The sequence below is a fragment of the Triticum aestivum genome, chromosome 7A (assembly GCF_018294505.1).
Source record: "Triticum aestivum cultivar Chinese Spring chromosome 7A, IWGSC CS RefSeq v2.1, whole genome shotgun sequence".
In the NCBI taxonomy this organism is placed as follows: Eukaryota; Viridiplantae; Streptophyta; class Magnoliopsida; order Poales; family Poaceae; genus Triticum; species Triticum aestivum.
This window is the reverse complement of record NC_057812.1, coordinates 318,473,813-318,545,901: the sequence shown is the minus strand read 5'-3', so window position 1 is coordinate 318,545,901 and position 72,089 is coordinate 318,473,813. Positions and strand designations below refer to the sequence as shown.

At 45.4% G+C, this 72,089-nt stretch overlaps 1 long non-coding RNA gene across 1 annotated transcript; it reads left to right on the top strand.

The window, feature by feature from the left end:
- The first annotated feature begins 41,830 nt into the window (after positions 1–41,830).
- On the top strand, positions 41,831–45,069 carry LOC123151053 (uncharacterized). Its single transcript, XR_006475478.1, has 3 exons — positions 41,831–42,660; positions 42,793–43,666; positions 43,737–45,069. It is a non-coding gene; the product is annotated as an uncharacterized lncRNA (long non-coding RNA).
- The last annotated feature ends 27,020 nt before the right edge of the window (positions 45,070–72,089 follow it).

Below are 72,089 nucleotides of genomic sequence, written 5' to 3'. Positions count from 1 at the left end.
GATGATGGCGGCGATGCTAGCGACGCATCTGAGGGCGATTCGGGGGATGCGGCGAGCGACATGTCCGACTGATCCCGTGCTTCCTAGCTATTTGTCCTGCACACAGAAGCTCGGGCGTAGCCCTTGAAGTTGTAAGAGCATTTTTGGAGGGGAAGCCCCTCTTGTAAACTAGCTACTGCCTTTATCTTGCCAGGTCAAATTCAATATGTATCTTCGTGACTCATGTGCCCTGGGGAGAAGTTGCTGTTGCGGTTTACCTTAGCCTGGGCGAGCCTAAACCGGCTCGTGAGGTTGGAAACTCTGGAGGAACTGACCAAGACTCCCGAGGGGGCCACATGATAAGCGAGCGCTAGACGGGGCGCGGCATGCACGCGGCGCGTGTGCGTCTTGCTCAGCCCCGCTCGCGAGGGGCCCATGAGGGGGAAGCAACAAACGTGAACTCCAAAATAAGGCAAGAGCCAGACAACAGGAAATCGCTCGAACGAGAAAAGGCACCCCCACGCGCATCAAATGAAAACTCAACTCCAACTTAAATCCAAATCCAGAAGGCAAGGCTACAGAAAAAGGGGATTCAAAGCAAATGGCCGCGTCTGGCACCTAGTCTAGTCTTCTTGTCTTCAAGTCCTCTCACCAGTGCGGAGCTAAGTGCTGCCACTAGGACGTGGGAGGGAGCCCCCAAGGCCCGAGGGCGGCACTCCTAAGACTCCGGGGCGTGTACAACCCCACTCGTTATTACGTGAGACTGTCAGGGGCGGCAATCTTCATAGGCGCGAGCCTTACTTCATATCGCCAGACGAGGGCCCGCCTTGTGCCACCCCCCACCGTTGGGATGACCGAAGACAAGGACGGCACCAACGAGGGCAGAGGGGACGCCAACGGCGCCCTCGGCGACCATGGGTCCTCTGCCGGGGGTAGGCTCTGGAGCACCTCCCTAGCAGAGGGCCTACCTCCGGGGGACACCTTGTTTCGCGTGGCGCTGGGGGGGTGCTCGTCCCGGCTTCCTTCCTGCGGCCCCCACTGTGCCCCCCTGGCGGGAGGGCGGCCGACGAGCTGGGACCGCCATCTGCTGCTGCGACCTGATCCCCCTGCGTACCATGGTTAGCGTAAGCCTACTCCTGAGGAATTAGTGGTACCCTGTAGCAGTTGTCATTGGCGTGGTTGGTGAGGCTTTCGGAGGGGTCCTGAAAGGCACCAGCTTCTAGTGCCTCCTACTCCCAGTCTGGCTCGAGGAATGAGCCAGGGTCGTCTTCCAGCACGTACTCCTGGTCCACCATGCGGGGCACGTAGGCCTCCGAGGCCGCCGCCTCGAGGACCTCGCCATAGTGCCCCACACTCCACGTCGCCCGACCTAGCATGCCACCTCAAGGATGGTAGGGTTGCATCCCGCCTGGGTCATAGGTGGAAGTGCTCGTGCCCAGGCCCAGCAGGGGTGGCGCGGGCGCGAGCGGGCGTGCAGCTCCGTTGGTCGCGCCAGTGTAGATGAAGCCTGGCGGTGCGCCCCTAGGCGCGCGGGCGCGGCATGGCCCGCCACGCGACCCGGCCGCAGCTTGTGGTGTGAGCAGAGAACAGAAGGGCGGCGCTCCTGAAGCCGCGGCGTCCAGTAGCTCGGCGATGCGTTCCAGTAGCGCATCCCGATCGCTCTCCATCAGCCGGCACCGTAGCAGTTCTCGTGCCACCGTGAGCGTAGCTCGCATGTTTGCCTACTCCCCCCGGTGTGTGGTGCCGTTGCCGCGGCATGGCTTACGGTCCTTGCAGCAGCTCGCACCTGTCGTGGAGTGTGGGCGGACGGCGCCTGGCCGCGCCACCCACACCCTGCAGTATCTGGTGGCGCTCGTGCCACTTGGAGCGCGGGTTGAGGTCTTCCTCGGCAGGCGGCGCCGTCCAGGCCGGCCATGCTGCCCAGCGGTCGGCGTTGGTCCTTGAGTCGCCGGACATCGGAACCACAAAGCGTTGGTGAGTCGACCGGTGGGAGAGAAGCTCCGGTGCACCCCTACCTGGCGCGCCAAATGTCGGATCACGGGTTCCGGCAAAACCCTCAAGGTTCGAACACTGGGGTGCGCGCGAAGATCTCCCCCCTACCGATCCACGTCCTAGCTCGGCTAAGATCTTACAAACTAACTCGACAAACTCACAACATAAGGGACACAAGATTTATACTGGTTCGCGCCACCATTGTGGTGTAATACCCTACTCCAGTGTGGTGTGGTGGATTGTCTCTTGGGCTGAGGATGATTAGTACAAGGGGAAGAACAGCCTCCTGAGGAGAGGTGTTCTTGTGCTTGGTGAACTCGTGGTTGTCTTGGTCTCTCTTGGTTGGACTGGTCTATCTACCCTCCCCCTAGCTACTGTGGTAGCTAGTCCTATTTATAGAGGCCCTGGTCCTCTCCCCAAATATTGAGCGGGAAGGAAGACAACAACGGCCAATTAGAAGGGGGACAGCTAGTACAGCTTATGCTGACAAAAGCAGTCTTCGCATGTCAAAGGCTCTGGTGGTGACGTCGTCTTGGGATCCACGGCGACCTCTGTCTTGCCGTCCTTCTGGTCTTGGTCTTGTTGCACTGATATGGAAACCTTTGATTGATGCCTCGGTACTCCGCGCCTGCGCCTGCTTCCTTAGCACCGAAGAGGAAATAAGGACACTATGCGCACTGAAGCCCGCCTGGCCTTGGTTGTCATGGCTCACGTCACTGGAACCTCGCGAGGTTTGCCTGGCCTTGAACTCTCTACCCCTCGCGAGCTAGCCTGATGAAGCCGCTCCTGAGGAGGTCTTGTGTCGTCCGCCTCATGAGGCTTGGTCCCCCGTGAGGGTCTTGAGTCTTTGTTGGTGAAGATGGGCCGTACAGGCCCGCTCGTAGAGCCACGCCGTGGGCCGCAGTAAATACCATGTGAAGTAAATTAGAATGAATTTTCGAACATATTGGTCTCACGACATGGACACATGCATACATATGCATGGAGTGACATGGCATTTTAATTCAAAAAAATAGAAAAATGATCAGAAACACATGAAAGCTTGGTTGATGTAATGTCATGCCACCAAGATGATGTGGTAAAGAAATTGGCATGTTTGACGAATGTTTGGACACGCACCCCTCACAAACCGGAGCAACTCGCTAGAAGGTTCGTGGTTTAGAGAGGGAACAATGCATGTTTGATGACGAACAGGAGATAGCTTCCTCTTATGGCCTTCAATTTTTTTCCTACGTTTAACGTGCACTAATACAACTGTCATGTGAAAAATTGGTAAATTTCAGGGGTCATTTGACCTTTCAAAGACATTTAAGTGATTTTCTAACCATTTAATGACCGTAATTCAAATTTGAACTACATCTACATGCAACGCCTAACCATAACGGTTTGAAAAATCATATTTTTGTGTACTTGTGCACGAGTTAATTCCATGTGTAGTAAATTAGAAGGAATTTTCAAACATATTGGTTTCAAGGCATGGGCACATGCATGGAGTGCATGCCATGGCATTTTAATTCCAAAAAATAAAAAATATGATCAGAAAAACATGAAACCTTGCTTGATTTAATGTCATCCACCAAAATGATGTTGTAAATAAATTGGCATGTTTGATGAAATTTTGGACACACACCCCTCACAAACCAGAGCAACTCGCTAGAAGGTTCGTGGTTCCGAGAGGGAACAATGCATGTTTGATGACGAACGGGAGATAGCTTCCTCTTACGGCCTTCAAATTTTTTCTACGTCTAACATCCACTACTAAAACTGTAATGTGAAATTTTGGAAAATTCTAGGGGTCATTTGACCTTTTAAACACATTTAAGTGATTTTCTAACCATTTAATGACCGTAATTCAAATTTGAACTACATCTACATGCAACGCCTAACCAAAACGGTTTGAAAAATCATATCTTTGTACTTGTGTGTTAGTTAATTCCATGTGTAGTAAATTAGAAGGAATTTTCAAACATATTGGTCTCACGACATGGACACATGCATACGTATGCATGGATTGACATGGCATTTTAATTCAAAAAAAATAGAAAAATGATCAGAAACACATGAAAGCTTGGTTGATGTAATGTCATGCCACCAAGATGATGTGGTAAAGAAATTGGCATGTTTGACGAATGTTTGGGCACACACCCCTCACAAACCAGAGCAACTCGCTAGAAGGTTCGTGGTTCCAAGAGGGAATAATGCATGTTTGATGACGAACAGGAGATAGCTTCCTCTTACGGCCTTCAAATTTTTTCCTATGTTTAGCATGCACTAATACAACTGTCACGTGAAAATTTGGTAAATTTCAGGGGTCATTTGACCTTTTAAAGACATTTAAGTGATTTTCTAACCAATTAATGACCGTAATTCAAATTTGAACTACATCTACATGCAACGCCTAACCATAACGGTTTGAAAAATCATATTTTTGTGTACTTGTGCGCGAGTTAATTCCATGTGCAGTAAATTAGAAGGAATTTTCAAACATATTGGTGTCAAGGCATGGGAACATGCATGGAGTGCATGCCATGGCATTTTAATTCCAAAAAATAAAAAAATGATCAGAAAAACATGAAACCTTGCTTGATTTAATGTCGTCCACCAAGATGATGTGGTAAAGAAATTGGCATGTTTGACGAAAGTTTGGAGACACACCCCTCCCAAACCAGAGCAACTCGCTAGAAGGTTCGTGGTTCCAAGAGGGAACAATGCATGTTTGATGACGAACGGGAGATAGCTTCCTCTTACGGTCTTGAAATTTTTTTCTATGTCTAACGTGCACTACTACAACTGTAATGTGAAATTTTGGAAAATTCGAGGGGTCATTTAACCTTTTAAAGACATTTAAGTGATTTTCTAACCATTTGATGACCGTAATTCAAATTTGAACTACATCTACATGCAACCCTAACCAAAACAATTTGAAAAATCATATATGTGTACTTGTGTGCAAGATAATTCCATGTGGAGTAAATTAGAACGAATTTTCAAACATATTGGTCTCACGACATGGACACATGCATACATATGCATGGAGTGACATGGCATTTTAATTCAAAGAAATAAAAAAAATGATCAGAAACACATGAAACCTTGGTTGATGTAATGTCATGCCACCAAGATGATGTGGTAAAGAAATTGGCATGTTTGACGAACGTTTGGACACACGCCCCTCACAAACCGGAGCAACTCGCTAGAAGGTTCGTGGTTCCAAGAGGGACAATGTGTGTTTGATGACGAACGGGAGATAGCTTCCTCTTACGGCCTTCAAATTTTTTCCTATGTTTAACGTGCAACTGTCATGTGAAAATTTGGTAAATTTCAGCGGCCATTTGACCTTCTAAAGACATTTAAGTGATTTTCTAACCATTTAATGACCATAATTCAAATTTGAACTACATCTACATGCAACGCCTAACCAAAACGGTTTGAAAAATCATATTTTTGTGTACTTGTGTGCGAATTAATTCCATGTGCAGTAAATTATAAGGAAATTTCAAACATATTGGTGTCAAGGCATGTGCACATGCATGGAGTGCATGCCATGGCATTTTAATTTCAAAAAATTAAAAAATGATCAAAAAACATGAAACCTTGCTTGTTTTAATGTCATGCCACCAAGATGACGTGGTAAAAAAATTGGCCTGTTTTACGAAAGTTTGGGCACACACCCCTCACAAACCGAAGCAACTCACTAGAAGGTTCATGGTTCTAAGAGGGAACAATGCATGTTTGCTAACGGACGGGAGATAGCTTCCTCTTACAGCCTTCAATTTTTTTCTTATGTTTAACATGCACTAATACAACTGTCATGTGAAAATTTGGAAATTTGCAGGCGTCATTTGATCTTTTAAAGACATTTAAGTGATTTTCTAACCATCTAATGACCGTTATTCAAATTTGAACTACATCTACATGCAATGCCTAACCAAAAGGGTTTGAAAATTATATTTTTGTGTACTTGTGTGTGAATTAAAAAATCATCAGACGATGTAAATATCTGGTGTTCAAAAAAGAAAATGTAAAGATCTGGCAAGACAACCAGCCCCCACATGATTGGCAGTCTATCTCACGGCTCGAGGTTTGGTAGGTGAATGGCGGGGATCATTAATCAGACACGGTTCTGCATTGGAAATCGTCAGCTACTATGTTCACACACGGATTTTGGCTATTATGTTCACACACGGATTTTGCTGTAGGAATCATGTGTAATTCATACTACAATACTCATAAATTCCAGCGACCGATGTTTCTACTGTCCCCGTCGATCTATATTCCGGCCGCCAATAAATATTACCTTGCTCACATCGTCCCGCCTGCATTCTCATCTACATCCTCCCCTCGCTCTCTCTCTCTCTCTCACTCTCTCTCTCAAATCTCTGCCATGGCGCCGCCGGTCTGCCCACGCGCCAATGAGGAGTCGCCACCCCCGAGGACGCTCACTCGATTAGCAACAACAAGGACCCCTACGCACCACCTGACGAGGTTGCGCTGGACCCCCCAACTTTGGATTGGTTTTGGTGCTAGTACAATCTTTTTATGTGGAAGTCACTGCTGCCGGCTGAGAAAGCTAGGCAAGTGGCATTCAAGAAGGAGATGGTGGAGGAGGAAGCCATGTACCAGGCGGCCTGTGAAGCTCGTGATGCCTCCTGGAAAAAGGAGGCGGCGGGGCTTTGGGGGCGGGCGCGTCGTCGTGCCGAGGAAGTGTACGAAGACGGGTACTTCGCAAGGAAGGTCATAGGAGCTGGTAGCCTCGTCGCTGCGTGGAGGTGGCCCGATAAGCTCCAGCGTGCCACCGACGAGGAGCTCCGGTAGGCGCCCAACAAAATGGCAAGATCGGCCGCGAACGTCCGCCGACAAGAGGTAGATCGGTACATCAAGCGCTGCGAGGCGGAGGAGTCGGAGTACTGCCTCCGCACAGGGAAGACGCCGCGCACCAGGGAGCTACTGGCGAGGGGCTGCCGGAATACTGGCCCCGGGAGGGATTATTAGTTTTAGTATTGATCATTTTCAATTTTATGCATTGTACCTAGTAGTTAAGTATCATCACATATATGTGATGATATTATATATATATACACATATATATATTCTGTGATGATCTAATGAACAATTAATATATATATTATGAATTCCATTTTCTATCTGTTTTTGTATACTAATTTGAATCTAGCTGTTATCATCCACATATACAGAATGGAAAGCATATATACACACATTGAAACAGATCATATAAGAATGGAAAACAGAGTACACACCTTGAAACAGAGCAATAAATAGAGCAATACTATGATTGTTGTGAATACATAGCTATCCACGTCGAAATGACTTTTCAAAATAAAACGTGTCCATGAGACCATGACCAACAACCCTTGCCTAGGGTAGCTCTTGGCTTTGCCTGAACTCGTGCAGGCGTTCGTCCAAGCGGTCGACACGCTTGCGGTACATCTGGAGCGCGATCTAGAGCTCTAAGTTGGCTATTTCATCGGAGATCACCAGCTCGAGGATGCGACGGCCATGTTCCTCTACTGCGCCCAGGTGGACACCTGGGCCAAGGAGGCGGTCGAGCCTACGGACCAGTGCGTTGGCATCCAGCAGGCTGCGGACAAGGTGAACGGCGGCACCCATGCGAATGGCGCGGCGGGCGTCCGGTGCAAGTGCAGCGCGGCCGACCTCTGGTGCAAGTACGATGCTGAGGGCCTCTGCCCACTCCTAGTGAGGAATGGGGGTACTGACGGGACGTGTACCTAGATGCGACGTCGTGTCGACAGCAGGCAAGCGCCACTTGATCCGCTCTTGTTGTGCGGTGCGCCGTGCCTCTCGCTCTGCGGCTCTCCAACGGTCTCGCCGTGAGGCGAGCCGCAGCCTATCGGCACGGACGCGCCTAGCTTGCTCTGCGGCGCGCCATCGGTCATGTTGTGCGGCGAGTTCTAGCCTGATACGTCTCGAACGTATCTATAATTTATGAAGTATTCATGCTATTATATTATCTCTTTTGGATGTTTATGGGCTTTACTAAACACTTTTATATTATTTTTGGGACTAACCTATTAACTAGAGGCCCATCCCAAATTGCTGACTTCTTGCCTATTTCAGTGTTTCGATGAAAAGGAATATCAAATGGAGTCCAAACGGAATGAAACCTTCGGGAGAGTTATTTTTGGAACGGAAGCAATCCAGGAGACTTGGAGTAGACGTCAGGAAAGCTTCAAGGAAGCCACAAGGCAGGGAGGCGCGCCCTACCCCCTTGGGCGCGCCCCCCACCCTTGTGGGCCCCTCGTGGCTCCCCTGACCGACTTCTTTTTCCTATATATGCCCATATACACTAAAAACATCAAAGAGGAGAATAGATCAGGAGTTCCGCCTCCAAAAGCCTCCATAGCCACCGAAAACCAATCTAGACCCGTTCCGGCACCCTGCCGGAGGGGGGAATCCCCCTCCAGTGGCCATCTTCATCATCCCGGCGCTCTCCATGACGAGGAGGGAGTAGTTCACCCTCGGGGATGAGGGTATGTACAAGTAGCTATGTGTTTGATCTCTCTCTCTCTCTCTCGTGTTCTTAAGGTGGTATGATCTTGATGTATCACGAGCTTTGCTATTATAGTTGGATCTTATGATGTTTCTCCCCCTCTACTCTCTTGTAATGGATTGAGTTTTCCCTTTGAAGTTATCTTATCGGATTGAGTCTTTAAGGATTTGAGAACACTTGATGTGTGTCTTGCATGTGCTTATCTGTGGTGACAATGGGATATCACGTGATCCACTTTATGTATGTTTTGGTGATCAACTTGCGGGTTCCGCTTGTCAACTTATGCATAGGGGTTGGCACACGTTTTTGTCTTGACTCTCTGGTAGAAACTTTGGGGCACTCTTTGAAGTACTTTGTGTTGGCTGAATGGATGATCTGAGATTGTTTGATACATATCGTATAATCATACCCACGGATACTTGAGGTGACATTGGAGTATCTAGGTGACATTAGGGTTTTGGTTGATTTGTGTCTTAAGGTGTTATTCTAGTACGAACTCTTGAATAGATCGATCCGAAAGAATAACTTTGAGGTGGTTTCGTACCCAACAATAATCTCTTCATTTGTTCTCCGCTATTAGTGACTTTGGAGTGACTCTTTGTTGCATGTTGAGGGATAGTTATATGATCCAATTGTGTTATTATTGTTGAGAGAACTTGCACTAGTGAAAGTATGAACCCTAGGCCTTGTTTCAACGCATTGCAATACCGTTTTTGCTCACTTTTATTATTAGTTACCTTGCTGTTTTTATATTTTCAGATTACAAAAACATATATCTACCATCCATATTGCACTTGTATCACTATCTCTTCGCTGAACTAGTGCACCTATACAATTTACCATTGTATTGGGTGTGTTAGGGACACAAGAGACTCTTTGTTATTTGGTTGCGGGGTTGTTTGAGAGAGACCATATTCATCGTACGCCTCCCACGGATTGATAAACCTTAGGTCGTCCACTTAGGGAAATTTGCTACTGTCCTACAAACCTCTACACTTGGAGGCCCAACAACGTCTAGAAGAAGAAGGTTGTGTAGTAGACATCAAGCTCTTTTCTGGCACCATTGCCGGGGAGGTGAGTGCTTGAAGGTATATCTTTAGATCTTGCAATCAAATCTTTTAGTTTCTTGTTTTATCACTAGTTTACTTTATAAAAGAAAATTACAAAAAAATGGAATTTAGTTTGCCTCATATGCTTCATCTTTTTAATATCTTTCATGAGAATGATGGAAAGGAAAATTGTGCTTAAGTGCTAGAAGAAGTCTCTAAGATGTTTGGCACTAAATCTTTGAATGATGAGCATGATTGCAATGTTGTTAGTATGAACTCCTTGAATATCCATAGTACTAATGATGATTGTACTAGTCAGGATGAAAATGTCTCTTATAAGCATGTCAACTTTTGTGGAATACATAGAGCTTGCAAGTACACACCAAATAGGGAAGATAGATTTTGCAAGAGGCATAATTATTTAGAAACCAAATGGTTGCAAGAGAGGCTAGATGTTTGTGTTGAAAATTTAAAATTTCTTCGCCATACTTGTGAACTCTGCAATGAACATGGTCATTTAAATCTCCAATGAAAATTGTTTCATGATCATATCGTGTCCAAAAATTGTGATGATTTGATTTCCCTTGCACATCATAATGAACTTAGTTTTCTTTTTGGATATGAATAAATGAAACGTATAACTAAGCATATTCCAGAATATAACCTTGAGAAATTCCTCGATATTGATATAGAAGAAATTTTTATGTATTGTGCGGTGAATTGCATTGAAAATCCTTATATTGCCAATGACATAAGAAAAGAAAACAAATAGAGGATGAAGAGAATACTAATGAAAGGGAAGAGGCTTCCCAATATCCTCCTATTATTTCTTATGATGAATCAGGTAACGAGGAGGAGCCTTCTATTCAACCAATCTCATCAATAAGGAGCTCCAAAAAGAGGATTGAACCCACACATGATGTGAAGAAGAAAAAGAAAAGACGGAGAAGTAAAGGTGAAAAGGTATCCCTCCCAAATGATGTTGCCCCTATTACTCATTGTGATGATGATAATTGCTATACTATTGGTGCTATCCATACTATTAATGATGAGAGTGATTATGCTTATGCTATGAAAAGGCCCAACCTTGGGGATGCTATGTTTGATGAGAATGACATGTTTTAGAATATATTTGCTGCAATTAATGTTTGTCCCAAGCTTGGGGATGTTATGTGATACGTCTCCATCGTATCTACTTTTCCAAACACTTTTGCCCTTGTTTTGGACTCTAACTTGTATGATTTGAATGGAACTAACCCAGACTGACGTTGTTTTCAGCAGAATTGCCATGACGTTGTTTTATGTGCAGAAAACAAAAGTTCTCTGAATGACCTGAAACTCCACGGAATATCTTACAATAAATAATAAAAAATCCTCGCCAAAGATGAAGACCAGGGGGCCCACACCCTTTCCACGAGGGTGGGGGCGCACCCCCCCCCCCTAGGGCGTGCCCCCTACCTCGTGGGCCCCTTGGAGACCTCCCGACTCCAACTCCAACTCTATATAACTGCTTTCGGGGAGAAAAAATAGGGGAGAAAATTTCATCGTGTTTTACGATACGGAGCCGCCGCCAAGCCCTAAAACCTCTCGGGAGGGCTGATCTGGAGTCAGTTCGGGGCTCCGAAGAGGGTGATTCGTCGCCGTCGTCATCATCAACCATCCTCCATCACCAATTTCATGATGCTCACCGTCGTGCGTGAGTAATTCCATCGTAGGCTTGCTGGATGGTGATGGGTTGGATGAGATTTATCATGTAGTCGAGTTAGTTTTGTTAGGGTTTGATCCCTAGTATCCACCATGTTCTGAGATTGATGTTGCTATGACTTTGCTATGCTTAATGCTTATCACTAGGGCCCGAGTGCCATGATTTCATATCTGAACCTATTATGTTTTCATCAATATATGAGAGTTCTTGATCCTATCTTGCAAGTCTATAGTCACCTATTATGTGTTATGATCCATTAACCCCGAAGTGACAATAATTGGGATACTTACCGGTGATGACCGTAGTTTGAGGAGTTCATGTATTCACTATGTGCTAATGCTTTGTTTCGGTTCTCTATTAAAAGGAGGCCTTAATATCCCTTAGTTTCCATTAGGACCCCGCTGACACGGGAGGGTAGGACAAAAGATGTCATGCAAGTTCTTTTCCATAAGCATGTATGACTATATTCGGAATACATGCCTACATTACATTGACGAATTAGAGCTAGTTTTGTGTCACCCTATGTTATGACTGTTACATGATGAACCACATCCGGCATAATTATCCATCACTGATCTGATGCCTACGAGCTTTCCATATACTGGTTTACGCTTATTTACTTTCATGTTGCTATTATTACAATCACTACATAATACCAAAAATATTACTTTGCTTTCATTACTCTTTTGTTACTGTTACCACCACTATCGTATTACTTTGCTACTAAACACTCTGCTACAGATACTAAGTTTCCAGGTGTGGTTGAATTGACAACTCAGCTGCTAATACTTGAGAATATTCTTTGTCTCCCCTTGTGTCGAATCAATAAATTTGGGTTGAATACTCTACCCTCGAAAGCTGTTGCGATCCCCTATACTTGTGGGTTATCAAGACAAATTTCTGGCGCCATTGCCGGGGAGCATAGCTCTATTCTGTGAGTCACTTGGGATTTATATATGCTTATCATTATGAAGAACTTGAAAGATCCAAGAACCAAGATTTATCCCTCAACTACGAGGGGAGGTAAGGAACTGTCATGTAGCTTTGCACTTGATTCACCTTCTGTTATGAGTAAGTTTGCGACACCTAAACCTGCTTCTGCTATTCGCTCTGATATGTCGAATGTTATTGATGCTGCTACTTCTGCTATACATGATACTTATGATGAAACTACTTCTATGCTTGATACTACTATGCCACTTGGTGATTTTCTCGAGGAACGACTTGCTAGGGCTAGAGAGATTGAAAATATTGAATCTGATTATGATGATGAAAGTGATGATGAAGAATCACTTGTTATTCCTGAGGGTTATTTATTTGATCAAGAAGCTTCTTTAGTTATTTTAGCTTGCAAAGATAGATATGAACTCAAAAGGTTATTAGCTAAATGGAATAAGAAATCTCTAAATGCTAGGATGAGACCTGACCCTGCTTTTGCTACTTCACCTATCTGTGTTACTGATAAGGATTATGAATTCACTGTTGATCCTGATATAATTACTTTGGTTGAATCTGATACTTTTCATGGCTATGAATCTGAAACTGTTGTGGCACATCTTACTAAATTAGATGATATAGCCACCCTGTTCACTAATGATGAGAGATCTCGCTACTTTTATATCCTCAAAATATGTTCATTCTCATTAAAGGGTGATGCTAAGATATGGTTTAATCCTCTTGATCCTGGTTGTGTGCGTAGCCCCCAGGATATGATTTACTACTTCTCTGCTAAATATTTCCCTGCTCATAAGAAACAAGCTGCTTTAAAGGAAATATACAACTTTGTGCAAATTAAAGAAGAGAGTCTCCCACAAGCTTGGGGGAGGCTTCTCAAGTTACTTAATGGTTTGCCTGATCATCCTCTTAAGAAAAATGAAATACTTGATATCTTTTACAATGGACTAACCGATGCTTCCAGAGATTACCTGGATAGTTGTGATGGTTCTATTTTCAGGGAAAGAACACCGGATGAATCTGAAATCTTATTGAATAATATGTTGACAAATGAAAATAATTGGGCACCTCCTGAGCTAGCTCCTGAGCCAGCTCCTGCTCCAATTAATGATCCTATTCCTAAACCAACTCCGAAGAAGAGAGGTGTTCTATTTCTCAGTCCCGAAGATATGCAAGAGGCAAAGAAGTCTATGAAAGAAAAAGGTATTAAAGCTGAAGATGTTAAGAATTTACCTCCTATTAAAGAAATACATGGTCTTAATTTACCGCCTATTGAAGAAACATATGATCTTAATCCTTTATTTATTGAAGAACCTCCAGACCCCGATAACCCGACACAGGTAGTAAAGGTAAATTCTCTCTATAGATATGATAAAGCTGAAATCCCTCCTACTAAAATTGCTAATCAATGCTTGGATGAGTTTGATAATTTTATGTTTAAGCAAGAAGACTTCAATGCTTATTTTGGTAGACAATTAAAACAAGATGTTGATATGATTAAATACTTGGGTGATTATATGGCTAATATTAGAGGTGAACTTAAACTTGTTAGCAAACATGCTTCTATGGTTACTGATGAAGTCATGTACCTAGGGTAGGGTCATGGATCAGATCAAGATACCCTCCCCAAGGACATCCCTTAAAGAACCAAAAGCGGTCGAAGAAAAATCATCGTCCACTCGAGAATAAAGCCATGTTCCACTCGACAGTCTTGAAGACACTCGACCATACAAACAACCACTCGACTACCAGAAGACTAAGAGCCACTCACTCTGCAACGATCGGGATTTAAGTCATAGCTTTAGTGGTCATTTATGTACTTTTATTACAAGCGTTTCTAGTAACGTCTCTGCCTTTATGTACCTTAAACCCTTTGTAACTGAGGGCGGGAGCGGTCTGGCAAACTCTATATAAGCCACCCCCCTCCTCAGGGACAAGGGTTCGCACCCCCTGTAACACACACGCGCATAATCTAGTCGACCGCCTCCGGGCTCTGTGACGTAGGGCTATTACTTCCTCTGAGAAGGGCCTAAACTCGTAAAACTCGCGTGTACAACTCCTCCATAGCTAGGATCTTGCCTCTACATTCCTACCCCCATTCTACTGTCATACTTAGAACCACGACAGTTAGCGCCCACCTTGGGGCAGGTGTCTTAGCGACTTTTTGGAGAAGTTGCAATTTTTCTGATCCCCTTCATCATGGTTTTAGGCGGAGGTTTGGCTGAGGGCCGCGAGATCTGTCTCGGCGCGCTCGTGTTTGTCGCCGACGACTCTGCTTGGCTTCAGGAGGCTCCACTCGACGTCGATGCACTCCCCGTCCGCGGGGCAACGCACTTTCGCGCGTGTGTCTGCGGCGTCCTCCTGCGGTAGCCGTCGACCCATTATCGGTCGGCTCCTATGGCTTCCCCCTCCCTGCGGCCTGCCGGAGCAAACGTTCCGGTCGATCGAGGCTTCAACGGTGGGTGAAGCATGCGGTGGCTCGCCAGTCGGTCACCCCTCAAGTCGCGGCAATCGAGCCTGACGAAACCCTCTACGGCATGTTCGATCTGTCGACTGGCTCCGTAGAGACTGCATCCGAGTGCGATAGCAGCGACCCCGCGGCAAAAGTTTTGATGGTCAATGGACCGCGTAGTCCTCCTGGCTTCACCCATGAAGACGGAGGCGACGGGGGCGGCGATCCGTCGCGTATTCATGAAGAGTACCGCCCCGAACCCCTCTCCTAACAGCGGAGAGAAGAACTTCGCCGCCGGAACATGGATGCACTTCACACTCCTATCGTTGGAGAAACCCCTGAGGCCCAGGCCTTGGAGGAGGCACACCTGGCCAACTTGGCTGAGCGCACTCGACTGGAGAATCTCCAGCGCGCACTCGATGAGCGTGCTCGACAGCGTGCTCCTGAATCCAGTCGACGTCAACTCTTTCCGCCTCTGACTCAGGTATACCGAACTCCGATCCAGAATCTCGTAGCTGCAGCCCGAATAGCGGAGTCGATCCGACCTTCCCAGTCAGAAGCTGGTCAAGGTCTGGTGCAGATCCGAGCTTTGCTCCGTGCGGCAGGAGAGAAGAATACAGTAGTATCTCAGTCGCGGAATAGGATCCATAGCAGGTCCATGGTTGCAAACATAGTTCAGTCGGCTCACAGCCCAGGATCGCCCCCGAGGCATGAGGGACATGGAGACCGACGAGATCAGTATAGAAACCGTGAGCAGTATGATCACCGAGTTGATCGCGATGATCGTCGTCGAGTGCCCACACCACCCCAAGGAGTGGGTCGTATGTGCCTCGACAACATGATGACAGACGCCCTCACAGTATGGGGTGAGGGATTCCAGTCGACCCCAGAGAGCTGGGCTTCGATGCGAGATCTATTCTCGTTCAGGGCTTGGTCGACAGGAACAGAGCTCACCGAGAGGGTCACGACAGAGATCTACCAACCAGCAGCAGGGTGCATGTCTCAGGTCCGGAGTGCTTCAGCAGAGTCATCAGGGCTGCAGTGATTCCCCCCAACTTCAGGTTGGCGACTTGAGTCAGTAAGTTCACTGGTGAGTCCAAGCCTGATACTTGGCTTGAAGACTACCGAGTGGCTGTCCAGATTGGTGGCGGCAATGATGAAGTGGCCATGAAACACCTTCCTCTGATGCTGGAGGGCTCGGCTAGAGCATGGCTGAATCAGTTAGCACCTAGTAGTATTTACACTTGGGAAGAGCTTTCCTGAGTATTTGTCAGAATATTCGAAGGTACTTGCAAACGGCCGGCAGGGTTGACAGAATTACAGTGTTGCGTTCAGAAACCGAATGTGACTTTGAGGGATTATATCCAGAGATGGATCACATTGCATCACACGGTGGAAAATGTGTCTGATCATCAGGCAATTTGTGCCTTTAAAGAAGGCGTGAAGTATCGGGAGTTGAATCTGAAATTCGGTCGGACAGGAGATATGACTCTGACTCGGATGATGGAAATTGCCACCAAGTATGCCAACGGTGAAGAAGAAGACCGACTCCGGAGTGGCAAGCACAAAACAGTCGCCCATGAAACCGGAGGAGGAAACTCTAGTCGGAAGCAGAAGCGCAAAGCCGAGCCAGCCGCTCCTGGTGAAGCCTTAGCCGTGACTCAAGGAAAGTTCAAGGGGAAGCCCAAGGGCCGTGGAACCCCAAGAAAGTAAAAGATCAAGATGGAAATGATGTGCTGGATTAGCCATGCCACATCCACACCAAAAAAGATGAAGAGGGTAATTTCATTTACCCGAAGCATACCACTCGGCAATGTCGACTCCTAATCCAACAATTCCGAGAGAAACAACCCAAGGAAAAGGAGAAAGAAGCAGACAAGGTTGAGGATGAGGAAGAGGATGATGATGGTTATCCCCACGTGAATTCCACTCTGATGATTTTCGCTGACGTTGAGAGTAAAAGTCGATTGAAAGTCATCAACAGAGAAGTGAACATGGTCGCTCCGGTGACACCCAGTTATTTGAAGTGGTCCCAGACTGCCATTACATTCGACCAGTCCGATCACCCAGCGCACATAGCCACCCCTGGGAGGCAAGCGTTGGTGGTCGACCCAGTAGTCGAAGGCACCCGACTGACTAAGGTTCTGATGGATGGTGGCAGTGGCCTGAATATACTGTATGCAGAGACGTTGAAAGGAATGGGCATTCCGATGTCCAGACTCAGTGAAAGTAATATGAGTTTCCATGGGGTCATTCCTGGCAAGAAGGCTGCATCACTCGGCCAGATTGCTCTCGACGTGGTTTTCGGTGATTCCAAGAATTACCGCAAAGAAAAGTTGACATTTGAAGTTGTGGATTTCCAGAGTGCCTATCATGCTATTCTGGGCAGGCCAGCTTATGCACGTTTTATGGCTCGACCATGTTACGTGTACCTCAAATTGAAGATGCCTGGTCCCAAAGGGGTGATCACTATCACTGGTAGTCGGAAGAAGGCGGAAGAGTGCTTCCAGAAGGGCTCAAAGATCGCCGATGCACAGATGGCCGTAGTAGAATTGCAAGAATATCAAAAAAATGCAGATCCGAGTGATTTGTTGCGAGCCAAGAAGCCCGCCACGGATTCAGCATTCCAGTCGTCTGGCGAAACAAAGTCGATTCACATTCACCCGACGGATCCCAATGCTGCTCCGACTCACATTTCAACGACACTCGACTCCAAATAGGAAGAAGCGCTCACCCAGTTCCTCCGTGAGAACTGGGACATCTTTGCATGGAAACCTTCGGACATGCCAGGTGTTCCCAGGGGACTGGCTGAGCACGTTTGCGAGTCGACCCAAAAGTGAAACCAGTCAAAGAACATCTTCGACGGTCCGCCGTACAGAAGAGGAAGGCAATCGGTGAAGAGGTGGCTCGGCTTTTGGCAGCTGAGTTTATCCGTGAGATTTACCACTCCGAGTGGTTAGCCAATGTTGTCATGGTCCCAAAGAAGGACGACTCACTTCGCATGTGCATCGACTTCAAACATATCAATCGGGCCTGCCCGAAAGATCACTTTCCTCTCCCTCGCATCGACCAGATAGTCGACTCGACTGCGGGGTGCGAGCGTTTGTCCTTTTTGGACGCCTACTCCGGGTACCACCAGATCCGTCTGTACGGACCCGACGAGATAAAAACAGCTTTCATCACCCCATTTGGGTGCTTCTGTTATGTTACTATGCCATTCGGTTTGAAGAACGCTGGAGCCACATTCATGCGGATGATTCAGAAGTGCCTGCTCACTCAGATCAGTCGGAATGTGGAAGCATACATGGATGATATTGTGGTCAAGTCATGTAAAGGTTCCGACCTACTTGCTGACATTGGTGAAACTTTTGCCAACCTCAGAAGGTATGATATCAAGCTTAATCCATCAAAGTGCACGTTTGGAGTTCCGGGCGGAAAATTACTCGGTTTTCTCGTTTCCGAACGAGGGATCGATGCTAACCCAGAGAAAGTGGGTGCTATACTCCGGATGAAATGCCCTGTGCGTGTGCACGATGTCCAGAAGCTTACTGGTTGTTTGGCCGCCCTAAGTCGATTCATTTCTCGCCTCGGTGAAAAGGCACTGCCTCTTTACCGACTGATGAAGAAATCAGATAAGTTCGAGTGGACTCCTGAAGCTGATGCAGCATTTCCAGAGCTAAAAGCCCTGCTTTCCACCCAGCCGGTGCTTGCTGCCCCAATCAGCAAAGAGCCTTTACTGCTTTATATAGCAGCCACTGGACAAGTCGTCAGTACAGTACTTACGGTCGAGCGGGAAGAAGAGGGAAAAGCTTATAAAGTTCAGCGCCCGGTTTATTATATTTCTGAAGTTCTGACTCCGTCAAAACAGAGATATCCACACTATCATAAGCTTGTTTATGGGATTTACATGACCACGAAGAAGGTTGCACACTATTTCTCTGATCACTCTGTTACAGTCATCAGCGACGCTCCATTGTCGGAGATTTTGCACAACAGAGATGCAATTGTTACAGTGGCAAAGTGGGCGATTGAACTCCTTCCCTTAGATGTCAAGTTTGAGGCAAAGAAAGCTATCAAGTCCCAAGCAATAGCAGATTTCCTCGCCGAGTGGATTGAACAGCAACTGCCGACTCAAGTTCACTCGGAGCACTGGACCATGTTCTTTGATGGGTCCAAAATGCTGAATGGTTCTGGTGCTGGGGTGGTACTGGTATCCCCCCGAGGAGACAAGCTCAGATACGTCCTCCAGATTCACTTCGATTCCTCCAATAACGAAGCAGAATATGAAGCACTCCTATATGGGTTACGCATGGCCATTTCACTCGGCGTCCGTCGCCTTATGGTTTACGGCGACTCAGATTTGGTGGTCAATCAAGTGATGAAAGAATGGGACGTTAGAAGCCCAGCCATGACTGGTTACTGCAATGCGGTGAGGAAGTTGGAAAAGAAGTTTGAGGGGTTAGAGCTCCATCACATACCCCGTCTGAAAAATCAAGCAGCCGATGACTTGGCAAAGATAGGTTCCAAGAGAGAAGCCATTCCCAGCAATGTGTTTTTGGAACATATTCACACATCGACAGTTCAAGAAGATCCTTTTACTGAAGAGCCCCCGCAGCCTAAGAGCGCCACAGATCTGACTGAAGTCGAGGTCCCAGCCATGGTTGACCTAATCATGGAGGTTCTAGTCATCACTCCCGACTGGACAGTGCCGTACATTGCGTACATCCTCAGAAAGGAACTCCCAGAGGACGAAGAAGAGGCTCGGCAGATCGTCTGTCGATCCAAGGCCTTTACTGTGATAAGAGGACAATTGTTCAGGGAAAGCGTGACTGGAGTCGGTCAGAGATGCATAACGCCAGAAGAAAGTCGAATGATCCTCAACGACATCCACTCGGGGACCTGTGGTCACCATGCGTCCTCTCGGGCCATCGTGGCTAAAGCATACCGAGCCGAATTCTATTGGCCACGAGCAAATGAAATGGCGAAAGATATAGTCGACAGATGTGAAGGCTGTCAGTTTTACTCGGACATGTCTCACAAGCCAGCGTCAGCCCTGAAGATCATTCCCCTCGTCTGGCCCTTTGCTGTTTGGGGATTGTATATGGTTGGGTCACTGAGAACTGGTAGGAGCGGCTTCACTCATGTGCTCGTGGCAGTCGACAAGTTTACCAAATGGATCGAAGCTAAACCTATCAAGAGTCTTGAAGCCAGCACTGCTGTCAGTTTTATCAGAGAATTGACATTCAGATATGGAGTTCCACATAGCATCATCACTGACAACGGGTCGAACTTCGATTCTGATGAGTTTAGAGCTTTCTGCGCTTCTCAAGGCACACGAGTCGACTATGCTTCAGTCGCTCACCCGCAGTCGAACGGACAAGCGGAAAGAGCGAATGGCCTAATTATCAAAGGACTGAAATCCCGACTGATGCGTGATCTCAAACATGCAGCAGGCGCTTGGGTCGATGAACTTCCGTCAGTTCTTTAGGGTTTGAGGACAACTCCCAATCGATCGACTGGACGAACTCCTTTCTTTTTGGTCTATGGAGCCGAAGCTGTTCTGCCAAGTGACCTGCTCCACAATGCACCCCGAGTCGAGCTCCTCTCCGAAGAGGAAGTAGAGCAGGCCCGACAGGATTCAGTCGACCTCTTAGAGGAGGAAAGAGAGATGGCCTTGATCCGGTCGACCATTTATCAGCAAGACTTGCGTCGACTCCACGCTAGAAACGTGAGGGGTCGAACCTTTCAAGAAGGAGACCAGGTTCTTCGAGTGGATCAACAGAAACCACACAAGCTCGCCCCGGCTTGGGAAGGCCCCTTCATCGTCACCAAAGTTCTCCACAATGGAGCATACCATCTTTACAGCGTTGAGCATCAGAAGGACGAGCCATGGGCTTGGAACGCGGAGCTGCTTCGCCCCTTTTATACTTAAGCACTCGTTCGAATAAAATGTAATAAGAAGTACCTTTGTAATTTGTTCGTCAAAGACAAGAGCTTTTCGGTCTTCTTGCATGATTGTTGTTGTTTTTATTTACCTCCGAAATCCCCCAGTGGGTGGGCTTAGCCGCGAATCCATTTTGCCTAAGCTCGAAACAAAATCCTACCGAGTGGAGAGCAATCCTCCCACTCGGGGGCTTAGCTGCAGTCCAGTACTCGCCTAAGATTATAAAATCCTACCTAATGGAGAGCAATCCTCTCACTCGGGAGGCTTAGCCGCGAATCCGTTTCGCCTAAGCTCGAAAGAAAATCCTACCGAGTGGAGAGAAATCCTCCCACTCGGGGGCTTAGCTGCAGTCCAGTACTCGCCTAAGTTTGTAAAATCCTACCGAGTGGTGAGCAATCCTCCCATTCGGGGGCTTAGCTGCAGTCCAGTACTCGCCTAAGTTTGTAAAATCCTACCGAGTGGTGAGCAATCCTCCCACTCGGGGGCTTAGCTGTAGTCCAGTACTCGCCTAAGTCTGTAAAATCCTACCGAGTGGAGAGCAGTCCTCCCACTCGGAGGCTTAGCTGCAGTCCGGTACTCGCCCAAGTTTGTAAAATCCTACCGAGTGGTGAGCAGTCCTCCCACTCGGGGGCTTAGCTGCAGTCCAGTACTCGCCTAAGTTTGTAAAATCGTACCGATTGGTGAGAACTCCTTCCACTCGGGGGCTTAACTGCAGTCCAGTACTCGCCTAAGTCTGTAAAATCCTATCGAGTGGAGAGCAATCCTCCCACTCGGGGGCTTAGCTGCAGTCCAGTACTCGCATAAGTTTGTAAAATCCTACCGAGTGGTGAGCAATCCTCCCACTCAGGGACTTAACTGCAGTCCAGTACTCGCCTAAGTTTGTAAAATCCTACCGAGTGGTGAGCAATCCTCCCACTCGGAGACTTAGCTGCAGTCTAGTACTCGCCTAAGTTTGTAAAATCCTACCGAGTGGTGAGCAATCCTCTCACTCGGGGGCTTAGCTGCAGTCCAGTACTCGCCTAATCCTACCGAGTGGAGAGCAATCCTCCCACTCGGGGGCTTAGCTGCAGTCCAGTACTCGCCTAAGTTTGTAAAATCCTACCGAGTGGTGAGCAATCCTTCCACTCAAAGGCTTAGCTGCAGTCCAGTACTCGCCTAAGTTTGTAAAATCCTACTGAGTGGTGAGCTGTCCTCCCACTCGGGAGCTTAGCTGCAGTCCAGTGCTTGCCTAAGTTTATAAAATCCGCAAGGACGACCAGGTGTAGGTCGACCGCGGCCTCTTCTCCGAGCTATGACACAAATACAATGTACACTCCATCCTTGTCTGCAAGGATGACAAGGTGCAGGTTGACCGCGGCCCTCTTCTCCGAGCTACGCCACAAATACAACACACGCTCCATCCTTGTCTGCAAGGATGACGAGGTGCAGGTCGACCGCGACCCTCTTCTCCGAGCTACGCCACAAATACAACATACACTCCATCCTTGTCCGCAAGGACGACGAAGCGTAGGTCGACTGCAACCTTCTCCTCCGAGCTACGCCACAAACACAAAGGAGCAGATCCCAAAAGTAATCGCAAGTATGCCCAAAAGCAATTCAGATAAATCCTAAAGTTCCAAGCAACAAATCAAAAGTATTCGAGCATCAAGCCCGAAGGAGTTTAACGGTTACAACAATCACTCGGCATTCCGAGGCAAATTTAAGACAGATTCAAATTTCGTAAGTTTGTTCACTCGGCAGGAGGAGGGCTGGCAGGTTCGACGAATTCATCCAAGTCGATCCCATCCGCGATCCGAGTGGCAGTAGCGATGAAAGTCTCCACGAAGGATTGGAAGTTATGCCTTTTGGTGTTGGCGACCTTGATCGCCGCCAGCTTGTCTTCACGAGCCTCCTTGCAGTCGACTCGTACCAAGGACAACGCCACGTCAGCACCACACCGGCGGAGGACTTCTTCCATTCTTGCACTCGATCAGGGATCTCCTCGAGTCAAGCCATCAGAGATTCCAGGTCATTTTGAAGCGTCGCCCTTGGCCAGAGCAATGAGTCGACTCATGAGACTGCCACCTTCAGACGCGCGTGGTAACTTGTGACGCTGGCGACACGAGACTCCAGTTGGAGCACGTTCATGGCAGTTTCGTCGCAAACTGGAGAAGCGATAGGGTCCAGACCCATCTCGACACTTCCGGTTTCCTCGTCAAAGTCTCGACAGAATTCTGCAATCAAAAAAATTAGTGAGTTGACTAGACAAGATTCATTTGCAAGCATCAACACAGTCGGTTTAAAAGGAGTACCTTCCAGCATAAGATAGAGCTTCTTGGAAAGAGTTCTCAGATAAGCTCCCGTGTCATTCCTCTTGTGGACTGCAGACTCTAGCTTTTCATTCAGGGCAATTTTATCCTTCTTCAGATGACTCACTTCTCGGTTAGACTCATTGAGACATGACTTCAGCTTGTTCACCTCCCCTTCCAACGCTCCAAATGAAGCCAGCTTCTAGTCCGTAAGGGCAATCTTATCCTGGGCTTCCTTCTGCGCAACTGCGAGGTCCGAGTCCTTTCTCTCCAGAGCCAACTTCATTTTCTCTGCAAAAGAAGCAATCGGATCAAACAAGAGATCGAAGAAATATTTTAAAAGACGATCGACGTGGACAGTCGACAGGCAGTTACCTTCCATACCAGCAGCTTCATCCTGAGCTTTCTTCAAATTCTGTTGGGCCAGCTCCAAGTCGAGGTTGAGTTGCCTCTACTTCTCCTCAAGTTCAGCAAACTTGGAAATGAGAGTACAAGATTTCTGCAGGAGGCAAAAGACATGTCAATCGACAAGATCAAAGGTTATTTACTTTCGAGTGAATAAAACTTAAAGAGTTCACTTAGACCCCAGCCGACTGCACGCAGTCGACTGCGGTCTCGGGGACTACACCCAGCGGGTGCACTTGGCGTGCCCCCGCTGATTCAGACCCAACTCGACCGGTCCGCCCGGGTCAAGTCAAAAAAAAGACCCCAGTCGACTGCCAGCAGTCGACTGCGGTCTCGGGGACTACACCCAGTGGGTGCACTTAGTGTGCCCCCACCAGTTCAGATCTTATTCGACCGGTCCGTCCGGGTCGAGTGAAAGAAAAGAAAGGAAGAAAGAACTCAGACCCCAGTCGACTGCCAGCAGTCGACTGCGGTCTCGGGGACTACACCTAGTGGGTGCACTTAGCGTGCCCCCACAGGTTCAGATCCTACTCGCCCAGACCGAGTGGAAGAGCGCAACTACCAAAGACAACAAAACACCCAGTGGGTGTACAGATTCGACGCAAACAATAGGAGATTGTATGGAAGAAGATATTTCGGGTAGCATATCCTAATAGAACAAGGTCAGTCGAAAGTCTACTTACTTGGACATTGGCCCGGAGAGCAGCGCTGGCGTCGTAGGCAGCCTGGCTATTCTTGTGCATCGTCTTCATCCGCTCCATCATCACGTCAGCCTGACGGATGGCTTCCGCAGCCGCATCCGACTGGTTTTCCAGAACAGGGTAGCTGGTGAAGAAGGGGGCAGACGACCTAGGTGCAGCAGCTTGGAGCACCGGGGCGGGAGATTGGACGACTGAAGGAAACATCGGTGCAGTCGACGGTGCGGGGTGCTCACTCGACAAGGGTACATCGAAAGTTACAAAGGCCCCGCCCGCGTCTTCAAATTGACGGACGGTCGGTGTTGTCATTGGTCCTTGTTGAGACATCTTGCCAGCCGCTACCTTTTTGTTCTTTCTGGGCCTAGGAGCCACATCTTCATCGTCGTTTGGGAGATCAATGACGTTGGGTGGAGCTGCAGAGAAGTTCAGTCGACCCCAAGTAAACCGCTAGAATTCAATCGGCCAAGTAATCAAGAACAAGATCATAAGAGTTTTTACCTGGGTTGGAGGTAACCACATCTTCCATCTCCTCGTATCGGTACTGGTAGGAAGAGGTTCCTGATGCAGCAGCACTTCAAATGTCCACACTCAATCGGTTATGTTCTGTTGCTCGAGTCGACGAAAAGAACATATCAGATGATTACCCGGAGATGGTGGGGACGGTCACTTTGATCCTGGGCAGAGCCTTCGATAGTTTGGAGGTGGCCTTCAATGCTTTTGGCGCAGGAGGCGGTACAACCTTGAGCTGCTTCAGAGCCTTCTCAATCAGCGCTGGGGAAGACGTCCGGGGGCGCTTCAAAGATTGCCCAGTCGGCGCGGTCGCCTGGACCGGGGCGCTCGCCGGGTCGTGAGCGTGCTTGGATCTCCTCTCTTTGCGAGGAGGCGAGTCGACCTCCTCGTCATCACTCGAGTCGTCGCTCTCCTCGTCCTCCTCGGCATCCGAGTGCCACTCGCCGCTCTTGCCCCTGCTCGCTCCTTCCTCGACGCCTTGCTCCTGCACTCCATTGGGCATCGAGTACATATCAATGAGGGCCTGAAAGGACAACGAGCAAAGGAGATACAATCGACCATCAACAAGGTGTCACAAAGTGAATCAAGAAGATACTTGGCAAAGCAGAATCATACATGTTCCGGCTGGCGCGAGTGGTCGAATGGAATCACCCTCCTAGACCCCCGGGGGTTGTCTTTGTTGCTGGTGATTCCCCTCAGCCACTTCTCCACCGTGTCTTCACTAACGTCCTTCGGGTGGATCCGAGTGGAGTGATCGAATCTCGAGTACATCCACATCAGATGGTCACGGGCCTGAAGCGGTTGGATGCGTCGACTGAGAAAGACCTCCAGCAGGTCCATCCCAGTCACTCCATCGCGGACAAGTTGGACGACCCGCTCGACCAACTCCTTGACCCGCGCCTTCACTTCTAGGATCACCCTCAAGGAGGAGGGCTTCTCCACTCGAGCTAGGGAAAAGGGGGGAAGTCCAGTCGACTGACCCGGGGTCGGCTGGTCCTTACAATAAAACCAAATCGACTGCCAGCCCCAGACCGAGTCGGGAAGGATCATCGCTGGGAAGGTACTCTTGTTCCTCATCTGGATCCCGAGGCCCCCGCACATCTGGATCATGTGCGTCCTCTCATCACTCGGATTGGCCTTCTTGACCGACTAGGAGCGACAGGTGAATATGTGTTTGAAGAGGTCCCAGTGCGGTCGACAACCCAAGAAATTTTCGCACATTGACACAAAGGCAGCCAAATAAACTATGGTGTTTGGAGTGAAGTGGTGGAGTTGAGCCCCGAAGAAGTTCAAAAAGCCACGAAAGGAAGGATGGGGAGGCAAAGAAAACCCGTGGTCGACGTGAATGGCAAGGAGAACGCACTCACCCTCCCGCGGCTGCGGCTCGGTCTCGTTCCCCGGGAGCCGTGCCGATTCGTGGGGGATCAGTCCACCCTCCACCAGGTCGTCGAGGTCGTCCTGGCTGATTGTCGAGCGGATCCAGTCGCCCTGGATCCAACTCGGCGGCAAGCTGGATCTTGACGAGGATCCGCCCCGGCTGGTCCTCTTGCCCTTCGCCTTCGCGGTCGCCTTCTTCGCGCGCTCCAACGCCACCGTCTTCTCTTTTCCCATGGCGGCGGATCGAGCCCGAGCGAGGTTGCGATGCCGAGAAAGGAAGCGGGCGCGACGGAGAAGTCTGAGGAAGAAGGAAGAGAATGAGAGCGCATAGCTCAAAGGCCCGGTCCGGTGTCTTTTATAAGGTCATTCCCGAGTGACTGATTTGTAGGCCGAGGCGATCTAAACAAATCCCGCAACAGTCGCGCGCACGATACGTGACAAAAAAGGTGGCGCGGGGATCGAGGCGACCTGCCTAATCCGTCCCGATTACCATGGCCTCGCCCGTCCGGCGCGCTTCCCAAAATTCGAATCCCACGAAATCCGCGGAGAGCAGAGCAACTTGTCAGACGGAAAACATCCTCCACATAGTCATTCGAAACTCTACTTTGAAAGTTCACTCGACAAAAACTAAGAATGGACCAAGGCGACTGAAAAAGAAGTTGATGTTATTCCCTCAGTCCATTGGTCCAGAGCAAGATATACTCATAGGACGAAGAATGAGTCGGAAGTGTTCTCAACTCCTTCCTCACTCAAACCCTGATCCATTCAGTGGCTAATGATGAAGTCATGTACCTAGGGTAGGGTCATGGATCTGATCAAGATACCCTCCCCAAGGACATCCCTTAAAGAACCAGAAGAAGTCGAAGAAAAATCATCGTCCACTCGACTATAAAGCCTTGTTCCACTCGACAGTCTTGAATACACTCGACCATACAAACAACCACTTGACTACCAGAATACTAAGAGCCACTCACTCTGCAACGGTCGGGATTTAAGTCATAGCTTTAATGGTCATTTATGTGCTTTTATTATAGGAGTTACCAGTAACGTCTCTGCCTTTATGTACCTTAAACCCTTTGTAACTGAGGGTGGGAGGGGTCTGGCGAACTCTATATAAGCCACCCCCTCCTCAGGGACAAGGGTTCGCACCCCCTGTAACACACACGCGCATAATCCAGTCGACCGCCTCCGGGCTCCGAGACGTAGGGCTGTTACTTCCTCCGAGAAGGGCCTGAACTCGTAAAGCTCGCGTGTACAACTCCTCCATAGCTAGGATCTTGCCTCTACATTCCTACACCCCATTCTACTGTCATACTTAGAACCACGACAGTTACCACTCAAGTAGAACAAGTACTTAAAGCTCAAAAGGAATTGCTCGATGAGATGAATAGTAAGAAAAATAATTGTGCTCTTAAAGTGGCTACTAGAACTGGTAGAATGACTCAGGAACCTTTGTATCCTGAAGGACACCCTAAGAGATTTGAGCAAGATTCTCAGAGAAATAATTTTCATGCACCTAGTTCTTCTAAAAAGAAGAAAAAGAAAAATGATAGAACTGTGCAAACTTCTAGTGAACCTATTGCTGAACCACCTGATAATCCAAATGATATCTCTATGTATGATGCTGAAACACAATCTGGCAATGAACATTAACCTAATGAAAATGTTAATGATGATGTTCATAATGATGCTCAACCTAGTAATGATAATGATGTAGAAATTGAACCCGCTGTTGATCTTGATAACCCACAATCAAAGAATCAACGTTATGATAAGAAAGACTTTGTTGCTAGGAAACATGGTAAAGAAAGAGAACCTTGGGTTCAGAAACCCATGCCTTTCCTCCCAAACCATCCAAGAAAAAGAATGATGAGGATTTTGAGCGCTTTGCTGAAATGATTAGACCTATCTCTTTGCATATGCGATTGACTGATATGTTCATAGTGAATCCTTATGCTAAGTACATGAAAGATATTGTTACAAATAAAAGAAAGATACCAGAAGCTGAAATTTCCACCATGCTTGCTAATTATACTTTTAAGGGTGGAATACCAAACAAACTTGGAGATCCAGGAGTACCTACTATACCATGCTCCATTAAAAGAAACTATGTTAAAACTGCTTTATGTGATCTTGGAGCCGGTGTTAGTGTTGTGCCTCTCTCTTTATATCGTAGACTTGACTTGAATAAGTTGACACCTACTGAAATATCTTTGCAAATGGCTGATAAATCAACTGCTATACATGTTGGCATTTGTGAGGATGTGCCTGTTGTGGTTGCAAACATTACTATTTTAAGGGACTTTGTTATTCTTGATATTCCTGAGGACGATAGTATGTCTATTATTCTTGGAAGACCTTTTCTTAATACTGCAGGGGCTGTTATTGATTGCAACAAAGGCAATGTCACTTTTCATGTTAATGGTAATGAGCATATGGTACACTTTCTGAGGAAACAACCTCAAGTTCATAGTATCAATTCTATCGGAAAAATTCCATCGATTATATTTGGAGGTTTTGAATTTCCTCTTCCTACTGTCAAGAAGAAATATGATATACTTATTATTGGGGATGTGCATATCCCCGTTGAGGTAACCTAGTTTTATTCGAAATTTCTCCGGTTTCATGTTAATCGGAATGAGTTTGTTAACAAGACTTGATCAACCTTGTTAGTGGATTCCTTTTGATGAGCATGAGATGGATGAAACTAGAAGCACAACCTTCTGTACCCTTTCTATACTTTCTATTATTTAGTTGAAATAAAGTAAAAATAAATAATTTTTTCTCTATTATCTGATTATCCGTGCAATAAAAAAATACCTCAAAAATAAAAGTTCTCCAAATGCCCTGAAAATTAAATATGATTTTTATAGAACAAAGAACACACCAGGGGGGCCAACCACCTTGCCACGAGGGTGGAGGGCGCGCCCACCCCCCTAGGGAGCGCCCCCTGCCTCGTGGGCCCACGGTGGCCCTCCTCCACTTATTCCTGCACCCATCCTCTTCTTCTTCCTCCCACAAACACGAAAAACCAACTCAAGCACAAGTTCCAGCCCTCTTTGCTGCCATTTTCAATCTCCTTGCTCAAAGCACCTCTCACAAAACTGCTTGGGGAGATTGTTCCTTGGTATGTGACTCCTCCATTGGTCCAATTAGTTTTTGTTCTAGTGCTTTATTCATTGCAAATTTTTGTTGCTTAGGTGACCCTGTTCTTGAGCTTGCATGTCAAATTTATATGGTCAAAAGTAGTTTTGATGCATGATGTAGGCCCTAGGCACTTGTAGGAGTGGTTGCTATCAATATTATTGAGTTTGGTTTACTTTTATTTTGAAGTTACTGAAAATTTCAGAATTTTTCAGAAAATGATGAGGAGATTATTGAGGGGCTCATCGAGCCAAAGCTCGAAGGAAAAAGCACCGACGCCTAAGTATAATTTGCTGCGCACCACGGAGGTTCGGGCGTGTGAATGGCCTTTCGAGGATTTCTTGAGAGTAGCCGGGATTTATGAAGATTTTCATGAATTGGCTCATAATGCAGGCCTCACCGCTTTCCTCCACGACCAATGCGATCAGTATCTCTTACTCACAAATACCTTTGTGCAAAACTTTCATTTTCATTCTAGGAACTCACCACCTACGGTGGAGTTTCATTTATATGATGAGCATAAGGAGATGTCACTTTATGATTTTTGTCGGATTTGTTTAGCCCCTTTTGAGGTCAAGACAGAAGAACCACATCGTGATGATGTGGAGGGATTTATTGATACTATCACTATAGGGGAAACTAGGAAGGTTTCTGATGCACGAATCACTAGCATACATTTTCCTGTCTTACTTTACTTTGCATTATTTGCTAGTCATTGTTTAATTGGTCGCGGAAACTGTGGAAACCTTAGTGTACCTGATATTATTATTTTTCTCCAAGGTTTATACAGCGATAACACTTTTATTATGGGTGGTATTATTGCTAAACGGTTAAGTCTGAACCATACAAAGGACCCCATTTTTGGAGGCATCTATATTACACGCCTAGCTGCACGTTTTAACATACCTATTAGGCATGCTGAGAAGGAAGAAAAAGTGCTGCCTCGTGTTTATCTAGATTATAAAAGTATTGTGGCACATGATTTTATTATTAAGAATAGGGCAGGAGAGCTTAAATATCAATTGTTGTTTAATAAACATCATCCTAAGACTATTACCTTGCCTGCTCCTTCTTTGTTTGATTTGACTATAGGCACATACCTTGTTCCGTTGACGGCTATTCACCCCTACCGGAACCCTGCACCAGCTGAGGAGCCAGAACCGGAACCATAATTTGATCCTTCACGACAGTCTAACTATCAGTGGGATTCGGAGATGATTGCCAGCCAGTGGAAATCGGAGCCTTCTTCTTCCTCATCACAGTACGACCCCAATAACTATTATTATGGATATCAGCCAGGCCAGTCGTGGCCAAAGACCGACTTAGGCCAAAAGCCTAAGCCTGGGGGAGTACATACTTCTCACCGACATTACATTTATGTTCACACACAGTCATTGCTAGATGTCGGTGCTCATAATTTTTCATTGTATCATCCATGCTAGTTTAATTTCCTTTCTACGCTTTCTTCTTGTGTGTATAATAAACCTTAAGAAAAACAAAAAAATAGTTGTAGCTTTTAATTAATTTATTTTCCATGCTTGTAGTAGTAATTAAAAAGAAAATCCAAAAAGATTTCATGTTCTTCTTTTGCTTGTTGGGAGCTTTCCCGTGTAAATAGTTTTCTTTTTTTTCTTTTCTTTGGGGGACAGTAAGAGAAGACCATGATTAAATTGTTGAAGTGGATCTTATATGCTTTATTGTTGATTTAACCAAGAGTCCATATTGCTTTGTCTTCTCCTGTTTATTGAATGCTCGCAGATTCCAGCTTAGTCCAATGCATGCGCACTCTTATTATTATTCACATCGTTCGGCCGTGCAAGTGAAAGGCAATTATGATGATATATGATGGACTGACTAAGATGAGAAAAGCTGGTACGAACTCGACCTCTTTTGTTTTTGTAAATATGATGAGTTCGTCGTTCTTGATTCAGCTTGTTATGAGTAAACATGTTCGCAATGACAATTAGAGATCATAGTTGCTTGTGCCATGCTTGATTAGCTATGAGTTATAATGGTTTACCTTGCGTGCCAACATGCTATTAAAATGGTTATGATGTGGTATGATAGGGTGGTATCCTCCTCGGAATGATTTAAGTGACTTGACTTGGCACATGTTCACGCATGTAGTTGAAACAAATCAACATAGCCTTCACGATATTTATGTTCATGGTGGATTATATCCTACTCATGCTTGCATCCAATGTTTATTAATTTTAATGCATGTACATGGCTGTTGTCGCTCTCTAGTTGGTCGCTTCCCAGTCTTTTGCTAGCCTTCACCTGTACTAAGCGGGAATACTGCTTGTGCATCCAATCCCTTAAACCCCAAAGTTATTCCAGATGAGTCCACTATACCTTCCTATATGCGGTATCTACCTACCGTTCCAAGTAAATTTGTATGTGCCAAACTCTAAACCTTCAAATAATCATCATGTTTTGTATGCTCGAATAGCTCATGTATCAACTAGGATTGTCTGTATCTTCCATGCTAGGCGGGTTATTCTCAAGACGAGTGGACTCCGCTCCTCACTCACGAGAAAACGGCTGGTCACCGAGATGCCCAGTCCCATGCTTTATGCAAACTAAATCAAAATAATTGCAAAACAAAACTCCCCCTGGGACTGTTATTAGTTGGAGGCACTCGTTGTTTCGAGCAAGCCATGGATTGATGTTTGTTGGTGGAGGGGGAGTATAAACTTTACCATTCTGTTTGGGAACCGCCTATAATGTGTGTAGCATGGAAGATATCGCCATCTCTTGGTTGTTATGTTGACAATGAAAGTATACCGCTCAAAATATTATTCACCTCTATTTCAAAACCGAGCTCTGGCACCTCTACAAATCCCTGCTTCCCTCTGCGAAGGGCCTATCTATTTACTTTTATGCTGAGTCATCATCCTCTTATTAAAAAGCACCAGTTGGAGAGCACTGCTGTCATTTGCATTCATTAGTGTTAGTTTACATTGGATGTGATTATGATTGGATCTCTTTTACCATGAATTACAATGTCTAGTCAGTCCTTGGTCTTTAAAGGTGCTCTGCATTTATGTTTTGCGGTCTTAGAAAGGGCTAGCGAGATACCATCTTGTTATATCATATTATGATTATTTTGAGAAAGTGTTGTCATCCGAGTTTTATTATTATGGCTCGCTAGTTGATTATGCTATTGATATGAGTAAACTTGAGACCTATGCGTTATTGCAAATGTGGTTAGTTATAATCTTTGCTGAAAACTTGAATGCTAGCTTGACATATTTACAACAACAAGAGCAAACAGAGTTTGTAAAAGTTGTTTCTTTATTTCTTTCAGTTTGTCAACTGAATTGCTTGAGGACAAGCAAGGGTTTAAGCTTGGGGGAGTTGATACGTCTCCGTCGTATCTACTTTTCCAAACACTTTTGCCCTTGTTTTGGACTCTAACTTGTATGATTTGAAAGGAACTAACCCGGGCTGACGGTGTTTTCAGCGGAATTGCCATGATGTTGTTTTATGTGCAGAAAACAAAAGTTCTCGGAATGACCTGAAACTCCACGGAATATCTTACAATAAATAATAAAAAAATCCTCGCCAAAGCTGAAGACCAGGGGCCCACACCCTTTCCACGAGGGTGGCCCCCCTAGGGCGCGCCCCTACCTCGTGGGCCCCCTGGAGACCTCCCGACTCCAACTCCAACTCTATATAACTGCTTCCGGGGAGAAAAAAATAGGGGAGAAGATTTCGTCGCATTTTATGATATGGAGCTGCCGCCAAGCCCTAAAACCTCTTGGGAGGGCTGATCTGGAGTCCGTTCGGGGCTCCGGAGAGGGGGATTCGTCGCCGTCATCATCATCAACCATCCTCCATCACCAATTTCATGATGCTCACTGCCGTGCGTTAGTAATTCCATTGTAGGCTTGCTGGACGGTGATGGGTTGGATGAGATTTATCATGTAATCGAGTTAGTTTTGTTAGGGTTTGATCCCTAGTATCCACTATGTTCTGAGATTGATGTTGCTATGACTTTGTTATGCTTAATGCTTGTCACTAGGGCTCGAGTGGCATGATTTCAGATCTGAACCTATTATGTTTTCATCAATATGTGAGAGTTCTTGATCCTATCTTGCAAGTCTATAGTCACCTATTATGTGTTATGATCCGTTAACCCCGAAGTGACAATAATCGGGATACTTACCGGTGATGACCGTAGTTTGAAGAGTTCATGTATTCACTATGTGCTAATGCTTTGTTCCGGTTCTCTATTAAAAGGAGGCCTTAATATCCCTTAGTTTCCATTAGGACCCCGCTGCCACGGGAGGGTAGGACAAAAGATGTCATGCAAGTTCTTTTCCATAAGCACGTATGACTATATTCAGAATACATGCCTACATTACATTGACGAACTGGAGCTAGTTCTGTGTCACCCTATGTTATGACTGTTACATGATGAACCACATCTATCATAATTATCCATCACTGATCCACCCTATGTTATTGCCATGCATATACTGGTTTATGCTTATTTACTTTCCCGTTGCTATTGTTACAATCACTACATAATACCAAAAATATTACTTTGCTTTCATTACTCTTTTGTTACCGTTACCACCACTATAGTATTACTTTGCTACTAAACACTCTGCTGCAGATACTAAGTTTCCAGGTGTGGTTGAATTGACAACTCAGCTGCTAATACTTTAGAATATTCTTTGGCTCCCCTTGTGTCGAATAAATAAATTTGGGTTGAATACTCTACCTTCGAAAGCTATTGCGATCCCCTATACTTGTGGGTTATCACTATGTTTAATGAAGATGATATTTCTAGCCTCCCAAGTTTTGATATGCAAATTTGTTATGATGATAGCATGCCTCCTACTTATGATGATTATATTGATGAAAGTGGGTTTGGAAGAGTGTCAACTTTATGAAGTAATGATCCCACTATTTTGGAGGATGTTGAATCTTATTGTGATAATTATGAAAGTGGATTTGGAGAGGTCATGACTTTATTTAGTAATGATTCCACTATCTTCAAAGAGGTTTCAATTGATTATGATGAGAACAAAGTTGCTACTTATGATGATTATTGTGATGATACTTATGCTATAAAAAGTAATGATGATTATATTTATAAAACTTGTCATGATTATTATTACCCCTTTTCTGAACATTACTCTTTTAATATGGAAACAATTTATAGTATTCGAGTTTCTTATGATATTCCCACTATTCCGAATGAGAAGAATTTTGCTTATGTGGAGAGTAATAAAATTTCTATGCTTGTAGATCATGAAAAGAATGCTTTATGTGATATTTATATTGTTGAATTCATTCATGAAGCTACTGAAAAATATTATGAGGGAGGAATATATGCTTGTAGGAATTGCAATAATATCAAGTTTCCTCTCTATGTGCTTAAAGTTTTGAAGTTATGCTTGTTTTGCCTTCCTATGCTAGTTGATTATTGTTACCATAAGTTGTTTGCTCACAAAATCCCTATGCATAGGAAGTGGGTTAGACTTAAATGTGCTAGTCATATTCTTCATGCTACTCTCTTTATATTTCGATTCTTATCTTTTATGTGAGCATCATTGAAATCATCATGCCTAGCTAGGAGCGTTAAACGTTAGCGCTTGTTGGGAGGCAACCCAATTTTATTTTTGTTGTTTGCTTTTTGCTCCTGTTTAGTAATAAATAATTAATCTAGCCTCTATTTAGATGTGATTTTATGCTTTTAATTAGTGTTTGTGCCAAGTAGAACTGTTGCGAAGACTTGGGGAAAGGCTTTGCGATCTTGCTGTAAAAAACAGAAACTTTAGCGCTCACGAGATTTGCTGCCATTTTTAATGGAGAGTGCTATTTAGTTAATTCTTTTTGCTGTTGATTAATAGATAAATTCCTCACATCCAGAAATTTATTTTAGAATTGTTGGGGTTCCATAAGTATTCAAAACCTACAGATTACTACAGACTATTCTATTTTTGTCAGATTCTGTTTTTCATGTGTTGCTTGCTTATTTTGATGAATCTATGGCTAGTAATAGAGTTGGAATACAGTAGGGTTAACACCAATATAAATAAAGAATGAGTTAATTACAGTAACTTGAAGTGGTGGTTTGTTTTCTTTACTAACGGAGCTCACGAGTTTTTTGTTAAGTTTTGTGTTGTGGAGTTTTCAAGTTTTGGGTAAAGATTCGATGGACTATGGAATAAGGAGTGGCAAGAGCCTAACCTTGGGATGCCCAAGGCACCCCAAGGTAATATTAAAGGATAACCATGTAACACCCACAATGCTGCTATATCTCCCACGTGTTGGGGCACGACTTAGAGGCATAGCCGCATGGTAGGCATGTCGCAAGAGGGGTAATCTTTACACATCCCATGTACTGAATGAGAAAGGGATAAAGAGTCGGCTTACAATCCCCACTTCACACAATACATAAATAGTTCATACATCATCCAAAGTACAATCAAAGGTCCGACTATGGAACCAAAATAAAAGAAGACAACCCATATGCTAGATCCCCAATCATCCCAACTGGGTTCCACGACTGATCATCCGGAAAAGAAACATAGTAAAGGCCCGAATCCTCGTCGAACTCCCACTTGAGTTCGGTAGCGTCCCCTGCACTGGCATCATAGGCACCTACATCTGTTTGGAAGTAACCGTGAGTCACAAGGACTCAGCAATCTCACACCCGCGAGATCAAGACTATTTAAGCTTAACGGTAGGAAAGGGGTAGTGAGGTGGAGCCGCAGCAAGTACTAGAATATATGGCGGCTAACATACGCAAAAGAGAGCGAGAAGAGAAGCAATGGTCGAGAAAATATAAGTGTTCAAGAAGTGATCCTGAAGCTACTTACGTTCAAGCATAACACGAGACCGTGTTCTCTTCCCGGATTCCGCCGAAAAGAGACCATTACGGCTACACACGCGGTTGATTCATTTTAATTAAGTTAAGTGCCAAGTTCTCTACAACCGGATATTAACAAATTCCCATCTTCCACATAACCGCGGGCATGGCTCTCGAAATATTATACACTGTAGGGGTGTCCCAACTTAGCCCATCACAAGCTCTCATGGTCAACAAAGGATATTCCTTCTCCTGGGAAGACCCGATCAGTCTCGGAATCCCGGTTACAAGACATTTCGACAATGGTAAAACAAGACCAGCAAAGCCGCCTGATGTGCCGACAAATCCCGATAGGAGTCGAACATATCTCGTTCTCAGGGTACACCGGATAGGTCAAGCTACAAGTAAAACCAACCCTCAAGTTGCCTTGAGGTGGCCCCGCAGGCTGCCCGTTTTGGACCAACACTCAGAGGAGCACTGGCCCCGGGGGGGGGGGGTTAAAATAAAGATGACCCTTGAGTCTGCAGAACCCAAGGGAAAGGTATATGGTGGTAGGTAGGAAAATTGTAAAACCAAGGTTGGCCTTGCTGGAGGAGTTTTATTCAAAGCGAACTGTCAAGGGGTTCCCATAACACCCAACCGCGTAAGGAACGCAAAATCAAGGAACATAACACCGGTATGACGGAAACTACGGCGGAAAGAGTGGAACAAATCACCAGGAATAAGGCTGAGCCTTCCACCCTTTACCAAGTATATAGATGTATTAAAGTAAATAAGATACAATAATGATATCCCAACAATAGACATGTTCCAACATGGAACAAACTTCACTTTACCTGCAACTAGCAACGCTATAAGAGGGGTTGAGCAAAAGCGGTAATACAACCAAACAACGGTTTTCTAGGAAAGGTGGGTTAGAGGCTTGACATGGCAATATGGGAGGCATGATATAGAAAGTGGTAGGTAGCGCGGCATAGCAGTAGTGCGAACAACTAGCAAAGCAAAGATAGAAGTGATTTTGAGGGTATGGTCATCTTGCCTGCAAAGTTCTCAGAGTTGTCGCAAGCTTGATCCTCGTTAGCGTACTCAACAGGTTCAACGGTCACGTACTCGTCTCCCAGCTCTACCCAAAGCAAGAACACAAGCAAAGGACCAACAATCAATCACGGTGTAATGGACAAGCAACATGATGCAATACATGGCATGATATGCAATGCATATGCGTGCTCCGGAAGGAAAAGAATGATCAAGGCATCAACTTGGCAAACCAAGTGTGCCGCTAGAAAGATGAGAGATTTCGGTCTAAATCGATATAAAGATCACCGGAAATGGGTGCATGGTTTGCAAATGGCAAGCAAAACAAGAATGGTGCTATTCTGCGATTAACAGCACGATGCTACATAACAACAAAGCATATGGCAGTGATGTACACAAGATGCTTGACAAAACATGAACACTGAGCTACGGCTAAATCAAATAAGAATAGGTTCAAACAAGCATGGCAAAAATGCAAAAGATATAAGTTCCTAAGACTTAGTGAAAATACTAACATGGCATAAACAGCATCAGGAAGCAAAGTTTAGAGCTAGCAAACAATATGATATAGGAACATATCATAGAAAATAAAGGCATGGCATGAATATACTAAAATCATAGATCTAAAGTCCCTTACTAAACATGAGCCAAAAAGGCACAGAAGATATGACGGCACCCATGTAAACCTAGCAAGTTTTATTAACAGTTTCAGACTTAGCAGAAAATAGAGCATGGCAAAAACAGATTATGATAGCATCTTGGCATGCTTGTTTCACTCATCATAGTGCACAAAAAGACATGGAATAAATACTATCATGTAGTAGGCATGGAAATGAAGCTAACCATGTGACAAACACCTACATAGCATGATTGAAATAAATCACACAAAAATGACAAAACAGCATCATGACCTGAAATGACATGATCATGAACTTGCTCAAATGTAGAAACTAATGCCACCACTGGATTGGTGAGACTTTTATACCCTAAAAACATATATAATATGTGGGGGTTACTGTAGAAAAGTCCCCACAAAATCTATAAGATGCAACCTGCCTAAAATGGCATGAAACAAAAATGGCATAAACCCTAAACGGAAATGTCCCGATCTAGACTTACCAGATAAGGAAAGACCCGAATCGGAAAGGCCCAAAATGGACAAATGCCCGGTTGGGTAAAAGACACGGGCATGGGGATGACATGTGGGCCCATGGGTGCGCGTGTGGGTGTGAGGCTGACAGGTGGGACCTGGCCTCTGTCTCGCTGACCAGTGGGTCCGGCTTGGGGCCCACAAGGCAGTGACGCAAGCGCGCGTGAGCAGGGGAAAACAGAGGAGGGGGGTCGGCGGTGACTGAACGCGGCAGAGGCCTCGCCGGAGTTGCTCCGGTGGCCCTAGGGCACGGCGGAGAGGCGCAAAAGGACCGCAGGAGGATCCCGCACATGCGGGTGCTGCTAGGTGCACCGAGCAATGACGGAGTCGACGCCGGCGATGAGCTACCGAGGCGGCACCGGCGAGGATGAACGCGGTGAGGCGAGGGGCTAAACGGGCGGCAAGGAGCTCAGCTCGGACGCGCGTGGCGCTAGGAATCTCCGAGACATGGCAAAAACGGCGAAGGGTGCTCGGAGCACTCGTTTGCGCAAGGTCCGGCAGTGGCGCGATCGGGCGCGAGCAGCTAACGGCAACATAGCACATAAAACGAGGGGGAGGATGGGGAGGAGCGCGAGCTCACCACGAGCACGTGGGCGCACTCGGCTGGACGAGAGGCGGTCGGAGACGAGCATGGCGGCGATCGAACACCTACGGGTACCGCGAGGAAGAAGAGGAAGGAGTCCACGATGTCTTGGCGTCCCACGGTGAAGTAGTGGACATCGGGGACGTAGACGGCGTCGGGGAAGAAATCGGACACGATCGTCGGGGTGGAGGTGGTCGGAGAGCACGCCGGCGACGGGCTCGCGCACTCGGATGCGCTCGGAACATGGGTGGCATGGCGAATCTGGAGGCTCTCTCACCTGGCGGCGGCGGCGAGAGGGAAGAGGGGAAACCCTAAACGCGCGTAGACATGGAGAGAGGTTAAAAGGAGGGCCAGGTCGAGGGTTTGGAGCAGCGACGCTCTCGGCCGTGGCCATGTGCGTGCTCGCAAGGGGGGACCGAGGAGGAAGAAGGTGGGTGAGGGGTGTAGCCAGAGTCACTGTCTAATGGGGCCGGCTTGGCCACGTGGAGAGAGGCTAGCGGGGGTGCGGGCGCACGTGGGTGAGAAAGGCAAAGAGTGGGTTATGGAGCGGGCTGGCTGGCGCGGGGTGCTAGCTGGGCCGGCCTGGGAGGCCGAGGCCCAGTTGGGTGCTGCTGCTGCTGCTCTGCCTCTTTTCCTTTTCCATTTTCTTCACACAGAAAACAAAAGGAAAAGCACAGGGCGATTGGGAAGGAGTTTGAGTAATATAAAAATATCCTCAAAATCCTGAATTTGTGTAGCATTTAATAAAATTGATTTGGTAATTTTTGAAGGTAGACAAATATTCCAAGTTTGAATTAAAATTCAAATTTGATGCATTTTTGAACCCAACCAAAACAATTCTAAATGAGGTGAAATTTGGCAGGGGGTTCAAGGCATGGTGCTAGAATTTTGGGAAAAAGATGAGCATTAATGGAGGAGGGCAGAGGTGCACTTGCAAAAGTGAAAGAAAAGAGAAGGAGAGGTGGTGATGAGGGGGGGGGGGATGATGAAACTTGGATCCCAAGGAACATGCCACAATGCTACATGCTACAAGATGAAGATGCACATGATGAGGCCATGATGCAACAAGATGAACATGATATGAAATGCATGACATGAACAAAATGCAAAACGAAGACAAAACCCAACCCCGAAGGGAATCTCATAACTTAAAGCCGGAAATGGCAAGAGTCAGAGTTACAAATATGGCAAGTTACATCCGTGATGTTACAACACTCCACCACTACAAGAGGATCTCGTCCCGAGATCTAGTACTGAAAGAACTCCGGATATTCGGAACGGAGGTGGTTCTCGCGTTCCCAGGTGGCTTCTCGGTCGGAATGGTGTGACGACTTCACTTTCAGGAATTTGATAGACTTGTTGCGAGTCTTGCGCTCAGTTTCTTCAAGAATAACAACATGATGCTCATGATAAGACAGGTCTTCTTGGAGATCAATCTCTTCGAAGTTGATGGTGCGCTCAGGAGTCTTGAAGCACTTGCGAAGCTGTGACACGTGAAACACATCATGCACATTTGCGAAATTGGACGGAATCTCAAGTTGATAGGCGAGGTTGCCTTTTTTGTCAATGATCTTAAAAGGGCCCACGTATCTAGGGGCAAGCTTCCCTTTGATACCGAAGCGATGAGTGCCTTTCATTGGAGAGACGCGGAGGTAGACATGGTCTCCGATCTCGAAAGCCAAGTCACAGTGCTTGCTATCATAGTAACTCTTCTGGCACGATTGCACAACTTTGAGATTTTCAGTCTCTGTGATCAAGTCATTGCCAAGAAGTTGGTGTTTACCAGTCTCTGACCAATTGAGAGGAGTACGACACTTTCTGCCATAGAGAATCTCGAATGGGGCCTTGCCCGAACTCACTTGGAAGCTGTTGTTGTAGGAGAACTCGGCATACGGAAGACAATCTTCCCACTTCATACCAAAGGAAATGACACAAGCCCTGAGCATATCTTCAAGGATTTGATTGTCTTGCCCGACTTGGCCACTAGGTTGAGGATGAAAAGCTGTGTTGAAGCGAATGTTGGTGCCCATGGCCTTCTAAAAGGAATCCCAAAACTTAGAAGTGAAGATGCTTCCATGATCTGAAGATATCAATTGTGGAATGCCGTGCAAGGAGACAATCCTGGAGGTGTATAGCTCTGCCAACTGAGCTACTGTGATAGATTCATTGATTGAAAGGAAATGAGCCACTTTAGTAAGCTTATCGATAACAACGAAGATAGCATCATTTCCACGCTTGGACTTGGGAAATCTAGTCACGAAGTCCATTTCGATATGGTCAAACTTCCATTCTGAAATAGCAAGAGGTTGGAGGAGATCAGCAGGCCATTGGTGTTCTACTTTCACCCTTCTGCAGACATCACATTCATTCACGAATTGAGCAATTTCTCGCTTCATTCGAGTCCACCAATATGACTGTTTGAGGTCATGGTACATCTTCTTACTTCCAAGATGAATGGATAGGAGGGAATTGTGCGCCTCATTCATACTTTCCTTAGATCACCTTTAGGAATCACAATCCGGTAATAGAGTGTCTTTGTCATCAATGCGATAGCACTTGTATTTGGGTTGGCTCTTGGCAATCCCATTTTCACCTTCTGGCATCAAGAAGTTGTGCCTCGCTAATTTGATCTTCTAAAGTAGGAGAGACTTGGAGATTGGCAAGAAAGCCTTGAGGAACAACTTGGAGATTCAGTTTGCGGAAAGCTTTACAAAGGTCCGGTTGGAAGGGCTTGAGAATTAAGCTGTTGCAGTAAGCCTTCCTGCTCAAAGTATTTGCAATGACATTGGCCTTGCCTGGAGTATATTCAATACTCGGATTGTAATTTTGAATCATTTCGACCCAACGAGTCTGCTTGAGGTTGAGGTTGGGTTGAGTGAAGATGTACTTGAGGCTCTTATGATCTGTGAAGATGTTCACTTTCCTTCCCAATAAGAGATGTCTCCATCTTTCCCTAATAATAATAAAACACGGATTGACTTTATGGGTTCACCATCACAATACGCTTCTTTCCGTGAATTTACGTTTTCAGTTTTTTCACTTATATTATTTTCGCTATCCGAGGTGGCACTGTTTACGTGGAATTTTTATGTGTCATTCGTGCGCTAAGAAAATTTAGTACGTTTCGATTTTCTTGTTCTTTCTGACGTTGGTAAGCGGCATGGGCTTCGGGCACACATCGTCGGCCTGCACTGCCGCCTTCGCATACCCACGTTTCTCTCCCCACTTTGCCTGGTTTCCTCCAGAAAAAAGAAACAATTCATCTACACCTCGGACTAGATTCGTTTGGCAGCCGGAGATTTGCAACAAAAAAGGGAGACGAAGAGGATAGGGTGAAATCGGCGGCACCGCCGCCGCCGCTACCGGGCACGAGCATGGAGGCGGCCGGGATGGTGTGGTGCCGCCGCCGCTACGGGACACAAGCACGGAGGCGGCTGGGAGTGTCGTGAGGGAGTTGGGAGAGGAACAGGGGGAGACGATGGCGGCCTGAGGGTGCGGTGCTGGGCGCCATGGGGTTCATCATCTCGCCGGCCTTGAGTGTCGCCGCTACGGGGCACGAGCATGGAGGCGGCCGGGATGGTGTGGTGCCGCCGCCGCTACGGGACACGAGCACGGAGGCGGCTGGGATAGTGTGCTTAGGGAGTTGGGAGAGGAACAGGGGGAGACGATGGCGGCCTGAGGGGGCGGCGCTGGGCGCCATGGGGTTCAACATCTCGCCGGCCTTGACTCGCGCACGTCTCGTTCCGCTCAGGGCACATCCTGCCTCAGCAGCCACACCTGTCCCTCCAAGCACAGAGCTTGCTGCCCCCACCCCCGTACAATGAATGAGCATGCCAAGGAGAGGAGCTCCCTGCGTATGGGAGACCAGCCGCTCCCCAATCTTCAGATCTGACCAACGTGGGAGGAATTGTTGGAGAACAACCAAATCCAAATGCCTCACCGATGAGCACCATCATTACCTGAAGTTTGGAGAGTATTACTAATTGCTTTCTATTCATTATTGCCTGAAGCGGGAGAACAATTTAGTTATTTCTCCGGTAATTGATAGTTTTTATATTATATACTTGTGTTTTCTTTACTGTAGAGACCACTGATTATTCACCCAGAGTATAATGTTTGTGACTAACACCTATTTATCAACACATGGGATGACCATGTCGTGGGTGAAGAAGTTTGCAATGGATCAACCTTGAAGACACTCGGAACATTTACTTAGAGTGAAGACTCTCGCGGCGCAATTGCCACTGTCCCGACCTCGCCGATTGTTGACCTCGCTGGCTTGACAGCGTCCTTTGTGATTCTGAACATAGGTGCTACTCTCCTGGACACCGCCGACTCAGGTCCTACTCTCCTAGACGCCGCCAACTCAGGTGCCATCTCCGTCCAAGATTTCATAATAATTTTTTATGCATCAAGACATTCTTATGTCTACATGTAGCTTCTATCAGGTTATATCTACATGTAGCATTGGAGAATATTATGCTGAGTGGGCAATATCGGTGTTTGTCTGCACGCATTATTATATCCTCTTCTTATCTCCCCCGCTTGTGCCACCGGAGAATATCAAGGATGTGGCGTCGGCACTGAGCTGCCACTGGTAGGCAAGGGCATGTGGCCTGGTTGTGAACGATGAGATTGGGGTCGGCACACACCAAAGCGACACACATAGGCAGAGTTATATAAAAAATAAGAAATCCATCTAATTCTACTTGACAACCTTCCAACACGAGGTAACATCATTTGTGGCATGGGTATATCTTATATCTACTAAATATCACTTCTAGATATTGGTGTTACGTACCAAGTGTATACATCTATATTGCCAATGCTTCTGCGCTTTTGATAATTAGTCAATATTTTCATGTATTTGTTACAACAGTATGGTGTTAGCAAGCGTATTGTCTTATGAAAAATTGATGATTGCATCTGCACTTCGTATCTAATTGTGTTATTTCAGAGCTAATATTTTTACTAATTATTCTATTCTTTCCACTTCTTGTATAAACAGACCAGGACCAGTATTCTGAACCTCATACCATTAAGGTAATCAGCTAATTTTTTTATAGATGCACTAACTGATTGCTAATTTCAGCTTTGTTCTTCATTACTGCAGGGCATATCTGTATTCTAAAGAAAATTCATACACCTGGTAATTCTTTCTTGACATGGCTATTCCATCGAGGTTTAATCCTATGATACACAACTAATAGTTTGTTGGTATGCATAACTATCTTGCCAAAGGTATTGCCTGTGTATATCACTTTGTAGTTGAAAGTGTTTGCTGCAATCATTATGAGCATCATGTTTGCCTTTTTGTGGAAACATAGTGTAGAACTCTTCTTGCTACTATCGTCAACTCTCAACGAGTCAGTGATGGACAAGATTATTATTCATGTATTTGAACAATTGATTCAGGGTCTATTCATAGATGCGTTAATTTGTTTTTGTATGACTCCTTTGTTCCATCAATGTTTTTTACATCCAAATGAACTACACTATTCTTATACAATCAAATTAGAATATTTTGATTTTTTATGATCACTTAAATAAATGAATATCCACGGTTATTAGGGAGGGATGGAGAGGGAGAGCGAGATGGAGAGATAGAGAGAGAGCACATTTAATATTTGACAGCTTCCCTTACTAAATCACCTCTCTGATGGAGCTGCAGTTTTGCATGTTTAAAATGAATGAGTATGTAAAGATTAGCGACATTTTCTTAAATGCACCTGAAATATTTGCATAAAATGCTTTCCTAGGGCTGGTCAACTCTTTTTATTTCTGTCATAGTACACATGTCTAACACCACAAATTGCCATATGGTTTTCAATGGTACATGAGCTGTGAGTTGCCCTATTATTTTAAGAGTTCATAAGTTGGGTTGACTGTGAGACTCTAAATACATGATACATGGTCTTGTACAATTTATATTACTGTCCATCGAAGTGTTTTATACTCGTTATTAAAGTTGCAGGTTATTCCTTTGAATGATCTAAGAAATATATTTGGATTAGGGAAGCATGAAGCACAAGGAATCACCTCAGATATTGAATCTCCAGCATACAGAAATAAGCTTATAAAATCCTTTAGTACTGATTTGGCTGCTACTCCTAACAAAGTATCATTCCTCCAAAATCTCTGTCAGGAGTTACAGTTTGATCCTGAACTTGCTAGCAAGATGCATAAAGATACCAAGCTGACACTTGTTTTTTGTATTGCATCATTAATTTTACAGCATAGTTCTATGTTAGCTCGAAATTTGATCTTGCTCCTGCTAGCAAGATGTGTACCATATTAGCTACAGTTTGAAGGATATAATCCTTTTGTTTCAAGACTGATGGTTAAACATTCCTCCAGTGTGAAAGTTATTATTTTCTGTTCAAATATCTTCGTTACATTCCTTCGGTGTGAAAGTTATTAGTTTCAGTTTGAAGGATATAATTTTAACTATATGTATTTGGCTATCAAACAACTTTTCTGCTATCCGATTTTGTTTTTGCAAAAGTTGCTTCTGTTCTATATAGGTGTACAGTTTTCATGCTAACTGGAAAGTACCAAAGTACCAAAGTTGTCTATCCTAGCTGCACCAAACTACATTTTCTTGTTTTATTAATATGAGATATATAAGAAAGTGCAGCGGGAATGGTTTGTACTCATGCTTGATGATATTTGGCTTAGGCTCCTGGACTTCCTCATGGCCACAGTGTAGATGGGACACTTGTGGTTATCTTCATTTGTCATTGGTGGTCAGAGAAACAAAACAAAGCTGGAGTGGAAGGTTGAAACAAAACAAAGTGTCTAGGACTAGGAGTTTCAATACGTTGTTAAAAATTGTGCCAAACATTAAGGTTGGTTTCAATTCCTTTGCATATGTGTTCATCCTTCTAGCATAAGAAAAATATGGTGCTTTGCTTGAAAAATTTGTGGCTTAGTTCTGGAAGGCATTAAGTTTCCATACATGCTGGTACTGATCAATCCATCCCTCTGAAAACATGATACCCTCTTTCACATGCTTCAAATAAGCTATGCACACGCCATCTCGCCAAGCACTGATAACATGTTTCATTTAAGAGATCATCTGAGATTTGCATAATTGTTTTGAGAATGGGCAGGGTAGCATCAACACCGGCCTCGATCAGTGTCGGGGCAACGGTGAATCGACAAAGAAGGCAACTCGGGTAGGGTGGCGCAGGACATCGACACCGGCCACGACCAACGTCAATGTTTCATTTAAGAGATCATCTGAGATTTGCATAATTGTTTTGAGAATGGGCAGGATAGCATCAACACTGGCCTCGATCAGTGTCGGGGCAACGGTGAACCGACAAAGAAGGCAACTCGGGTAGGGTGGCGCAGGACATCGACACCGGCCACGACCAACGTCAGAGGATGGGTCGTTGGGACGGAAGGATGAAGACAAAGAGGATGAAGAAGACGATGATCACAAATTTTTTATCACCGATAAAAAACAGGCGACTGATGCATAGTTGCTCTCATACTATCCGCTAAAGAAATTGATAAGGACTTCACACATGCCACTTAGTCATCAGTTTGATTTATTCATGTATTTCGCCCGTAGCAACGCACGGGCATTGTACTAGTGTTAATAATGCATGGATAATTGCCGCCAACTCAAGGTCATGAGTGGGTAGTTCCTTTCGTTGGGCTTCAACTGGAGAGAGGTATAGGCCACAAATTTCTTCTCTTGCATTAACACAGCGCCGAGAACTTGTAAGGAGGCATCATAGAAAACTTCAAATGGCTTGGATTCATCAGGAGGAGTCAACACAGGAGCTGTGACTAACTTCTCTTTGAGGGTGTTGAAAGCAACGTCACATTCAGGCGTCCAGACATACTTGACATGCTTCTGGAGGAGGTTGGAAAGAGGCTTTGCAATCTTAGAGAAATTCTCAACGAATCTTCGACAATAGCTTGCAAGCCCAAGAAAACTACGAAGCTGCTTGACATTCTGAGAAGGTTTCCAATTCACAATTGCAGACACCTCCTCAGGATTAACAACGATGCCATTGGCGGAGATGATATGACCAAGATAAAGAACTTCGTCAAGGCAGAACTCACACTTGAAGAACTTCACATAGAATTGATGCTCTCTGAGTTTGTCAAGCACCAATCTCAAATGCTTGGCATGATCCTCCTTATTCTTGGAAAAGACCAAGATATCATCGAGATACACCAGGACGAAATCATTTGTGTAAGGGTTGAAGATGAAGTTCATCATGCAAGAGAACGTTGGAGGAGCATTGACAAGGCCGAAAGACATGACAGTATATTCATAAGAACCATAGCTTGTTCTGAATGCTGTCTTGAGGATATCTTGCTCACGAATATGAATCTGGTAATAACCCATACAGAGGTCAAGCTTGGAGAATACTTGAGAACCCTTAAGTTGCTCGAATAGATCATTGATGTTGGGAAGTGGATACTTGTTCTTTATTGTCTTCTTGTTCAATGGGCGGTAGTCGACGCAGAGTCGTTCCGTTCCAACCTTCTTGAAAAAAGAACACCACATCCCTATGGAGATGAACTCGGTCTGATCAAACCCATACACTCTTGTTCATCGAGTTGTTTCTTCAACTCCTTAAACTCCTCTGGTCCAAGCTTGTAAGGACGCTTGCAAACGAGTTCCATGCCAGGCTCAAGATCGATAACGAATTCAACTGGCCGGTGAGGAGACATTCCCGGAAGCTCTTCTGGAAAGACATCTTGATATTCACAAACAACTGGAATCTGAGAGATGGCATTCAACTCGCCCTTCTCATTGGGAGAAAACAGCCGAATGGTTTCCTCACGAGCGGCATAGATGATCACATCCTTAGAAGAGTGTTTCAATTGAATTTGCCTGGCAGCACAATCAAGCTGAGCCTTGTGCTTAGCAAGCCAGTCCATGTCGAGAATTAGATCAATATCCGAGTCACCAAGAACCATTGGAGAAGACATAAATCTATAGTCTCCCATCTTGATGGAAACATTCGGAACCACCAAACTGGCACTCAACCGTTTACCCGGAGAAACGATATCCATGGTTTTACCCAAATGAGAAGAAGTGAATTCATGCTTGGCAAAAAACGGTCTTGACATGAAACAATGTGATGCATCAGTGTCAACAAAAACTTTTGCAGGAATACAGTTAACTGGAAGGTTACCATGATCACTTCTAAAGAATCCTCTGCCTGAGCTGCGTTCATCATGTTGACCTTAGCATGCTTGGGATTATGCTTGACCATTGCATTGCTGACAGATCTCACAGGAGGAGGAGGCGAAAGGCGCCTTTGGTTGAAGCACTTGTTTGCATAGTGCCCTTTCTGCTGACACTTGTTGCAAGTAACCTCTGAGAGCGGACGGTGATAAGGAGCACTTGACCTTGGAGTTTGAGACTGAGCTTTGTTCTGATAGCCTTGGTTGGGTGGGTGCGAAGATCCATTGCGACCTTTGCTCTTCTGCTGGTAGGACTGACGAAACGGAGGAGGAGGCAACCAGAACTTCTATTGCTTAGCTGCCACTTGTGAGGAAGAAGGCTGAACTGCGTCCCTGACTCTCTTCTTAGATGCCTCACACTTGAGCTAAGCGGCTTCTTGCTTTAGTGCCATGTTGTAGAATTGATCAAACTTAGTCTGCTCAAGAAGCACAAGAGCTAACTGTAGATCCTCTTTGAGGCCACCTCTGAATTGATAGATCATGCTCTTCTCATCAGGAACGTCTTGTTTAGCGAAGCGAGCAAGTTTCTGAAACTGGATATTGTATTGATACATGGACATGCTGCCTTCCTTGAGATTGCGGAACTCCTCACGCTTGCACTTAGCTACACTTGGTGGAATGTGATGAGCTTTGAAGTCTTGGCGGAAATCATCCCAGGTAATCACACGACCTCCTCTGGAATCTCTGTATTGTTGATACCACTCAGCAGCTTGGTCCTTGAGTTGAAACGAAGCAAACTTGACAAAGTCCTCAAGCCTGACATTGCTACACTCAAAATGTTTGCAAATGTCCACGAGCCAGTCGTCGGCGTCTGTGGCCTCGACACAGTTGCTGAAGGACTTCGGCTGGTTTACGAGGAACTGGTTGAGGGTAGCAAACTGAGGCTGATTGTTGCCTTGGCCTTGATTTCCTTGGTTGCCTTGACCTTGGGTGCGCTCTTGCAAGAGTTGCAATAGCATCTGAGTATTGGTGTTGGTGGCTGCCATGACAGCTTACATGCCTCCGGAGGTGGAGGTGGTGGTGGAGGGTTCGACTCTTCCCCATCATTGCAGTCCAGATTATGACACATCGGAGGAGCCATCCTGAAGAGGTTGACATCCGTTAACATCCTGAAAGATATATATTCAAGATGAATCAATGGATCAAAATAGCAACATAAAGTATTAACATTCGAACAAGGATGAACGAATGAATTCCAAAGTAAATCATCACACGTCCATAAGTTGAGAAGCCACCTAGATACAGGTAGATGAATAAAGCAACAAGGCACGAATATGAACAAATAAGTGGTAAGGATTACCCAATCACAAACCAAATATCCGAGGGAAGAAATATTAGAGCTACTTGAATTCCCACCTATGAAACTCCCGAAACTTTCTGGTTATGCAATCAGGTGTTGGGGATACAGGGGAAGCATAATAACTCACCCAAACTAGCAATTCCTACATCTAGCTGTATCCATCCTTCAACACATAACCAAGAAACCTTCGGAAATCATGTACCTCAACCTTCGAAAAGCATCCTCTATACGAGTTATGGCAATACTCCCGAACTCCCGCCCCAGTACTAGGTGGAATCGAGGTTATCTCACCAACAACTGCATAAAAGAGATTTTCGATGTCGGTGAAATCAGGTATTCCAGAACTGCAACGATAAAATTGTGACGACAACACCTCAGAGCTTAACTCCCCGGGACACTGCCACAACCCGTAAATGTTAGGAGGCACCAAGAACAATGTTCTCGTCACAAAACTATTGGAACGATTCCAAGATACCCGCGTGATCCTAAATTTTTTTCGTGAAATTTGAGGAGAGAAGAGTCAAAACTTCTACGTCAGGAGGCCTCACCAGAGCGACGAAGGGACTGAGGAGTAAAAAGAATCCTACTCTCCAATATATATAATCCTAAGACTCAAAACAATTTGTTCTAGACTCAACAACGTCAGTGATTCGATCAAGCAGGGGGTTCTAAGTCGGGGAATGCTCTGATTACCAATTTGTAACACCCACAATGCGGCTATATCTCCCACGTGTCGGGGAATGACTTAGAAGCATAGCCGCATGGTAGGCATGTCGCAAAAGGGGTAATCTTTACACATCCCATGTACTGAATGAGAAAGGGATAAAAAGTCGGCTTACAATCGCCACTTCACACAATACATAAATAGTTCATACATCATCCAAAGTACAATCAAAGGTCCGACTACGGAACCAAAATAAAAGAACACAACCCCATATGCTAGATCCCCGATCGTCCCAACTGGACTCCACTACTGATCATTTGGAAAAGAAACATAGTAATGACCCGAATCCTCGTCGAACTCCCACTTGAGTTCGGTAGCATCCCTTGCACTGGCATCATCGGCACCAGCATCTGTTTGGAAGTAACCATGAGTCACGAGGACTCAGCAATCTCACACCCGCGAGATCAAGACTATTTAAGCTTAAGGGTAGGAAAGGGGTAGTGAGGTGGAGCCGCAGCAAGCACTAGCATATATGGTGGCTAACATACGCAAAAGAGAGCGAGAAGAGAAGAAATGGTCGAGAAACTATAATTGATCAAGAAGTGATCCTGAAGCTACTTACGTTCAAGCATAACACGAGACCGTGTTCTCTTCCCGGATTCCGCTGAAAAGAGACCATCACGGCTACACACGGGGTTGATTCATTTTAATCAAGTTAAGTGCCAAGTTCTCTACAACCGGATATTAACAAATTCCCATCTGCCACATAACCACGGGCACGACTCTCGAAAGTTTATACCCTATAGGGATGTCCCAACTTAGCCCATCACAAGCTCTCACGGTCAACGATGGATATTCCTTCTCCCGAGAAGACCCGATCAGTCTCAGATTCCCGGTTACAAGACATTTCGACAATGGTAAAACAAGACGAGCAAAGCCGCCCGATGTGCCGACAAATCCCGATAGGAGTCGCACGTATCTCGTTCTCAGGGCACACCGGATAGGTCAAGCTATGAGTAAAACCAACCCTGAAGTTGCCCTGAGGTGGCCCCATAGGCTGCCCGTTTCGGACCAACACTCAGAGGAGCACTGGCCCCGGGGGGGGGGGGGGTTTAAAATAAAGATGACCCTTGAGTCTGCAGAACCCAAGGGAAAGGTATATGGTGGTAGGTAGGAAAATGGTAAAACCAAGGTTGGGCCTTGCTGGAGGAGTTTTATTCAAAGCGAACTGTCAAGGGGTTCCCATAACACCCAACCGCGTAAGGAACGCAAAATCAAGGAACATAACACCGGTATGACGAAAACTAGGGCGGCAAGAGTAGAACAAAATACCAGGCATAAGGCCGAGCCTTCCACCCTTTACCAAGTATATAGACGCATTAAAGTAAATAAGATATAATAATGATATCCCAACAATATCCATGTTCCAACATGGAACAAACTTCACTTCACCTGCAACTAGCAACGCTATAAGAGGGGCTGAGCAAAAGCGGTAACATAGCCAAACAACGGTTTGGTAGGAAAGGTGGGTTAGAGGCTTGACATGGAAATATGGGAGGCATGATATAGCAAGTGGTAGGTAGCGTGGCATAGCAATAGAGCGAACAACTAGCAAAGCAAAGATATAAGTGATTTCGAGGGTATGGTCATCTTGCCTGCAAAGTTCTCAGAGTTGTCGCAAGCTTGATCCTCGTTAGGGTACTCAACAGGTTCCTCAGTTACGTACTTGTCTCCCGGATCTACCCAAATCAAGAACACAAGCAAAGGACCAACAATCAATCACGGTGCAATGCACAAGCAACATGATGCAATACATGGCATGATATGCAAGACATGATATGCAATGCATATGCGTGCTCCAGAAGGAAAAGAATGATCAAGCAATCAACTTGGAAAACCAAGTGTGCCGCTAGAAAGATGAGATGATTTCGGTCGAAATTGTTATAAAGATCACCGAAAACGGATGCACGGTTTGCAAATTGCAAGCAAAACAAGAATGGTGTTATTCTGTGATTAACAACACGATGCTACTTAGCGTGCAACAAGAAACTAAGCTACCGCACTCCAACATAACAACAAAGCATATGGCAGTTATGTACACAAGATGCCTGACAAAATATGAACACTGAGCTACGGCTAAATCATTCTAGAACAGGTGAAAACAAGCATGGCAAAAGTGCAAAAGATATCAGTTCCTAAGACTTAGTGAAAATACTAACATGGCATAAACAGCATCAGGAAGCAAAGTTTAGAGCTAGCAAACAATATGCTACAGGAACATATCATAGCAAATAAAGGCATGGCATGAATCTACTAAAAGCATATATCAAAAGTCCCTTACTGAACATGAGCCACAAAAGCACAGAAGATATGATGGCACCCATGTAAACGTAGCAAGTTTTATTAACAGTTTCAGACTTGGCAGAAAATAGAGCATGGCAAAAACAGATTATGATAGCAACTTGGCATGCTTGTTTCACTCATCATAGTTCACAAAAAGACATGGAATCAATACTATCATGTAGTAGGCATGGAAATGAAGCTAACCATGTGACAAACACCTACATAGCATGATTGAAATAAATCACACAAAAATGACAAAACAGCATCATGATGTGAAATGACATGATCATGAACTTGCTCAAATGTAGAAACTAATGCCACCACTGGATTGGTGGGACTTTTCTACCCTAAAAACATATATAATATGTGGGGGTTACTGTAGAAAAATCCCCACAAAAGCTATAAGATGCAACCTGCCTAAAATGGCATGAAACAGAAATGGCATAAACCCTAAACGGAAACGTCTTGATCTAGACTTACCAGATAAGGAAAGACCCGAATCGGAAAGGCCCAAAATGGACAAATGCCCGGTTGGGTAAAAGACAGGGGCGTGGGGATGACATGTGGGCCCGTGGGTGCGCATGTGGGTGTGAGGTTGACAGGTGGGACCTGGCCTCTGTCTCGCTGACAAGTGGGTCCGTCTTGGGGCCCACAAGGCGGTGACACAAGCGCGCGGGAGCAGGGGAAAACAGAGGAGGGGGGCCGGTGGTGACCGAGCACGGCGGAGGCCTCGCCGGAGTTGCTCTGGTGGCCCTACGGCACGGTGGAGAGGCGCAAAAGGATCGCAGGAGGATCCCGCACCTGCGGGTGCTGCTAGGTGCATCGGGCGATGACGGAGTCGACACCGGCAATGAGCTACCGAGGCGGCAACGGTGAGGGGCTAAACGGGCGGCAAGGAGCTCGGCTCGGACGCGCGCGACGCTAGGAATCTCCGAGACATGGCAAAAACGACGAAGGGTGCTCGGAGCACTTGTTTGCGTGAGGTCCGGTGGCGGCACGATCGCGAGCAGCTAACGGCGACGGAGCGCATAAAACGAGGGGGAGGATGGGGAGGAGTGCAAGCTCACCACGAGCATATGCGTGCACTCGACTTGACGAGAGGCGGTCGGAGAGGAGCACGACGGCAATCGAACACCTACGGGTACCGCGGGGAAGAAGAGGAAGGAGTCAACGGTGTCTTGGCGTCCCACGGTGAAGTAGTGGACGTTGGGGACGTAGACGACGTCGGGGAAGAAATCAGACACGATCGCTGGGGTGGAGGTGGTCGGAGAGCATGCCGACGATGGGCTCGCGCGCTCAGATGCGCTCAGAACGTGGGTGGCGCGGCGAATCTGGAGGCTCTCTCGGAAGAGGGAAAACCCTAAACACGCATGGACATGGAGAGAGGTTAAATGGAGGGCCAGGTCGAGGGTTTGGAGCGGCGACGCTCTCGGCCATGGCCATGTGCGTGCTCACAAGGGGGGCCGAGGAGCAAGAAGGTGAGTGAGGGTGAAAGTGCAACTATCCCTGGGTGGTTTTGGTAATTCCTAACAACATATAGCTCATTGAGCTAACATTATTCCAAGATTAATTTTTCAGGAAAAGCTCAATGAATGGCATGGCATGGATGAGGAAAGTGGATCCCTCAAAATTCTAAGGACAAAAAAGTTGGGCCCAAGCTTGAAGCTCAAGACTCTACATTTTATATTTTAGTGATCCAAGATCACATTGAGTCTATAGGAAAAGCCAATACTATCAAGGAGGGATGAGGTGTTGCTTAATGGCTTGCTTGCTCAAAATGCTTAGTGATATGCTCCAAAATCCTCAACTACCTTCCCACATCCACATATGACCTAAACCAAAAGTCAAACTCGGCCCCACCGATTCTTTCTATCCGGCGCCACCGAGTTTCAAATGTCATAGCCACTGCCACAAACCCTAAGCAAATCGGTCTCACCGATAGGGATCTCGGTCTCACCGAGATGGGATTGTAATCTCTCTGTTTCCCTTCGTAACTTTTCGGTCTTACCGAGATGAGCGATCGGTCCCACCGAGATTGCAATGTAAACTCTCTGTTTCCCTTTTGTAACACTTCGGTCTCACCGAGATGAGCGAATCGGTCCCACTGAGTTTACCTGACCAACTATATGGTTAGATTATTACCAAAATCTGTCCTACCGAGTTTGTGTAATCGGTCACACCCAGATTACGTTATGCCCTATCCCTAACCATATCGGTCCTACCGAGTTGCATCTCAGTCCCACCGAAAATCCTAACGGCCACTAGGTTTGCTGAATCGGTCCGACCGAGTTTAACCATTCGGTCCCACCGAGTTTGGCAAATTGTGTGTAACGGTTAGATTTTGCGTGGAGGCTATATATACCCCTCCACCGTGGAGAAAGCCATCAGAACATACCTACACTTCCAATACACATTTTCTGAGAGAGAACCACCTACACTTGTGTTGAGGTCATGATATTCCATTCCAACCATATGAATCTTGATCTCTAGCCTTCCCCAAGTTGCTTTCCACTCAAATCTTCTTTCCACCAAATCCAAATCCTGTGTGAGAGAGAGTTGAGTGTTGGGAAGACTATCATTTGAAGCACAAGAGCAAGGAGTTCATCATCAACACACCATTTGTTACTTCTTGGAGAGTGGTGTCTCCTAGATTGGTAGATGTCACTTGGGAGCCTCCGACAAGATTGTGGAGTTGAACCAAGGAGTTTGTAAGGGCAAGGAGATCGCCTACTTCGTGAAGATCTACCGCTAGTGAGGCAAGTCCTTCGTGGGCGACGGCCGTGATGGAATAGACAAGGTTGCTTCTTCATGGACCCTTCGTGGGTGGATCCCTCCATGGACTCGCGCAACTGTTACCCTCCGTGGGTTGAAGTCTCCATCAACGTGGATGTACGATAGCACCACCTATCAGAACCACGCCAAAAACTTCCGTGTCTCCAATTGCGTTTGAATCCTCCAAACCCTTCCCTTTACATTCTTGCAAGTTGCATGCTTTACTTTCCCCTGCTCATATACTCTTTTGCATGCTTGCTTGAATTGTGTGGAGATTGCTTGACTTGTGCTAAGATAGCTAAAATCTGCCAAGAACTAAAATTGGGAAAAGGCTAGATTTTTATTTGGTCAAGTAGTCTAATCACCCCCCCTCTAGACATACTTTCGATCCTACAAGTGGTATCAGAGCTTTGGTCTCCATTTGCTTTGATTTCCATAGCTTTTGGCGGTCATAGCCTTGGTTTCACAACCTAGGAGAGTATGGCGTCTAGCGAGGGAAATTATCACCGTAGAGGTCCTTACTTTGATGGTACTAATTTTGCTAGTTGGAAGCATAAGATGAAAATGCATATTCTTGGACATAACCCCGCCGTTTGGGCTATTGTGTGTATTGGCTTGCAAGGTGAATTCTTTGACGGGAAAGAACTGAACCATGAAGCCACCGCGGAAGAGTTGAAAATGCTGCAATACAACACTCAAGCTTGTGATATTCCTCTTCAACGGACTGTGCCCCGAAGAAGTCAACAAAATCAGCCATCTTGAGAATGCAAAGGAAATTTGGGACACTTTGATTGATATGCACGAAGGTACCGACTCCGTCAAGGAATCCAAATTGGATGTGCTTCAAAGTCAACTTGACAAGTTCAAAATGAAGTATGGTGAAGGTGTTGCTGAAATGTACTCTAGGCTTGCTCTTATCACAAATGAGATTGCCGGCTTAGGGAGTGAAGAGATGACCGATAGATTCATCATCAAGAAGATCCTAAGAGCCTTGGATGGAAAATATGATACCATGTGCACATTGATCCAAATGATGCCCAATTACAAAGATCTCAAGCCAACGGAAGTCATCGGAAGAATTGTTGCTCATGAGATGTCACTCAAGGATAAAGAGGAACTTCACAACAAATCAAGTGGTGCTTACAAAGCCTCATGTGAAGCCCCCACATCATCGAGTGAGAAACAAACCTTCAATGAAGAATTGAGCTTAATGGTGAAGAACTTCAACAAGTTCTACAAGAGTAGAAGCAAAGAGAGAAGCTCCAAGTCAAGGTCCTACAATGACAAAAGATCTTCTAGTCGAGAGCGAAACTGCTACAATTGTGGAAGGCCCGGACACTATTCCAATGAGTGTACGGCCCCCTACAAGAGAAGAGAAGATTCTCCCAAGAGAAGAAGTAGAAGAGAAGAATCACCATCTAGAGAAAGGAGTAGAGATGATCGTTATGAACGAAGACCCTCACGGAGAAGCAAGGATTCGGAAAGAAAGGACAAGTCATCAAGGAGCTACACAAAACGAAGACATCAAGCTCATGTTGGTGAATGGGTATCCGGCTCCGACTCCGGCAACCACTCCGAGAGAAGCTATCACTCCGACTCCGAATATATTGAAGATGAAGGTGTTGCCGGTCTAGCACTTGTGACAACCAACTCCTACGACATATTTGACTCACCAAATGAAGGAGTTGGAACATGCTTCATGGCTAAAGGCCCAAAGGTATCACACCCCGAGTATGTTGATTTCAATAGTGATGAAGATGACTTGTTAGGTGATGATGATTTACTTGTTGACAACTCTAGTGATGAATACTATGATGAAACGTCAATTAATCATGCTAATCAAGATAAAACGAATGACAATGATAAGGAGAAGATTGAGTCTCTAACTAAAGAACTAAACACTCTTAAGTTAGCTCATGAAACTATCTTAGGAGATCATCGAGAACTTTTAAGGACTCATGAGAAATTACGCTTTGAAAAGCTCAACCTTGAGCAAGAGCATGAGTTCTTAAAAGCAATCAATGATGATCTTCGCAAGAAAAGTTCTTCTTACATTGCCAAGCATTTACTCTTATCCACTTACATGCCTCAAGTCAAGTCTAGTAACAAGAACAAGAAAGATTCTTCCTCTAGTAGTAACAATAATCATGCTAAATCCAATATTGTTGCTTCTAGTAGTTCTCTTGATTCCACTAATGATTCTCTTAGCCAAGTTACACTTGAGCAAGAAAATAGCTTATTGAAGGGAATTATAGAGAAAGGTGTTTACAAGAGCCTTGCCGGAAGTAAGCAATTCGAGGAAATTGTACGCAAGCAAGGAAGGCACCGGAAGAATCAAGGTGTTGGTTTTGAACGAAAGTTCAATGCCAATGGAGTTGAGTGGGAAGAAGATCAATACCCCAAGACGAAGTTTGTTCCTCAACAAGAGAAGTATGATCCTACTTCTTTCAAAGGGACACAAGCTCAAGATGATCTTCCACCACAAGACCACAAGCAAAAAGGCAAGGACAAGCTTCAAGAGGAAATTGATGCATTTGAAGAAGCTCCTAAGGCCTTGGTCAAGTGGGTTCCCAAGACTACTTCAAGTTCCACTTCATCAAGTACAACTACAACACCGAGGATTCCCATCAAGATGGTGTGGATCCCGAAGAAGAACTAGAGAGTTCTTGAGGGTGACTCCGCCAACATACTTCACTCTTATCATCTTGGCAAGAACAAGTGCAATCAACTTCCACATCTTGCACTAGTTCAAGGAGTCACAAACCCTCTTGTTGGTAAGACAAGGGACAAGGTAACCTAAAAGCTTTCATAGACATCATCTTGTGTGTGCATCACTCTATGTCTATGGATATCCTTGTTTGTTCCTTGTGGGACTAACCCGTGTAGGTATTGAAAGTGCAACTCACTCCAATGGATAGCTCCAAATGATCTACATCAACATTGAGCATCCACATCTTCAACATCTACATGAAGTCATCATCGACAAAACCCAAGGTTAGTTCATCCCTCTTAGGGGGGATCTCACATCTAGGGGGAGCTTTACTCTAAGAATTGAGCTAAAGCAACTCTAATGGTGTGAACACAACAATGCTTTATGTAAAAGTGGTAACCCCACTTGTGCTTAAACGATGAGTATGACCTATGATCAAATGTTCTCATTTGACTCCTAAGTCAATATACTCATATATAGATGACCTAGTCATCGCAAATTGTTTGATAGATGCTAGAATTGGTTGTGCATGCTTTGCCACATATTTCAATTGCCATTTTATTGTGTGAGCATGTTGATTGCATATTTCATTCATTCGAGGACATCCACTTGTTGTTTTGATTGATTGTTTTTCTTTTCTTTTGCCAAGTGGATGGACAAGAATGCCTAAGAACCCTCTCTAGCTATCTATGCTTTTCTCGTCTCAAACTCTATTCATGCTACATCACAAAATTTGATCAAGTCAGATTCGAACCACTCTGTGTGAGGAGCACTCGGAGTCCCCGATTCGTCATAGACTTAAACTTCCAAAACTTCTTTGTGCTTTTCGGTCTGACTGATTCCTCCATTTCGGTCATACCGAGATCACTAAGTCGATCTAGGTTTTCAATCTCGGTGCAACCGATTTGAACCTTTCGGTCACACCGAGTTGTTCCACTCGGTCACACCGACAGGGTCGGGCTATATATACTCACGGGCAAAATTTTGGAAATTTCTCCGAAACCCCATCGCCCGCGCATAGCTCGCTCTGCCTCCAGGGTCTCCGGATCATCTTCCTCATCGCCGGCCGCCTCCTGTCGCTGGTCTCCGCCGCTGTCAACGGAATTCTTCCTGGCCGTTGCCGCCGTAGAGAGTTCATCGCCGAACTAGGGTATGGACTCGATCACAGTGCTATCCTCGCCAATTCCTAGCACATTGTGTTCACTATGATTCTTACCACGATTGAAACGCTTCTATCCAGTCAAAACACTCCGTAGATTAGAGTTGAATTGAAAATTTAGGGTTAGGTTTCCGCCGAAACCATCTCGGACCATCCGAGTTGTGGAACTCGGTACCACCGATTCGGCTCAGGCCATTGCACATGTAATTTTCGGTCTGACCGAGAATTGCAAATCGATGTGACCGAGTTCAGGACTTTGTGAAACCCTAGCAGTCTCGGTGCCACTGAACTGTGACTCGGTCCGACCGAGTTCACTAGTTTAGGTTCCAACAGCTGCTTCGGTATCACCGACTTTACAAATCGGTTGATCTGAAATGCTTTCTGTGGAAAACTAAAACTAAGTTTTGGACTCATTCTTTTGCAAAAACCTCTGCATTTTGTGATGCTCATCCACTCTATCTCATCTATATCTATTCATAGGGTCTGCTGTCAGTGTTTGCAATATGTCTGATCAGAGTGACAGCCAGAACAGGTCAGAGGAGCAGGTTCACCTGAGTGAGGGCACTAGTCCCTCTAGCAGTTCAGATGATGGTAGCAGGAGCACTCCCAGCAACTTGCCCAAAGCTGCCACCATAACAAGGAAGAAGAAAACTTCAGAGTCTGAGGATGAAGACTATGTGGCAGTTGAGGATGAGGCCACTTCCAAGAAGAAAGTGGTTAAGAAGGAATATAGCACTGCTGCTGCCACCAAGCCAGGCATGAAGCAAAAGGTTCCTGCAAAGAGAATTCCAATGTCTAAGGCCAGAGCATCTACTCAAGTCCCTTTGGGATCTGAACCCAAAGAGGCTGCTGCAGAAGGGAAGAAAAGGAAGGAAAGGGTCAAGAAGACCATGGCCAGATTGATTGGAAAGGCTTCCATGATGGAAGAAGAAGAAGAAGAGGTTGCTGCATCAGCACCCAAGGCACAGAAGCTTATGGGTGATGCTATCAGGACAGGGGCTGCTTCATCAAAGCCCAAAGAAGCACCCAAAGCAGCCTCCAAGCCCAAGAGTGCACCTAAGAGGAATACCAGGAGTATACCAGCTGCTGAGAAGAACAAGGCCCCAGTGCCTGAAGTTGCTGCTGATGAATATGATGAAGGACAAGTCCTGAGAAAGCTCAAACCCAAGATTCCAGACCACAGTGTTGCGCATCCTATGGCTGAGAACATGAAGATCAGGAGAGACTCAGGGTTGAGGCTATGGAGAGAGTCAGATCCATATGCCACCAGGAGAAGAACTGCTGTTGATTACAGGTTCCACACAAAGGAACAACAAGATTTCTATGAGATAGTGCTGCTGGACAAGAAGCCTATAGTGTGTGAAATGAGGTGGGTCGACTAGAAGTATATCAAGGAAAATGAGGAACACTATCCTGGTGTGTTTGACAGCTTCAGTGCTTGTGGAGTTGCAGACTTTGTTGGCCAGAAGCTCACAAAGTGGAATGAGGAGCTCATAATGCAATTCTACTCCACAACACACTTCTATCCAGATGGCAGGATAGTATGGATGTCTGAAGGTACAAGGTACCACTCAACTATTGAGGAATGGGCAAATCTGATCAATGCTCCTAAGGAAGAAGAAGATGACTTGGATGTCTATGCCAAGAAGAAGATGGATCACAACTCTATGGCAAACATGTACAAGGAGATTCCTGAAGATGATCTTGAGACTCACCAGTTTGGGTCAGTAAAACACTTGCTGTCAGGGCTGCCTACAATCAATTGGATCCTTAGGCACACTCTCTTGCCCAAGTCTGGTGATCACAGAATGATCAGAGGCCATGCAATTAACTTGCTACATATATTTGATGTGCCACAGAAGTTCAAGGTCATGAGCCTTATAGTTGAGACTATCAAGAGGACTGCAGCAGACCAGAAAAGAAGTTGTGGATATGCCCCACAAATCCAGGAGTTGATAAACTCAAAGATGGGCACAGGCACATACCTGTTGGATAAGGAACACTTGCCTATCTACCCAGACTTCGAGGACAATCAAGTTGTGATGAATGAGAATGAACCATCATCAGTACAAGCTCAAGAGAAGAAGGAGAAAGCAAAGAAAGAGAAGGCTGCCAAGATGCCAACTCAAGAGGAGGCATCTGAGTACTTTTTGAAAAGCAAGCAGGACCAGCTTGGTTATTTGATAGCATCAACTCTGAGGATTGAGAAGGGGTTGGCCACCCTGACTCAAAACCAGGAGAGCTTGGAAAGAATCGTGGAGCAAAAATTCTATGATTTAGATGTCAAAGTAACTGAGATTCAGTCAGTTGTGGAGCAGCTACAAGATGATATGCAGGAGAGGAAGGGCAGAACAACCACTGATGCATTTGCCAGAGTGCCTCGAGCTCAGAGATCAACTGCAGTGCCAGTAACAGACACCAGAGCCACTTCATCTGCACCAGCTACAGCTTCAGTGCCACCAGCTCCAGCACCTACCCCAGCAGCTCCATCTACTTCGACTGAAGCCTTCGTTCTTGGAGTTCTCCGGACACCACCACCTGAAGACCAAGCTTGAGAGACGTTTTAGTGCTATGCATTTTCTATGAACTTTTTGGTAACTTGTTGCCAAAGGGGGAGAAACATGTATAGATCATAGGCTTCGAAGAGAGAGCGTTGCTTTTTATTCTCTCTTGCTTTGTGGTTGAACTTTGTTTGTCTTTTGATTGCTTGAGATACTATGCTATTATCTGTGAGACATTGATGATCATGTGGTTGATCATAAGCTACACTTATGCTTGTTAGATGATATTATCTTACTTATCCTTATATGATCATTCACTTTGCTTGGTGATGAGTGCATGTATTCAATCTTTATTATTTTGAGCGCTCCACCAAGATGTATGTGACATGGAAGAGTAACCCATGATCCTAACTCATTGTGCATTTGCAGTCCAAAGCAAATATTAAGATATGCACAAATTTAGGGGGAGCTCTTGCTTTTCACATACTTCTCAAAGCGACAATATCTTTCACTCTTATTATCATTTGTCGAAGCTTTGATCTATATGTTGTCATCAATTACCAAAAAGGGGGAGATTGAAAGTGCAACTATCCCTGGGTGGTTTTGGTAATTCCTAACAACATATAGCTCATTGAGCTAACATTATTCCAAGATTAATATTTCATGAAAAGCTCAATGAATGGCATGGCATGGATGAGGAAAGTGGATCCCTCAAAATTCTAAGGACAAAAAAGTTTGGCTCAAGCTTGAAGCTCAAGACTCTACATTTTATATTTTAGTGATCCAAGATCACATTGAGTCTATAGGAAAAGCCAATACTATCAAGGAGGGATGAGGTGTTGCTTAATGGCTTGCTTGCTCAAAATGCTTAGTGATATGCTCCAAAATCCTCAACTACCTTCCCACATCCACATATGACCTAAACCAAAAGTCAAACTCGGCCCCACCGATTCTTTCTATCCGACGACACCGAGTTTCAAATGTCATAGCCACTGCCACAAACCCTAAGCAAATCAGTCTCACCGATAGGGATCTCGGTCTCATCGAGATGGGATTGTAATCTCTCTGTTTCCCTTTGTAATGTTTCGGTCTTACCGAGATGAGCGGTCAGTCCCACCGAGATTGCAATGTAAACTCTCTGTTTCCCTTTTGTCACACTTCGGTCTCACTGAGATGGGCGAATCGGTCCCATCGAGTTTACCTGACCAACTCTCTAGTTAGCTTATTACCAAAATCGGTCCTACCGAGTTTGTGTAATCGGTCACACCGATATTATGTTATGCCCTAACCCTAACCATATCGGTCCTACCGAGTTGCATCTCAGTCCCACCGAAAATCCTAATGGTCACTAGGTTTGCTGAATCGGTCCGACCGAGTTTAACCATTCGGTCCCATCGAGTTTGGCAAATTGTGTGTAACGGTTAGATTTTGTGTGGAGGCTATATATACCCCTCCACCCACTCTTCATTCGCTGAGAGAGCCATCAGAACATACCTACACTTCCAATACACATTTTCTGAGAGAGAACCACCTACACTTGTGTTGAGGTCAAGATATTCCATTCCAACCATATGAATCTTGATCTCTAGCCTTCCCCAAGTTTCTTTCCACTCAAATCTTCTTTCCACCAAATCCAAATCCTGTGAGAGAGAGTTGAGTGTTGGGGAGACTATCATTTGAAGCACAAGAGCAAGGAGTTCATCATCAACACACCATTTGTTACTTCTTGGAGAGTGGTGTCTCCTAGATTGGCTAGGTGTCACTTGGGAGCCTCCGACAAGATTGTGGAGTTGAACCAAGGAGTTTGTAAGGGCAAGGAGATCGCCTACTTCGTGAAGATCTACCGCTAGTGAGGCAAGTCCTTCGTGGGCGACGGCCGTGATGGAATAGACAAGGTTGCTTCTTCGTGGACCCTTCGTGGGTGGAGCCCTCCGTGGACTCGCGCAACCGTTACCCTTCGTGGGTTGAAGTCTCCATCAACGTGGATGTACGATAGCACCACCTATCAGAACCACGACAAAAACATCCGTGTCTCCAATTGCGTTTGAATCCTCCAAACCCTTCCCTTTACATTCTTGCAAGTTGCATGCTTTACTTTCCGCTGCTCATATACTCTTTTGCATGCTTGCTTGAATTGTGTGGAGATTGCTTGACTTGTGCTAAGATAGCTAAAATCTGCCAAGAACTAAAATTGGGAAAAGGCTAGATTTTTATTTGGTCAAGTAGTCTAATCACCCCCCCTCTAGACATACTTTCGATCCTACAGAGGGGTGTAGCCAGAGTTGCTGTCGAATGGGGCCGGCTTGGCCACGTGGAGAGAGGCTAGCGGGGGTGCAGGCGCGTGCGGGTGAGAAAGGCAAAGAGTTGGTGAGGGAGCGGGCTGGCTGACGCGCTGGGCTTGCTGGCATGGGGTGCTAGCTGGGCCGGCCTGGGAGGCCGAGGCCTAGTTGGGTGCTACTACTGCTTCTCAACCTCTTTTCCTTTTCCATTTTCTTCAGACAGAAAACAAAAGGAAAATCACAGGGGGATTGGGGAGGAGTTTGAGTAATATAAAAATATCCTCATAATCCTGAATTTGTGTAGCATTTAATAAAATTGATTTGGTAATTTTTAAAGGTAAAAAATATTCCAAGTTTGAATTAAATTCAAACTTGATGCATTTTTGAACCCAACCAAAACAATTCTAAATGAGGTGCTAGAATTTTGGGAAAAAGATGAGCATTAATGGAGGAGTGTAGCGACCAGACCTCAAACAGTCTGATCTCTGTGCTCCGGTGTCATCCCTGGATCAGTAATGCTGACACCACACAGTACTCGGAGGATTTATAGCAGAGTAGCAATCACACACTTATTACATAGAGTGTCTCAAAAGAGAACTTATTACAATAAATATGGCTTAAGGCCATCTAATAACGATAACAACGGAAGGCTTGGAAGATAAGTGAGTCCATCAACTCCAACGACATCACTGAGTATAGAACCACGACCTAAAAACTCCTTAATCGTTGTCTGAAAAGTCTGCAACATTAACGTTGCAGCCCGAAACAGGTCAGCACATGAAATATGCTGGCAATGTAACACATAGAGAGTAATGGAATGAAACAGCTATACTATATGCATATTTGGCTGGTGGAAAGCTCTATGGTTACAGTTTTGCGTAAAGCCAATTTTTCCCTACTTCAAAGGAATAAAATTATTTAACTATCATGGTAGTTGTTAAGCATTGAGAATGGTTGACAGCATTCTCAATCCCAATTAAGCATCATCTTAAACATAACCCATCAAAATTAATTTAGAGTAACATGTTGAGATTCACATGATAATCCAAGTACTAGATACTCAAGATGCCCATAACCGGGGACACGGCTAACCATGATTAGTTTATTACAGTCTGCAGAGGTTTGCGCACTTTTCCCCACAAGACTCGATCGCCTCCATTTGGTTTCTCGCACTACATGGTGTTTGAGAAGACGGATGACCGAGACATAGTCTTTCAGAAGCGCTAGCACCTTACGATCGGGTAGACCGTACCACCTACATCCCCTACATCTGCTAGTCTGCCGCTGCAAGAGTTCACACAACTTAGTCAACTATGCTAGAGCCCATAATAGCTTGTGGCTGCACACAGAAGTTTCTAGTATGAATAGTCTCATGATCCCTTTGAGCCTGGGTGGCGGTCCAAAAGAAAGCAGGCAAGTCCTGGAATACCCAGGTGCCTCAATCCACCCAGATGTGTGTTTAAGTTGCCACCTTAGATAAACCATTAATTGACAATCTCACATCTGTCATGGATATCACTCACCCAATCCACGTCTACTAGCATAGCATGGCACAATAAGCAAACGTAGAAGTAACTCCTAAAGGTTTGATAATAACAGGTAATAGGTACTACCTCATCTACTTCCCCTCCCACAATTTAATTAGATCCTAATCATGAAATGTGTGAGGATTGACCTAATGCCATAAAACTGGGTAGTAGAAAAGGTATGATCAAAGTGTTACTTGCCTTGCTGATGATCCGCGAAACCTAACGATTCGAAGTAACAGGCGGCGCACTCCGGGTATTCTATCGCAGACAAACAAACGAGCACACAATAAGTACTCATCTAATGCACAGGTAAAACTCAAATAAGAGATCTAACCAGAAGGTTCAACTTAAGAACTCCGGTTGGCAAAAAGAATCAAATCGAACGAAGCAACGAAAGTCAAACGGCGAAAGAAAACAACTTTGTTCTAGTAATCTGGATCTAGGGAAAATTTTACAGTAGCAAAATCTTGTTTAAGTTGGTTAAACGGATAGAGGGTTTCGAGACGAAACTCTAGGCGCTTGAATCGCCTGATTCTGATAAATGAGCGAAAAGTTAAACTAAAATGAAAATCGGATCAGGAATCGCGATCAGAAAAATCGCGAATTTAATCCGAGAAAAAGAAAAACGACGAACACTCGCTAGAACGAACGAACGCTCGCTATTTAAATAAACCGGAAAAACCAATATATTTAAAAAAACCGAATCTAAAAAAACTGTCGGAAAAACCGACAAAAAACCGATCTATTTTAAAAAAAAACCGATGGCACGGAAGTCGAGGCACGATGAACCTCGGCGGCGGGGGCGTCCGGCGGCGGCGGCGTCCGGCGGCGGCGGCGGCGGCTGGCAGCGGCGGCGGTGGCACGTGGGCGGGGCGGCTCAGGCGGCTCAGGCTAGGGTTTGCCCCGGGTGGGCTCCCCCGGCTTTTAAAGCCTGCCGGGCCAGAGTCCTATCCGGACACGGCCCGGTTAGGTCGGTTCACTTTTTTTTAATTATTCTGTTCGGAAGAAAAATAAAAAGAAATACTAAACGGACTCCAAAAATTCCGAAATAAATTTTCACGGGCTTCTAAAATCAAGACGCACAAGGTGAACATTTATTTGGGACCCAAATGCAATTTTAAAAAACGCACATTTTTCCTAAATTCAAATAAAACACCGAAAAACTCCGAAATAAAATCTTATTTGATTTTATTATTAAATCCTCAATATTTCTTTATTTTTGGAAAGTCATTTTATTCCCTATCTCATATTTTTGTAATAGAAATAATTGATGATAAAATAAATAAAATCAAATGATCCTATTCTCAAAATTTGAGAGAACTCAAATATGAAAATAACGAAATCCCCAAGTCTCTGTGTGGGTCATTGAGTTGCGTAGAATTTCTAGGATCAACCAAAATGCAAAATAAAATATGATATGCATTAATGATCTAATGTATAACATTCCAAATTGAAAATTTGGGATGTTACAAACCTACCCCCCTTAAGATGAATCTCGCCCTCGAGATTCAGGTTGGCTAGAAAATAGGTGAGGGTGGTCCTTGAGTAAATCTTCCTCTCGTTCCCAGGTGGCTTCATCCTCCGTGTGGTGGCTCCACTGAAGTTTGCAAAACTTGATAACCTTGCTGCGGGTGACTCGGCTGGCAAACTCGAGAATCTTAATTGGTTTCTCCTCGTAGGTCAAATCGTTATCCAAGTGAATAGTTTCTAAGGGTACTGTGTCTCTCAACGGTATGTCAGCCATCTCCGCGTGACATTTCTTTAATGAGAAACGTGGAACACATCATGAACTCCTGACAATCCTTCGGGCAATTCCAACTTGTAGGCCACTTCTCCCATACGCTCCAAAACTCGATATGGTCCTACAAATCGTGGCGCTAACTTCCCTTTAACTCCAAAACGCTTTGTTCCCCGAAGTGGAGATACTCGAAGATAAGCTCTATCTCCGACTTCGTAAACTGTCTCCTTGCGTTTAGAATCTGCATAACTTTTCTGCCTGGACTGGGCTATCCTGAGCCTATCGCGAATCAACTTCACCTTCTGTTCAGACTCTTTAATCAAGTCAGGACCAAACAACTGGCGGTCTCCAACTTCGTCCCATGACAATGGTGTCCTGGACCTCCTTCCGTACAAAGCTTCGAAAGGGGCCATCTTCAAACTAGTTTGGTAACTATTGTTGTAAGAGAACTCTGCATATGGCAAATTATCGTCCCAACTAGATACGTAATCTAGCGCACAAGCTCTCAGCATATCCTCCAAAATCTGATTGACTCTCTCGGTTTGTCCATCTGTGTGTGGATGAAAAGCTGTACTGAATTCTAGCCTGGTTCCCAAAGTTTCGTGCAACTATTTCCAGAACTTTGAGGTAAACTGGGTTCCTCTATCTGATACAATACTCCTTGGAACTCCATGCAAACATACGATCCTGGTCATGTATATCTTTGCCAACTTAGCACTGGTGTAAGTGGTCTTTACTGGGATGAAATGAGCTACTTCCGTCAATCGATCGACTACAACCCAAATCGAGTCATAGCCTGAACGAGTCCTGGGCAATCCCGTGATAAAATCCATGCCTAGCTTATCCCACTTCCATTCGGGTATCGACAATGGTTGTAACAATCCTGCTGGCTTCTGATGCTCTGCCTTTACTCTCTGACATACATCACAAACTGCTACATACTCCGCAATATCCTTCTTCATTCCGGTCCACCAGAAAATATCCTTCAAATCCAAATACATCTTGGTATTTCCTGGGTGAATTGAATATGGTGAATCGTGTGCCTCTTGCAAAATCAATTTTCTGATCTCCGGGTCATTGGGCACGTAAACACGGTCTTCAAACCATAGGGTGTCGTGCTCATCCTCACGAAATCCTTTAGCTTTTCCTTTGCTCAGTTTCTCCTTTATAGCGGCAATCTCTTTGTCAGTCTTCTGAGCTTCTCTGATTCTATCCATCAAGGTTGACTGAATCTCCAATGCTGCTACATAGCCTCTCAGAACTATTTCCAAACATAGTTCACGAAGATTTTCTGCTAGCTCCCTTGGTATTTCTCCCGTCATTAACGTGTTGACATGGCTCTTACGGCTTAATCCGTCAGCTACTACATTAGCCTTTCCGGGGTGATAATGCAATTTCATATCATAATCCTTGATAAGCTCCAACCATCTCCTTTGTCTGAGATTCAACTCCTTCTGGGTGAAAATGTACTTCAAACTCTTATGATCCGTGTACACCTCACAATGGTTTCCGATGAGGAAATGCCTCCATGTTTTCAAAGCATGCACTACGGCTGCTAAATCCAAATCATGCGTAGCATAATTCAACTCATGAGGCTTCAGTTGTCTTGAGGCATATGAAACAACTTTCCCTTCCTGCATAAGCACTGCTCCAAGTCCTTGACGTGAAGCATCGCAATACACCTCATAATCTTTGGTCTGGTCTGGCAAAATCAATACTGGTGAGGTAACTAAGCGTTTCTTCAACTCCTGGAAACTAGCCTCACATTCCTCTGTCCATATGAACTTGGTATCCTTGTTTAACAACTCAGTCATAGGCTTCGCAATCTTTGAGAAATTCTCAATAAATCTCCGGTAGTATCCTGCGAGTCCAAGAAAACTCCGGATCTCTCCAACTGTTGTTGGGGCTTCCCACTTGGTCACGGTTTCAACTTTAGTGGGATCACCTGCTATACCTTCTCCAGATATAACGTGTCCGAGGAATCCTACTTCCTTCAACCAAAACTCACATTTGCTGAACTTGGCATATAATTGATGTTCTCTGAGCTTTCCAAGTACCAAACGCAAATGCTCCTTATGTTCCTCTTCATTCTTCGAATAAACTAGAATATCATCAATGAACACTACAACGAACTTATCCAAAAACTCCATAAACACTTTGTTCATCATGTTCATAAAATAGGCAGGTGCGTTAGTCAGACCAAATGACATAACGGTATACTCATACAGCCCATACCTGGTGGTAAAAGTTGTCTTCGGAATATCCTGTTCTCGAATCTTCAACTGGTGGTATCCTGATCGCAGATCGATCTTGGAAAATACCTTAGCTCCTTGCAATCGATCAAACAGATCATTGATCATTGGTAGTGGGTACTTGTTCTTGATCGTTACTTCATTCAATCCTCGATAATCAACAACCATCCTTAATGATCCATCCTTCTTCTCCACTAGAAGTACTGGCGATCCCCAAGGCGAAGAACTTGGGCGAATATATCCCTTATCCAGTAACTCCTTAATCTGCTTCTTAATTTCCACCAAATCCTTTGCTGGCATCCTATATGGTCTCTTTGATATTGGCCCTGTGCCTGGCAATAGCTCAATCAAAAACTCAATATCTCTATCCGGTGGCATGCCTGGCAACTCCTCTGGAAATACATCAGGAAAATCCCTTACCACTGGTACTTCCTCCTGCACAACTCCTGTTAGGCAATTTACTTGAGTCCTCTTTGGCACATGCCAGGATACATACTTGATCCTTCTCCCTTCTGGGGTGGTAAGCAAAATTGACTTACTAGCACATTCTATATTCCCTTCATATTTTGATAACCAATCCATGCCTAATATCACATCCAATCCTTGGGATTCTAATACTATTAGGTCTGAGGGAAAAACATAGTTACCAATCCTTAATGGTAACCGATCACACCATAGACTAGCCACATACTCTGCTCCGGGCGAGGTTACTAACATGGGTGACCTAAGGGCTTGGGTTGGTAGGTTATACTATCCACAAATCCCCTTGAGATGTATGAATGCGATGCACTAGTATCAAAAAGAACGAGTGCAGTAAATGACTTAACCAAAAACTTACCTATTACTGCATCGGACTGAGCTTCAACCTCCTCCATGCTAACGTGGTTCACCTGTCCCCTATTGAAAGGGTTCGGCTTCTTCCCAGAACTTCCATTGCCATTTTGGCCTTCAGGACATTCATTGGCATAATGTCCGGTCTTCTGGCACTTAAAACAAGTGACTTGGCTTAGGTCCTTCTTGGCTGGGGTTGAGGGGTTGGTGCGGTTCTGGCCGTTGCTTCCTCCATTGCCATTACCATTCTTGGTGCCATTGTGATTGTGCGAGCTGCCTCCTCCATGGGTATGCTGAAAATGTCCTCCCGGTCTAGGGGTAAAACATGACTTCTGCTGAGCTCCTGAATTGTACTTTCCTTATCCATACTTCCTCTTGCGGTTCTCAATCTGCTGTTGCTTCCCTTCAATCATAAGAGCACGATCTACCAACTCCTGGTAGTTGTTGAAGGTTGCTACCATCAACTGCATTCTCAACTCATCATTTAGTCCTTCCAGAAACTTCTCCTGCTTAGCTGCATCCGTAGCGACGTCATCTGGGGCATAACGTGCTAGCTTACTAAATTCCTCCACATACTGGCCAACTGTCCGTCCTCCTTGGCGCAAGTTGCGAAACTCACGCTTCTTCATGGCCATAGCTCCTTCTGAAACATGTGCAATACGAAAAGCCTGCTGAAACTGGTCCCATGTGACAGTGTCGACAGGGAAAGTGGCGGTGAAATTCTCCCACCATGATGCTGCGGGTCCTTCTAGCCGATGTGCGGCAAACTTCACCTTCTCCGCATCTGTGCATCCTGCTGTGGTCAACTCCCTAGCTGTCTTGCGGAGCCAATCATCTGCTACTATTGGCTCGGTGCTACTGGAAAACACCGGCGGATTCAGCCTAAGAAAATGGGCTAAGTGGTCAATAGGTGGTGGTGGTGGGTTGTTGTTGTTGTTCCCCTGATTCTGATTCTGGACTAGCAACTGCATCAACATGTTCTGCTGCTAGATCAACTGGGTGAGCTCCGGTGGAAAGGCAAATCCGGTGTCACGTCTCGGAGGCATCCGAGGGTTTAGAAAAGATGAGATATAAGAATAGAGGGGGTCTAAAGAGAAAACACTACCCATATGCACATGAGGCAAAAGCAAACAATTCACTTCATTCAATCAAACAAAGGCATACAATCAATCTAACTATCGCAAAAGTGCTCGGACTACTATATTTACATGGTGGACTACTACTACTGATGAGGTGGTCTACTAGAAATATTCTTCGGTTGCAGACTCCATGATATCTGCTCCAGCTTCATCAACATAGTCATCATCGCTACTATCTGGTTCCGAGTCGGTGCCATCGATGATGATGTAGTCTTCCGGGCTAATCTCCTTGGGTTCTTCGTCTTCATCTACTGGCGTAGGGCCTCCCATAAATATTCCAATCTTCTTGATCAGATCGTCATTCTTCTCCACCAATACTTCAATTTCCTCTTCATAATCTTCACGTGTAGCCTTGAGTTCTTCCTCCAGTTCCTTGATTCTTGTCCTTGCCTTCTTCAGATCTATCATGTCGGCGCACATCTGGTTCTCCTGTCGTCGAATGTGCTGGTTTAACTCCTGGATAAAAGCTGCAATTGATCTATCCTTCCTGGTGCTGATCATCTCCCAGTGTTCATCTTGGCGCCCACAAATGTGGTAGATAGTATCCTTGAGATCCTTGCGGTAGACTTCTCCAATGCGTCCCATGGCGATGTGAGCTGCCATGCTCTTTCCTAGATTCCAAGTTGGTGCATCAAAAGAAAACTCTATGGGATCAGTGACTGGCATGAACGTTCTTCCTGGAACTTGAACTTGAATCATCCAGCGCTCTTCTTCAGGTAAAGTGGCGTTGTAGGTTCCAGTGAAGCTTGGTACTCCTATGTTCAGGTATCTAGTGACTTCCTTCAAGTGTCGTCCAAAGGGTGTATCTTCATCTGGTTGTGTGAACTTTTTCCTTGCATCCGCCATCCTAAAGAGTAGAAAAGATGAGAGGTCAGAAGAGAAGAGAGTGAAAAGTGATCTAGGTCTTTTAGCTTAGTGGTCGTGTCCTACATTCAACGTGTGCTCTGATACCATCTCTGTAGCGACCAGACCTCAAACAGTCTGATCTCTGTGCTTCGGTGTCATCCCTGGATCAGTAATGCTGACACCACAC